The sequence below is a fragment of the Pollachius pollachius genome, assembly GCF_949987615.1.
Source record: "Pollachius pollachius genome assembly, chromosome: 20".
Classification (NCBI taxonomy): domain Eukaryota; kingdom Metazoa; phylum Chordata; class Actinopteri; order Gadiformes; family Gadidae; genus Pollachius; species Pollachius pollachius.
Genome location: NC_136953.1, coordinates 796,420 through 868,161, shown reverse-complemented (window position 1 = coordinate 868,161; position 71,742 = coordinate 796,420). Strand labels below are relative to the sequence as shown.

Here is a 71,742-nt window from a genome sequence, read left to right as displayed (position 1 = left end):
CTGAGAGACAGGCAGGCAGGCAGGCTGGTGAACTGAGAGACAGGCAGGCTGGTGAACTGAGAGACAGGCAGGCAGGCAGGCGAACTGAGAGACAGAAAGACATGCAGACGGGCGGGTCGTCAGGCAGACAGATTGACAGACAGGCAGATGGAGCCACAGACAGAAGTAAAGACCTGCTTGAATGATGAAGTGATGTTTCTTACTGCCAGCAGCCGCTGATCTGCCAAAGCCAGAGCTGACGATGGATGCGGTCAACACTCGCTACGTCCTGAGATGGAACTACAGCACCAGGGCCAACTTCACAGCACAGTGGGCTTTGTAAGTACTGCACATGTTTTCACATTATTGCTGTTCATCCTTATCTTAGTATATATATATATATTTTTTTTTTTACAGTTTTTCTCTCTCTCTCTCTCTCTCTCTCTCTCTCTCTCTCTCTCTCTCTCTCTCTCAGCTCTAACTCCGTCCACTACGAAGACATCTGTTTCGGTGTCGAGACGCACTGCGATTACTCAGCCCCCCTGGACTACAGCGGGGTGTACGTCCTGAGGGTCAGAGCAGAGGCCAGGGGTCAGAGGTCGGACTGGGCCATTAGGAACTTCTGTCCGGATGCCGATGGTGAGAGGGGACAGCCAGCCAGCCAGCCAGCCAGCCAGCCAGCCAGCCAGCCAGCCAGCCAGCCAGCCAGCCAGCCAGCCAGCCAGCCAGCCAGCCAGCCAGCCAGCCAGCCAGCCAGCCAGCCAGCCAGCCAGACAGACAGACAGACAGACAGACAGACAGACAGACAGACAGTATAGGATTGGCCTCAATGAAGTAGAATCCCAATAGAAAATTGATGTGAGAAAAGTCAGTTCTATGAACTGAGTGGAAATCTGTATACATTCACATTTAGGGGATTTGGCTGACGCTTTTATCCAAAGCGACTTACAACGATTCATGCACACATTCACACACCGACAGCCGAGTCAACCCCGCAGGGCGACAGCCAGCCCGTCAGGAGCAGGCGGGGGGGGGGGCGTCTCGCTCCGGGACACCTCGACACTCGCTAGGAGGAGCCGGGGATTCAACTAGCAACCTTAAGGTTGCCAGTTTGCTATTCAGCACCTGATGACCATGGTGTTGAAAAATCGATTTATTAGAAACGTGTTGGACGGATGTACTTGATCGTATCAGACAGCCCATGATAACTACAATGTTTGTTACCCCTGGTTACAGCGGGCCTCGGGGCTCCGTCCGAGTTGGGCGTGGAGGCGGGTGACTCCATGGTAACCGTGAGCTTCAAGGAGCCGATGGCGGAGAACGGCGAGCCGATGAGCTCGGTGCTCAGCCAGTACAGCCTGGAGGCGGTCATGGCCTTCAGACTCTGCTTCTGGGCGGAGGACGCTCCCAGTCAGGTGACACGCCGTTTAACACACACGCAGCGCGCTCACACACAGCGGACCACCGCTCTACACACACACGTGTGTGTGTGTTAAACGTGTGTGTTTCCTGTCTGCAGCGGCAGGTGAAGACGCTAAACACCACCCTCCACACGCTGTCTCTGCCCGCGCACGCACGCTACTGCCTGCAGGTCATGGCCTTCAGCGAAGCCTTCGGGAAAGAAAGCCGCTACACCCCCAAGCTGTGCACCACCACCCTGGGTGAGAGTGTGTAGCCTGCATCTGTGTGTGTGTGTGTGTGTGTGTGTGTGTGTCAAACCCAATGTGTTTCTATTGGGTTCGGTTCTACATTTACATTTACATTGAGGGCGTTTAGCAGACGCTTTTATCCAAAGCGACGCACAATAAGTAAATTTTTCAGAAGAAGGAGTAATATATCAGTATATCACTGTGGGTACAGTTGAATCCTGATACCGCCCTGAACCCAAACTCTCACCCCTACGCCTCGCTGTTGAACGTTCACGCGCAGGGTAGTCCCGATAGTCATTTTATCGAGGGGGTAAGGTGGAGGGTTAACAACCCCTAAAAGTTCTGATTTTCGATGGGCACACTAGAAAACGTGGGTTTTGAGGATGCTTGGGAAAATTAAGAATAATCCTAGGGAAGATGGCGGGCGGAAGATGGATCGAAAAACACAAATGTACGATTTTTCTATCTTAATAATCATTCAATAAATTATGATGAATGACCATCGCATTATCATGATGCCGTTTCAATGTTGTCTAGGTATTAACTTTATAACAAGCACAACCCCCAAAACATCTGGCCGCGGGGCTCCTGCTTCAATAAGTAGTGAATGAGGTCTGGAGCTCCGCAAACAGCAACAATCCCTTTCTCCTCCATGTCGCAGTTCAATCTGGACTTCAGATTTATTGAAGTCCCGGACCGTACCGCACCGGAACGTTCCGCTAATCGCTAGGTTAACCCATTCCTTGTATACAACGGAGATAGCTAGGATAACGTGCTACACAGTGCTAGGTACTATCTTTATGTGCCAGTGTTCTATGTGATGACCCTGTGTCTCTCCAGGCTCCTCTCTGCTCTTGCGTATACTGCTGCCCCTGGTGCTCCTGTTGGTGGTTCTGGGGGCAATGGGCGCCTTGTGGACCAGCAGGCAGCGGCGGGAGTTCCAGCCCTACACGCTGCCCTCCAGCATGGTGGTGAGGTTCACCATGGGGCCTGTATCAGGGTCTCTGTGCAGCTCCCCGGTTAGAAACAGAAACAGAGGGGGTCCAGTGAGGGAAGAGGAAGACTAATGTTAAATGAAACAAAACTATGCAGGATTAAAAAGTATCATCTTGTTGACATGAAGATGAGGATTTTATCAATTCATACATTTGAACTAAAATAAGTCAAATTACTAAAAGTTGATTTCGAGTAACAAATTTGTAACAAATGCACTTATTTAAGTCGCTTTGGATAAAAGCGTCTGCTAAATTCCCTAAATGTAAATGTGAATTAGTAGCTCCATCCTCTCTCTGACGTCAACATCATCCACAGGCGAGACAGAGCTCCCCACATCAAAGTCATTGTGGCGTTCTGATATAAGGTGACAAGCAGCTTAGCCTGTCTCGGCCTCATATAGCCTCATCAAGACCAGCCTCCTTTAGTGATAAGACTAGCAGGCTCATTCCTCAAACATCCTGTATTAAGATCATGAGTTTAACAGATTTTTTTTTCAAAATGTTAAACAGCATAGTAAGTGGCAGTTTGCGTATGAGGGGGTTTGGGGTATTTGGGTGTGCATTTTTATTTATTTTTTTTGTGCATTCAGCCATGTTTTGGAGGCGTTTTCCCTGGTCGACTCTTTTGGGGAAATTTGGTATCCAAAACTTTATCAAAAAAACTGAACTCCTTTATTTTTATCAAAGGCAGCCAGTGCAGTACATATTCAGGTACCGCAGTGCAGGTAAACATTGGGTTTGTGGCGCTGGCTGCTATCGAGATGAATGATCAATACATACAACTACACGATAATTATAGGTCTATAAATGTGTTTTACTATTATGGATACAATTAGAGGACAGTGTGTTAAGAAACGTAAATAGGCTGTTACCTCAGCCCTGTCCTACAAAGAAACCCGTCAACAGCCACCAAAATCGGGCCGTCACTTTCGTAAAACGCATATCCCCATCACTCGACAGTTTGCTACTTGATGCTGTCGTACACGATACACATCATTTTGGAACTACCTGCTGCCACCTTACAAAATACAGGTCAGTACAGGCCACCGTTGTCATAGTAGCCGTTCAAGGTTGGTTGTTGAAGCCTCTCCAATCACTTCCACCCCCCTATGAAGACAACCATTCAGCAGCTCCCTCCTCTCTGCCTCTCTGCGCACACAGATAGACTCCAAGGCCCATCAGCCCCTGCTGGTTCCCAGGGAGACCTCTTGCGCCGTCACCGCCGTGGTCCCCATGCCTACAGCAGAGCAGGCTGTCTCGGACGGGCCCGCATTGGCCCCCACCCCGGGACCGGAGACCGGCGGCTGTCACTGCTGAGTGACGTTCAGAGTCTGCTGCACCTCCCACACCCTCAGCTAGGGGGTCAGAGAGCCAGAGAGGGGTCAAAGAGGGTTCAGAGGTCAGAGAGGGGTCACAGAGGGGTCAAAGAGAGTCAGAGAGGGGTCACAGGGGTCAGAGAGGGGTCAAAGAGGGTCAGAGATAGATGAAAGAGGGTAAGAGAGGGGTTAGAGGTCAGAGAGTGGTCAAAGAGGGGTTAAAGGTCAGAGATAGGTCAAAGGGGGTCAGAGAGGGGTTAGAGGTCAGAGAGTGGTCAAAGAGGGGTTAAAGGTCAGAGATAGGTCAAAGGGGGTCAGAGAGGGGTTAGAGGTCAGAGAGGGGTCAAAGAGGGGTTAGAGGTCAGAGATAGGTCAAAGAGGGTCAGAGAGGGGAGGGGTCAGACAGGGGTCAGGTAGGGGTCGCTGCTGCCCCCCCGGACCCCCGGAGGTCCAGGTCACGGTGTGTTTCCGAAACTTTTATTTATACGTTTATACGACTACTCACTGTCAGTAATGCTGCACTGAGCATCTACCATATCCACTGCTCCACCCCTTCACAGTGACCGTAGCGACCTAGAGGTTTCTAATGCCTCCAAGCGGATTCAGGACAATGAGCTTTGAAGCCAACAGGTTTACACAGCGGAGCCCAGGGGCTGACCGGACATGGCTGAGTTCCTGAGGATAGCAACCTTCAACCAGAAGCATGTGTTTGTATCATTATCAAACTCCATCACCCCCACTCTTTTTATAATAAACTCTATTTTTTTGTATAAACTTGAGTGGTAATGTTTTTTTTGAGACATTGATGGTTATTGTTAAAAGGTTTTTTGTAAATTAAAGTAATATTGCAATAAATACCATGAATGACATTACACTGTAATGTATTGCGATCAATGGCATTGCATTTAATTGATCAAAGTGACCTTGTAGTATGTGAACATGACTAAACCACTTTAAAGGAGATAGTGCTCTGCATGTCCAGGCGGTAGATTAAGGACCTGTTTGATAGACAATGAACCCTGGCCACTATGGGACTGTACTCCATACTGGAGACTGTGCCTCTCCAGGAGGCAGATTAAGGACCTCTTCAACACAAGGCCTTGGGCCCTTCATTAGAGGATATGATCACAATGAGGAAAGGATCAAAGGTGGTTCCAACACTGAAGACGACGAGCTACAAGTCAAGATGGGTTTATTTGATAACAATACAGACAGTTACCGCAATTTATTGATACAAGAATAATGAAAGAGTCTTGTCTAACACAGGAACTTATTATTGAAGGGGTCTGGGGGTGTTGGCCATGGACCGAGTGGGGTTACTATAATGTAGACCCAACCACAACCGGGGATCACAAACCATCTAAAGTCATTTTAAATTGGTTTCACTATGGCTGACCTATTTTTGAAGTTATATGGCCCTTAAATAGTATTGGTCAAAACATGATCTCAACGGATTTTGATTCAATTCAAAAATAAGATCTTTGGTTGTTATTATTTGAATAATTATTATCTATTGCATAATTCAAACACACGTACAGAATCCCATTCACAAATACGTACAGCAAGTTTAAACAATACTGTGCTACACTTTTCTTGTAAGTTATTTATTTAGTTTGATAATTATGCTTTTTCTTTAAATGCATTTTTTTTTTTAAAGACATTGCCTACCCCTGAAATGTCCAATAAACACGTTATGATACAGTATCAAAATATGCTCCCAATACTCTTACAGTGTACATGAGTGTACATGAGTAGTGGTGTCCAATAACGTGATTCTGTAGTGGGAGCATCGTTTGATGGAGCATGTGTGGACCATCTGATATCGATCCGGCAGTAACGGTAGGAACATCTGACCAGGGAGAGTAGCTGAACAGCGAGGCTGCAGGGCAGACCGGTCTGTGATAGTCCTTCTCCTGGAAGGCGTTCCAGGAGAAGCCTTCCTACCTCGGTCAGGAAGCAGCTGACCGAGGTAGGAAGGCAGAAGGAGGGTGTGCAACCTTTGTAAGATCTGATTCTCTGCTTCTCTAGCGTGTGTGGTAGTAAGGTGTGGGAAAATAATAAGGGGGTAAACATAGTTAACTTTTACAATCCCTGCTTGCCAGTCAGCATAATAGATTTGGAGGAGATTATGGAACAGATAGGGGCACCGGTTATTTATGTAGGTGACGTTAATGCACATAATCCTTTGTGGGGAAGCAGAATGAAAGATACCAATGGGAGCAGAGTGGAGGATTTTATGGACAGATATTGGTTAGAATGTATGAATGATGGCAGGCCAACTAGGTTTGAAATGAAGACAGGGCCAGTTTCATAGATTTAGCACTAGCATCCAGTGAATTGGCAAGGGTAGGTGAATGGGACAATATGGGCAGGTACTCAATGGGTAGTGATCACTTTCAAAAACTTTTGAAGTTTGGGAAAACTTTGTAAACTGATGATCAGACTAGACCAAAATATTTAAACTATTGGAAGGCAGACTGGGAGGAATTTTCTAGAAAATGTGATAGTGGCCTTGACAGTGTGAATGGAGAGGGAACAATAGATGAGTGGATGTTCAATGATATTAAAGCTAGGGTGGGTAATTTTTTTACTGTAATATTTGGCAAAACTGTCATAATAGCCAGTCAGCTATATGTAGGTGAAGTGCTCTGAGAATATCTGCTCATCACTTTGCTCTCCCCTGCCTCTGTGTGCCGCCCCCAAAAATTGCCACCGCTCATGTACACTTTGACCAATCAGAGCGAGGCTCTGATCCATTCGTTCTTATTGGCTGTGGGACTGTCCGTTCACCTTGGCAACGACGTTGGTGCGTCCCTGCGTGAGCGTTCACGAGCCTAGCAGTCTGAGAGTTTTGCACTACGGCGACAACAAATGAATAGCAATGTCTTCATCAACATCTCCATGGTATATTGTGAAGAATATGTAAAGTGTCGGCTGGTATGGTTTTTTAATAGGCAGAGCCACGATAACTGTTACATTACGGTTCTGTAATGTAACCGTTTCATACGGTTCCGTAGGATGTCTTGCATCGGCCCATGGTTCTTTTCCGGTCCGTTTTATGTGTTAGTTATGGTCACACTAACCTGTCGGAATAACACAGAGATTGTGCTCACACGTCGCCTAGGCCTCAACTCAACTGTGGATAATGTCCGAGTCACGTTTGTGTAAAAGCTACTTTGACACAACTGCCAAGATAAGCACAGCGAGGGGAGTGTAGCATATGATATTCCATGTATTGTTATAACGTTGTTGCAATGGTGTTTCGTCTTCCTATCAATGTAACTGAATTCACATGAACGCGCATAACTGACGTTGGGAGGGAGGAGCTACAGCAGGTAGCGCGTGGCAGGGAGGGACCAGAGAGAACACAACGGAATCTCAACGGCTGTTTTCTCCAAAATTACCCACCTTAGCTTTAAGTAGTGCATATGAGTGCATCCCTTTAAAGGAAAACCCTAAGTGTGCCATGGTGGAATAGGGCTTGTTATAAAGCAATGAGGGATAGGAACTGTGCATACAGACTATAAAGAAGGTGCCCGACAGAGAATAATGCACTACAAAAGGATGAGGGCTAAGGCAAGAAGAGTAATTCATTTTAAATAAAGAGTGTTGGAGAACATACTGTGGAAATTGGGCGTGGATACATCAGTTGGAGAAATATGGGCAGCAGTTCACCGTATGTCAGGAGTGGTATGGAAAATGAAAAAGTCATTATTGGAGGCAAAGGGAGTTATAGCGAAGAGAGATATAGAGAAAGCCAAAATGTGTGAAAGTAAGTTTAATGATTAACATGTATTACATGCATTACATGAGGGGACAATTTCGCCCGTTGAGCACACAGTTGTGTGACTCGTTTATTTAGTTTTAGAAAACCGGAATCAAAACGTGCTGCAAGTGAACATATGGCGCATCGGGCTCCGCGTCATGAGATGCTCGTAATCCTTAAAGGGACAGTGATCCCTGAAACACAGAGACAGTAAACGACATGCCTAACACAGTGTAAAGAACAACACATAACAAAATACTGTAGGTGAATTATGTTACACTCACTGCAAACAAATCATTTTAATGGTAAGTTTAATGGTATTACATCCTGGAAGCAGATCCGTGTCTTCCCAAACGTTAAACCCTGGATGACACCAAAAGTAAAATTATTACTACGAGCCAGGAATGCAGCGTTCAGAACCGGTGACACCAATAGATACAGCGCGGGGACATCCGACCTGAAGAAAGGCATGAGAGGATGTCAAGGGGAGAATGTGGGGCAGCTGGCTTTGGAAGGTGCATGGGAGTGGGGAGTAGCAAGAGTGAAAAGGGAGTGTTTCATTTTTAAAGTCAATGAGGAGATGGGGAGGATGGAGTTTAGGGAGGAGGGGGTGGCCCCTATAGTTCACTGGCCAGCTATACAACCATGGATTCTACCAGTGCCAGGGATAGATCTAAGTGTGTTAGCTTATGAGAGAACTGCAACATTTGGGGGCATTGTAAAGGAAAGGCTAAATAACACTTGGGGACAGTACATACAAATTTACACTGATGGGGCTCAAGACCCAAGAACCGGGAAGTCTGGGTTTGCTTTATGCATCCCAGATTTGGATGTTAGCAAGTATAAGCGACTGTCTGAGGGGGTTTCAGTTTATACTACAGAGCTGCTTGCAATAATCTGGGCTATGCAGTGGGTGGAGGAGGTCAGACCAGGGCCAGTTGTGATATGCTCTGACTCTGCATCAGTGCTGATGACATTGAGGGAGGGAGGGCTTTGAGCCAGGTCAGACCTCATGGTGGAGCTTCTTACCCTGATGTACAGGATTGAGCAGGCGGGAGAGTCAGTGGGGTTCATGTGGGTCCCAGCTCATGTGGGGATAGAGGGGAATGAGCTAGCTGATGGGGCAGCGAAAAGGGCTTTAAGAAGGGAAGAGGTGGATGTAAAAGTGAGGCTGGGGTTAACTGAGTGTAGGTCAATCATCAAAAAGAACATCATGGCTGTGTGGCAGGAGGAGTGAGATCGGGAAAAGAAGGGGAGGCATTATTACAGCTTGCAGAATACGTACATAAATACGAATAAGTACAAAGGGCCAGTGTTTTTTGGGAAAAGAAAGAAGGCATAGTCATGATGACCAGACTGAGGCTAGGGCATTGTGGCATGGGACGTGCAAAAACTGGGAAAACATGACCATGGACTATGTGGAATGTGTACAAAACAGCAAACAGTAAAACATATCCTGATGTACTGTACTGGACTCACTCTACAGAGGGAACCGTTGTGTGCAGCAGTGGAAATCCTGGGCACGACATTGTTTCAGTTCAAGCTTTTAATGAATGAATAAGTCAACCACCGCGCACAGCATTATGGGCTTCAGCATAACATAACAAAGACATAAGGTTAGGTGCTCAATACTCAACATCCATTACATCTTCCTTCCTTTACATTAATGTTCTGATACTAAACAATTCAAACTCCTCACTTCTCAATCACCATTGCAGGCTGTAATAACATTACATAACTCTATATCAAAAACTCCTTGTTATAATAGTATCACATTCGAACATAGGCTGTAATAACATAACATAACTCTTTATAAGCAACTTTTCTTTTTATTTCCTTTTCTTTTTTACAAGACCAAAAGTCTCTAGTGAGGGTGTGTATGTGTGTGTATGTGGGCCTTAGTAAGGGCAGCGATCCGCCTACACCCTAGTTGAACCCATGTTCTCATGTCTGGTTTATTTATTTATTTATTAACTTTTAATCCATTAGTATGATTTGTTCTTTAAATGGCCATATATAATATTTAAATTGGCTTATACTACTGTATATTAAATAAATTATCGTTCATTCGACTTTAAAAACTCAACATCCTAAACAATTAATCAAACCACAACAGTTTACTAAAATAGGCTCTGCCCATGCACTGCCATCTTCTGGCAAAAGCACAACCAGATAGGAAATCAATCACAACATAATGTCCCATACCGTATCAATCTCAGGAGATGATTGGGGTATGAAGAACTGTGACACTGACGCTTGGGTCTTCTGTGATCTTTCGTGTCTGCAGTGTTGCTCTCCTGTTGCATGCTGTCTGATGTCAGACAGCCCACCGTGCGCCACTGAAAAACACTCGCCGACATTTTTTACAATTTGCCTTGTAATCATCTCCACTGACGCTGTCCAGCCAAGGAAGTGCCTCTTCCCACTCACGTCTGTACTCCTTCAAGCGTTTCCGCTTTTGAGGACGTGGTGGAGTATCGGGTGTAGCGGACATTTTTAAAAGGCGCGGGTTTTGTGAGCAACGCCAGTGTGGGTGTCTGTCGCTAGGCATGTGTATACATGTGTATTGGACATTTATGGAAATACAGAACTAATCGCGTACCGTATTGGTTCAATACGGGACGCAACATTTAATTGCCAAATAAAATGTTGGCAACCCTAGCCATAATCCGGCCCTAGAATGGCGCGGTAAAAGTGCTAAACCGGCCGGTTTAAACGCTCTACGCCGCGGCTTAGACGCATTTAGCCGCGGACGATTAGCCGCTTTTGCATACCTAATAACCGCGGCTATTAGGTATGCCAGACTAAAGTAATGCATTGTGAGAGCTGCAGTGCCTGTCATGTTACGCCGTAACATAAAGCTGTGTTGACTTTACTAGTTTCTCTACAGTATTATACACTACAATGTATTGACCACCACTAGCTAGTGGAAAATCCATTTGTGTCTAGTACAGTGTTATATTTTTATATGTTAGGCTATATATATATCCCCAGATTGTTGCGCAACACTGATGTAAATGTTCTCAACATGGAGTAGCCTAGGCCATAACATTACAATATTTCAGGGATGCAAGCCAGCATGATAGCCTACATGAACACACACACACACACACGATTTCTACCGTCGTCCTCCAGTTTATCACAAACATCTGGAGATAACTCGGTTTAATCAAATACTCAAGTGAAATACAAGTACCTCCAAATTGTAGTTATTGTTCAGTACTTCTGTAAGGGCAGTTGCAATCCATCACTAAAGATTTTATAGAGTGTTCAGATTCAGCGGATTTAATATTTATTTGTATAGTCTTCACAACTCACAGCAATGAAATGTTAATTTATCATCATGGGAAATGAGTATTCTGATTCAGCTGATTTAATATTTATTTTTATAGTCTTCACAACTCACAGCAATGAAATGTTAATTTACTATCATGGGAAATAGCATATAAACAAGCTTCATAAAAAATCATTTCTAAGCAGTAGGCCTACTACATATTTCTCAACGGTAAACATAATGACCATAAGCTATGGCACAGTTTTCCCACACCTTTCACACAGTAGGGCAGCATTAGCCATACATAATTAACAACACGTCAAAGAAAATTAATTGAGGGATAACAGTGAAAAAAACATCTGCGTCTTGGGTAAAGCTAGGCTATGCTTAATGTGAGGAGCAGGACCCGATTGGAAGGAAGCCGCATCCAGGATGAAGTTGAAGTTGACCTGGAGAAGGCAGCTTCCAGGCAGATGAAGACGGAGGTCTCTACTTCTTATTGCCATAACAGGAACAGAACGCCTCCTGCTAGGATAAGAGATTGGCAACATATAAATGTAGATATTAGACAAGGAAAATGCTTACTAGTCATTCAAAACTAAACATCTTGTGCTGCATGTTTTAGGACAAGGGGAAGTACTCCTCCTTTGACAGAGATGCTGTGTTAAAGCTTCTGTAATGGATAAAATGCAGCATTTTAGTACTCATTGGGCAATCAAACATGTAATGATTAACAATATGGTGTTATAAAGGTTATGCTATAATAAATAAATAAAAATGAGCCCTATATAATAAATTAGTCTTGAGTTTTTTGTTGTTGTGATTAGTGCATTAAGTCTGTCTGTTTCGTGATCACTTTCAGTGTTTGTCACGGTCAGTGCTTTTCCTACAACATGTGTGTAACAGCTCCGAGGACAGTTCCTAGAAAGGACGTTAGCAGTAGCAGTCCTGGGGCCTATTGCACAAAACCAAGATAAGGGATTAAGCCGGGATATTTCGGTTACCCTGGGTTATTTTTTTTCTCTTCAATGATAAAGATTAAACAGCCATATTCAGACCAATCATGATGTAAACATACAGAGGCTAAAACATAAAACTTGTGTTCAGGGCTCGCCTTGTTGTCCGGACAGAAGACATACAAAGAAATAGCACTTTGTTGCGGTCAGACATTTTTTTTGTTTACCTTCAACATTGTGAGGCTGGAACACAATAGCTAGACCTGGCTTGGTTGAAAGTCCACTCACCACGTCAAGGTGCAGGTCATGAGTGGGAAAAAATGTGTGTGTGTGTGTGTGTGTGGGGGGGGGGGGGGGGCACTCCGAGCGTCCCTCCTCGTGTGTGTGTGTGTTCATGTAGGCCAGGGATTCCCAAAGTGTGGTGCGCGCACCCCTGGGGGTGCGCGAGCTGCCGCTAGGGGGTGCGCGAGATGAAAAATGTAATGGCTGTAAATAAACATTTCCTTTGTAAAATTTCAATGAAAAACTGTAATTTTAATTAATAAAAAAAATTAACTTCATTCATTTTTAAGTAGCCTAATATCACATGAGCAATGTTGTGTCGCTCTGTTTCAGCGCCGCTTTGATTCGGTCCTAGAAGTAGCCTATAACAGCAGTTGGAGCGGAGCGCGTTGCCAAGCAACTGCGTAAACAACTTAACTGTCGAACCAACTGCTGTATAATTTCAAATATGCGCACATAGTTTTTGGCCCCTACATTCATTATCGCAAATATGCTGAATTGGCTGAAGTCAGGCGAGACATCTAAAGTAAAAGTTAGGGATGAAGGAGGAGAGGAACCAAGAGAGTGAAACATCGGAGGAAACAGAGGAGATAATTGGAGCGGATCCGGGAGAAGAAAACGAGACGGAGACACCAAATGATGAACGTGAGGACACCGCAAAGGAGGGAAGGCGATGGCAACAAGGCAAAAGAGGTGAAGAGGGTGAACACCAGACGGGGAAAAAAAGAAGGAAATATGATGAAAACTATCTGGGTCTTGGCTTCACTTGGATTGGTGATACAGACTGCCCTAAGCCGCAGTGCGTGGTGTGCAGTGAAGTGCTAGCAAACAGCTGCCTGAAGCCTTCTTATCTACGTCGCCACTTTCACACGAAGCACGCTAATTTAACTCAAAAGCCCCTTACATTTTTTAAATCAAAATTGGAGGAGTTGCAAAACAGCCAAAAACAACTGCAGTTTCATTCATATGTTGGGTCTAAACAAGACGCATTACGGGCTTCATATCTTGTCAGCTACAGAATTGCGAGAAAGGGGCTGCCTCACACAATTGCCGAAGACGTGTGCTTGCCAGCTGCCAAAGAGATGGTGGGATGCATGATTGGAGAGAAAGAAGCAAAAAAGTTAGACATGATTCCAGTATCCAATAACACTGTGTCGCGCCGCATCAATGCAATGTCTGAAGACATCCTGGCTACATTAGTCAGCCGTGTGAAAGAGAGCGAGTTTTACTCTCTGCAAGTAGACGAGTCTACAGATGTGGCAAATCTGGCCAATCTTCTGGTGTATGTCCGTTACCTTTTTGAAGGCACGGTACAAGAAGATTTTCTGTTCTGTCGGCCCCTTGCTACCCGAACAACAGGATTGGAAATCTTCAATTTAATTGATGGGTTTATGAGGACCAACGGCATCGACTGGACAGGCTGCGTGGGCATTTGCACTGACGGGGCAAAATCGATGACGGGGAAGCACACAGGGCTTATAGCTCATATCAGGAAGGTGTGTCCATCCATTCAATGGTTACACTGCAGTGTTCACAGGTAGGCCTTGGCAGCCAAAAACATGCCAGCTGATCTACTTGCAGTACTGAATGATGCCGTGAAACTGGTCAACTTCATTAAAGCTCGCCCGCTAAATTCAAGACTGTTCACGCTGTTATGCAACGAGATGGGCAGCGAACACAAAGCACTGCTGCTGCATACTGAAGTGCGTCGGTTGTCCCGCGGCAAAGTGTTGACAAGGCTTTTTGAACTGCGACACGAGCTTCAGCAGTTTTTTGAGGACAATCCATTTCATTTGGCTTCCAGTCTGCATGACGAAGACTTCCTGAAGAGGCTCGCCTATCTGGCGGACATATTTTCTGCTCTGAATGAACTGAACCTAAGTCTGCAGGGAGTCAGTGTAACCGTGTTCAACACACAAGACAAGATCGAAGCTACGATGAAGAAGCTACGCTTCTGGGCGAGCTGTGTGAGTGGGAACACACTCTTGTGTTTCCCTACGCTTCACGAGTTCTTGGGGGAAAATGACGTGCACCTGGGTGAGCACGTGAAAAGCCTCATCATTGAACATCTCAACCAACTCGCCGAGCAGCTACGGAAATACTTCCCACCTATGGACACATCTCAAGCGTGGATTCGCAACCCGTTTGAAGTTTCCCTCCCGGTCCCCCAGCTGTCATTTCACGAGCAGGAACAGCTGATCGAGCTGTCATCTGACGGGGCTCTGCAGTTGCAGTTCAAAAAAAAGCCACTTGTCGATTTTTGGACTGAGTCAATGCCATCGTACACAGTCCTGGCAAAGAAGGCCTTGAGAGTGTTGATGCCCTTCGCTACAACGTATCTGTGCGAGGCTGGCTTCTCTGCTCTGACAGCAGTTAAGACTAAATATCGGCAAAGACTGGATGCACCCCCCCCCCCCCCCCCCCCCCCGGGGGGGGGGGGGGGGGGGGGGTGCGTCAACCAGGTTGCAACATAGAAGGGGGTGCACGGCTAAAAAAGTTTGGGAACCGCTGATGTAGGCTATCATGCTGGCTTGCATCCATGAAATATTGTAATGTTATGGCCTAGGCTACTGCATATTGAGAACATTTAGTTCGGTGTTGCGCAACAATCTGGCGATGAGGACATCCCCGAATATTGACAGGTATTTCACACACTGCCATCTCAATATATAACCTAACATATAAAAATATAACACTGTACTAGACACAAATGGATTTTCCACTAGCTAGTGGTGGTCAATACATTGTAGTGTATAATACTGTAGAGAAACTAGTAAAGTCAACACAGCTTTATGTTACAGCGTAACATGGCAGGCACTGCAGCTCTCACAACGCATTACTTTAGTCTGGCATACCTAATAGCCGCGGCTATTAGGTATGCAAAAGCGGCTAATCGTCCGCGGCCAAATGCGTTTTAGCCGCGGTTTAGAGCGTTTAAGCCGGCCGGTTTCCTAGGTCCGGATTATGGCCTTCTTGGCTTTCCATACTGCGGTGAGGTCCGTGGCTGGTGAGTCACGGACTTTTTCAGAGTCAGATTTACAAATATATGAACCCAATTGTTATATAGTACCGGCGTTGAATCATTATCTTCCATGTTTGCAGTCAGAAATGTTTTTTTGTTAAATAAACAAACGGATGCAGTGCACCTGACTGCTTAAAAGAAGTTAACGGAAGCATCCTGTAAACACTGGGCTCACGCATACGCCCCCTTCAGTGAGGCAGAGGTACTGGCTGCCTCATTTCATGCTTTTTCAGCTCGGTTTTATGTCAGATCAGCATATTTAGTCTTGCTGCAAGACTAAATATGTTATACACATACATCAAATACCTTAACTAGTTTAAGTAAAGTGCGATCATACAATAAAAGTGTCTACAAACATTACATTGGTGACAACAGTGAAAAAGCAAAAGGATTTAGCGCATGCGCTCTACAGTTTGTAAGGGATTGCTCAATCCTCGCTGAGGCAGCACTTCTCGCGGCCTCAGCGCGCGTATCCCCTCAGGAAAAAGGCTAATTCAGCGATTTTGATAATAAAAGTGACTCAAATTATTGGAATCGTACATAAATTACATTTAGACCACAGATCAGTAGACAAATAGCAATATATAATATTTTTTTAATTTTATCATAATTAATTTTTTCTTTTCATAATGACAGGTGAGGCGCTGCCTCACCTGCCTCCCCTGACTGCGCGTCACTGGTGTGGAGACTGCATGGCCCGGTGTGCCGCTGTGCTTCCCCGGTGTCGGGCCCAGTCCAGGCAGCGCTGCACTGGGGGTGCGAGGAGCCGGACAGGGTTCCCTCCCTTCTGGTTCGCCCTGGCCTGACCCATGCCTGGTCTCGGCGGGGGCTGACTCCCCAGTGATACGACCCTGTTCAGGACTGTTCTGCTCCGGCCTACCAATTGGCCGTGCTTCTGCTGAGCGCTCTGCCACCCGAAGATCCTCCCGGTTGCGTCTGTAAAGTGTGCCAATGACATCCACCACGAATGAGCGAGGAGCGACTTTCTGGATGCATTGGCCAAGCGGCGATCTTCCCGTGCGATCACCTGGTAGCGGTTTCATTCTGATCCGATCTCCCACGATCAGCTCTGGGAGGTCCCTGGCGGATCTGTCGTAGGTCGGTTTTGCCATCCGCCCTTTTCACCGCAACTTCTCAGTCACTCCGACCACCACATGTGGTTGCAGCAGGTTGTCTGCAACTGGCAGCGAGGTTCTGAGCCTTCGTGACATTAAGTGATGAGAGGGGCGGCTGACCACCCCCCTCTCTGGGCCAATTGATTTCACTATTTTCACAGCTGCTTCGGTCTTGCCGTTTGATTTTATAATGACAGGGGGAGGATGTGAAATAGGTTAAACCCCAGTTAGCTGCGAACTGCCTGAATTGTTCACACGTGAACTGTGGGCCATTATCAGTGATCACTTTATCAGGCTGCCCATAACGCGCAAACTGGGCTCTGCAGCGCGTGATAAGCATGTGGGATGATAGGTCTGACAGCTGGTCGATTTCCCAGTAATCCGAGTAGTGGTCTACAAGGATGACAAATTCTTTGCCTGCATAGGAGTAGATGTCCATGCTCACCATTTGCCATGGCATTGGGGGCGCTCTCTGGTGGCGACCTTAATTAATTAATGAATTTTAATGAAACAAGCTAAATAAAACATGTTTTCTAAACACGTTTCGAAATGGAACGGAGAATGGTGGGAACGGGGAATCAACAGTCATTGAATTGTTATGGAAATCATCACCGAAGCTCGCCCTGCGAGCTTCAGGATGATTGTACAGGAGATACATTTGGATCCAGCTCAAGGTGTATTTCACCTGGGACTGACCCGATTGGGTCCATGAAGAAGTCAGTGTAGTTGGTTAGCAGCTGCTCTTTACATAGGGGCGCGCACTGATTTGCCCCTACTTGATGCAGCTCCTCAGGGATTGTGAATGCCATTAGGCCAAGGCCTGGGCACCAGAGGGCATCTGCATGCCCTCTGGTGCCGGAATCATATTGTTCGCCATGTTATTTGTTCTAACTAACTATATCAGCTAGACCACTTCTGACGACATCTTTCAGTTCAAGCTTTTATTGAATTAATAAGTCAACCACCACGCACAGCATTATGGGCTTCAGCATAACATAACAAAGACACTAGGTGTCGCTAGGTGCTCAAAACTCAACATCCATAACAAACATCTGTAACACTCAAGAGCCTTCTTAATCCCATTAAGAACCAGCCTGGGACTACAAAAGATGTCCTGGATTTTATAACGGCCTCTGGATTGTTCCTATGGAAATATGATAGGCCATTTGAGGGTTTTTGGATTATTTTTTATTTTTGTCCTGTGGGTGGCAGCATTGTTTCGTAAAGGCATACAGTCTGCCGTAAAGGCATGCAGTCTGCCGTAAAGACATACAGTCTGCCGTAAAGACATACAGTCTGCCTTAAAGACACAGTCTGCCCATGGACCTATTAAAGAAAGGACAGAGGATTAAAAAAAGAGGATAATATTCTCGTTTTCTAGCATTGTTAGCATTGTAGCATCAAAAGCGAGAGGTCTGTCTACACATCCCACGGCGACTTTAAGTGATAAAAAGTCAACACAGTGCCTAAAAACCTTAGACGTCATTCATGTTAAAGGGGTAGTTCGGAATTCTGGACATAGGTCCTGATTCCCAAAGTAGCCGTGTTATTCTTTATCATTGGAGACAGTTTAGCACATTTCATTCAGTCCTTCTAGTTGCAGAGTTTGCTCGTGCTAGGCTAGCGCACGGCAACGGGCAATACTAGCCTGCTAATAAAGCAGTCTTACCCCCTCCACAGTACACCCGAGGCAAATGAATTATAACGCCAGACTATAGATGTAAATGTCTGTGTTGATACCAACCTTGCATTGCATTGCATTTTGAGGGACTTGCTGTGTCTCAGCAGCAGTGTTATATTCCTGGTAGTAGGCTACGGCAGCGGCGGACTGATACCTAGGTTAAATTCCGCTGCTGCTGAGAAAGTAGTCCCTCAAAATGCGATGATTCATGCAATGCGAGGGATGTATAGTCCACAAGAGAGCAATTCAAGTTCAGAATGTTAAAGTTAAAGGAAACATTACCTATGCAGAAGCAATAAGAAAGGTAGACTATACTAGGCCTACAAGATCTAGTGCAAGCCCAAAGGTGTCACAGGTGGTTCAAGCTCCAACCCAAAGAGTGGTGCAAAAGTGCTGCAAGGTTTCAGAAAAAACTTTGGTGGTAGATAAAGATAAATCTGTTGCCTTTATGGTGGAAGTAATCAACTGTACTGCACAAACGGACAGCAAGACGGTGAGAATTAAGATTATAATCAAAGCAGCAGAGATGTATCTAGAGGTAGAAGGACTGACTCCTGAGTCTGTTAACGAAATACTCAGAGCAGAGGGAACTGATGTTAACATGTATTGCAGTGGATAATGTTACATTTGTAGCATTCTTAGCGGAAGTGATAAACTGTTCGGCTCAAACACATATTAGAACAGAGAGGATTACAATTATCATAAAGGTAGCACAAAGGTACATTGGCATGGGAGAAGTTACAGTAGATGAGATCAATGATGTTCTCCCAGCAGTGGTACAAGACGCACAGGCATCATGTGGAGGTTCATAATGGTCCTTTCAATTGTCCAATGGAATGCCCGAAGCCTTTGTTCTAATGGGCCGGAATTTAAGAAATATATTGAAGAAGTGAGAAACCAAATGTTATCTGTGTGCAAGAGACATGGCGTAGGCCACATTTAGATTTCATCATCCAGGGTTAGGTAGCTGTGCAAAGGGATAGGGGAAATGGTTCTGGAGGTGGGGTAGCAACATTTATACAACATGGACTAGGATTTAGGACCTTAAATATAAGTCAGGATGCAGAGGCAATTTTAATTGATGCATGGAAAGGCAATACAAGCTTAAGAATAGTAAACTTGTATAACCCTTGTGAGAAATTAATTTGAGTAGTGTTAGGTAAGATAATTGGTAAAGAAACTCACAAGAGTTGCGTGCGGTGATTTTAATGCACACAGCACCCTTTGGGGTAGTGGTCACACTGATTTTAATGGATGTGTTGTAGAACAGTTGCTTGAGGATAAAGGGTTAGAATGCCTGAGTGATGGAAGAATAACTAGGATAGATTTGTCAAGAGGGTTAGAATCATCTATTGACCTCACTTTGGTTTCTGCACAACTAGCAACAACAGCTAAGTGGGATGTCATCCAAGACAGTACAGTAGGGAGCGACCACTACCCAATCATATGTCAAGTAGGAGTGGGAAGCTTCCCTAGGTGGAAACTAAGAAAGGCAAATTGGGGGGCATATAACATGATGTGTAGTGTGAGGTTAGAGGGACTGAACCAAAACAATGAAGGGATAGATGGTTATAATAACAGAAGCCATGCATTCAACTGCAGTAGAAAATAGGGAAAGGAAGTGGATCAGGACAATGGTTCCCTGGTGGACAGATGAATGTAAAAAGGCTGTACAGGTAAGAAACAAATCTTTTAAGAAGGTTAAAGCTTAATTTTCCTTTAATGACTTAATAGAATACAAGAAAACACAAGCAGTAGTTAGGCGAGTGATAAGGCAGGCCAAGCGAAACCAGTGGCAGCAATTCTGTAATACTATTGGAAGAGAAACCAAGATCAGTGATGTATGGGGCATGTTTCGGAGGATGGGTGGTATCAGGAGGGAATATGCCCTACCAGCAATTAGGTATAGTGATGAAATCATGGTGACAAACAAAGACAAGGCAGAAGCTTTGGCTAAGTCATTCGCTAAAATGCATAGCTCTGCTAATCTGACCCAGGATGCAAGAGCATGGAGGGATGAAGTTATTAGGGCACATCCCAACACAATAAGGACAAATAATGACACTGAGGAAGCATCAAATGTTTGTTTTTCCTTGTTTGAATTGAAACGAGCTTTAGCAGGTGTTACAGATACATCCCCTGGTAAGGATGAGATATGATATAAAATGGTGGAAAATTGAACTCCTCAAGCACAGATGGTGATCCTGCAGCTGTACAATAGGGTTTGGGAATCAGGAACACTACCATTGGCATGGAAACACTCTGTGGTTATCCCAATTGGGAAACCAGGGAAAGATAAGAGTGAAACGACTAGCTATAGACCAATAGCCCTGACCTCTAACATGTGTAAGGTAATGGGGCGTGTGGTTACTGATAGATTAACCTACATAGTAGAAAGCAGGAACATGATTAGTCCAAGTCTGAGTGGTTTCCTTAGAGGGAGGACGGCCATGGACCCTGTGCTGTGTTTGGAGAATAAAGTAAGAAAGGCCCAGGCAAAGGAGATGGTAGACGCCATCCTTTTTGATGTTGGAAAGCCATATGACATGTTCTGCTGGGATGGTCTCCTTATTAAGCTTGAAAGCATGGGAATAGGTGGGAGGATGTTTAATTGGGTATTGTATTTCCTTAAGGATAGAACTATTGAAGTGAGGGTGGGGGCAACCCATTCTAGGGTCTATCCTACAGAGAATGGAGTCCCAAGGGAGTGTGTGCAGTCCATCACTCTTTAGTATTATGATTAATGACATTTTCTCAGAGGTTGATGTTAGTCTTGGAAGGTCTCTGTATGCAGAAGATGGGGCGTTGTGGGTTAAAGGCCGCAATGGTACGTTTGCTGAAAAGAAGCTACAGGCAGCTGTAAGCACAGTAGAGAAACGGGGTAATAAGTGGGGCTTCCGTTTCTCAGTTGAGAAGACTCAAGTGATATGTTTTTCCAGGGAGAGGGAAAATCCAACCTTACAAATTGCACTCTATGGACAAATGGTAAAGCAAGTCCAAGTTATTTGGTTTCTGGGAGTCTGGGTGGATAGTAAGCTGACCTTTGGAGAACATATCCAGAGAGGAGTGATGAGATGCAAAAAGGCAATCAATGTAATGAGGTGCTTAGCTGGAAGTAGCTGGGGCGCTTGTATGAATTCCCTTAAGCAAATTTACACTGCCATAATTAGATCAGCATTAGACTGTGCATGTATTGCATATAGTTCAGCTAACAAATCACAACTTACCAAATGTGATGTAATACAGGCACAGGCCATCCGGCTGTGTTGTGGAGCATTCAAGACTTCACCAGTTCCAGCTCTACAGGTGGAGGTTGGAGAATTACCATTATCTTTGAGGCGTATGCAGTTATCCATGGTATACTGGACTAATTTCCAAGGACACACACAGGCTCATCCAACCAAATCAGTTCTAGAGCCATGCTGGGAGCACAGGCATACAAAGTTAAATAGTTTTGGATGGGTAGGACATAGCTCTGCCAGGAAGTTAGGGTCATCCAATTTAACACACAGCTGTACAGTACCACTACCGGCAACTCCCCCTTGGCTTTTCCCCATGCCTACAGTAGATCTTGAAATTATTAAGAAATCAAAACAATGAACTGAATTTAGAGGATGAATAGTTTGATACAACAGTATGTAAGTGATAAGTATAACGGATCAATCAAATTTTTACAGATGGGTCAAAAGATCCAGACACAGGTAAGACAGGGGCAGCAGTACACATACCACAGTTTAATGTATCAATTATCAACAGGACATCAGATCATTGAGCAGTATTCACAGTGGAGCTGTTAGCCATTGTATTGGCACTGGTGGATAGTAGAGGGAAGGTCAAGCAGATGCATCATTTGCTCAGACTCCATGGCAGCTCTAATCAGCATTTCAAATGGAAAATCTACCTGTAGGCCTGATCTAGTTTATGAGGTTCTTCAATGTTTGTTTAAAATAGAACGAATGCAAATAACGGTGAGCTTTTTATGGGTCTCATCACATGCTGAAGTAGAAGGCAATGAGGTTGTCGACATGTTGGCTAAAAAGGCACTGAAACAGGATATACAGCTGGGTGTTCCATTAAGTAAATCAGAAGTTAAAACAATAATTAAATCAGAAATCAACAAGGTGTGGCAAGAACAATGGGATAGGGAAAATAAGGGTCGGTTCCTGCATAGAATTCAGAGGCAGGTGGTAACAAGCAGAGGGCTGCTGGAACAGAAGATGGGAGGTTATCATCACAAGGCTACGTATAGGGCACACTTGTCTTAACCACAGTATGAACATCATAGGCAAACATGAAACAGGGGTCTGTCCAAAATGTAATGGAAGAGAAACAGTGGAGCATGTTTTACTGCAATGTGAAGCACACAATTTGGAGAGAAGGGAGCTGTTGGAAAAGGTTAAAGCTTTGGGTCAAACAAGCTTGACATTAGAGGCAAGGCCGCCTCAATGCACGGGCTCACCGGGGCTGAAGCCCCAGGCCCTAGGACGATCAGGGGCCTGTCATCAGCTGCAGGAAAAACAAAAAGATTTTATTTTTACTGTTCCATGATAGGCCCCCCGATCGGCGTAGGCCCAAGACAATGTGATTTTTTGTTTGGGGCTTACAAAGATCAGAGGCTTATCATGAGCCAAGAAAAAAAGAGGGCCTCCAGTGGTAGCTGGGCCCAGTGGCCACTTGACACCACAGCCACAGTCGTCGTCGTCCCCCCCCGTCGACAACGGCAAAATGTCGGGAAATAATTGACACATCTTAATTGTAGGATCCCCTCTCAGGGGGCCTACGAAACCTCTCAACCCCAGGGCCAATGGCAGGTTAATGCAGGCCTGCTCAGAGGGTTCACTCTCCTTTTCCACACCTAAAATAAATACCTAAAAGCAACAGGTTTATTTGACAGGCTATAATTTATTGATTTTATTTTCATTTATTTATTTAGGGTTTGTTTTCCTATCTGTTGTGTTCTATTCATATGATTTTTCTTATTTACTTTTGTTCTTATTATGCATAGTTTATAACGGATAACCTGCAGCTCCGAACCAAACAGTAGGTGGCGGTCATGCACCATTTCAGTTTGCAAATCGCCAATAAACACGAAAGAAGAGGCAAACAGGAAGCAACTGTATCCGTGGTGCGTAGCAGAAATTGCACATCAAGCCTTAAACACTACATTGCGATGATAGCAGACGACATGGATCACTATATCTAGAGGAAATAGAGATGTGTGACATGGTCGGCGGCTGCGGTTCCGTGGCCGTCCTGCAACCCCAAGTGTGGACCTTGATGTGGTACTTTCTGCTGCTGCCCGTCAGCCCAGGTATACTTTCGATTTGTTTGTGTCTTGAGATAATCTTGTGACTTTGCCACATACACATATCTAAAAACGACTAGACCTAGGTTACATATCTATATTTTTTGAGTCGTGTAGTACTTGCGTCATCCAATTATTTCCAACGAGGTTCAACCGAGAGAAGCTTATTGCGAAACACGCGAAAAACAGTGATCGATTAGCCCTGATTTATCCGGCTGATATTTAAATATCGATCTATCTCACGACGATGTGCTTCTCTCCGACAGGCGGCCCGCCAGCTGATGGTGTTGCCCCCCCACACTTGGGACAGAGCCCTCTTTATTTAGCTTTATGTGTCCATCGGACTGAACGACAGTTCAGGCTTCATGCTCTTTGTTAAGTCAGTTTAACCTGTATTAAGTAAAGTCTATGTTAAATGAGTTCATCTGTATTATACACAGCTCATGTTAAGTCAGTTTACCCTGTATTATATACTGTCTTTGTTAAGTCAGTTTAACATGTAAACTTAGCACAAAAAGTAAGGACATTTGTATTTGGTGGATTATTTCCCTGTGGTAACAATGCTTTTTTGGCAATAAATCTTATACCGTTGGAAAACCTGTTAAGTTCCCTTTGAAATGGTGCCCCATTTGTAAGGAACATTCATTTGTGGGATGAGCAGTAGTGCTGAGTATGTGGGTAGCGCCCATGAACAGTTAGCCAAATCTTTTCTGCCATCTCCAATCTGTTGCTGTTGACACTTGTTTTGAGCTTCTGGTACCCCCAGGTGCTGCCGATCAGGGGCCTGATTGGCAGCACCTGTGAGCATGGGCCCTGCTACTGTAAGTACAGCTACAGTCAGTAAGTGTCACTGATCTGGATAGGGCCCTTGCAATAGGGCAACTTCAAGCTGGTGTTCCGCAAAACCAAGTTGCGGCATTATTTGGAGTGAGCCCTAGTACCCTCTCCAAACTGAAGGCCAAGTTCCATATAACGGGGGATGTCAAAGACAGGCCGCAAAGTGGGCGTCCCAAGAAGACGACACCCCAAGAAGACCGTTTCATCACCCTGTCAGCACTTAGGTGCCGTAGGCTGTCTTCTACAGATTTGCAGTCAAGGTTTGCAGGATGATGTGGCCGACGGCTCTCTGCCCAGACAATCCGGGACAGACTACACGCAGCCAATCTCCGGTCTCATAGGGCTACCAGGAGTCCTGCCATGACTGCCCTTCCGTTTGCGCTGGTGTCGGCAACACGTGCACTGGAACCTGAACATGTGGAGGAACGTTATGTTCAGTGATGAGTCCAGATTCTGCGTACGGCAGTTGGATCATAGGGTCAAAGTGTGGAGAAGATGCGGAGAACGCTATGCTGATTGCTGCACCGATATAATAACATCTTGTGGTGGAGGCAGTGTGATGGTGTGGGGCGGCATCTCCCTCACTGGAAAAAAGAGGCTTGTCATCACTGGAGGCAATCTCAATGCAGAGAGATATAGAGATGAGATTCTGCAACCAGTGGCAATCCCATATCTCCACAGTCTGGGACCGAACTCTATCCTCCACGATGACAACGCTCGCCCCCACAGGGCGGGTTTATCAGAGACTACCTCCAGAATGTGGGAGTGGAGAGGATGGAATGGCCTGCTAGCAGTCCTGAGCCCTGTTTCAGGTAGCTGGTTTAACATACTGAGTTTAATCCTGCGCTCTGAGTTGGTTGACTCAGAGTTCAGGGTTGAAAAGCAACTTCAGAACAGGTCAGAACAGGTTTCAGAACAGGTGATCAGCGTTGGGTTAATCAACTCTGAGTGTGTTCACTCTGGGTTGAGGGCGTGCCCGTTGACTATAGAGAGTCATCATCAATGGATCTCTGATAACATGATCAAACTTGTACCAAAAGCGTAGAGCCACTTACTTTTCCCCCACGGAATTGGAAATTCTAATGAACGCGTATGCCGAGCAATTTTAGCAAAAAAAAGCAATACCGCCACGGCAGCGAGAGTGCAAGAGAGAGCTTGGCAGAAAATAGCTGAACAGGTCAATGCGTGAGCAAAATAAATTAGTAAAATTAAATAAGAGGAAAGTTAATATCTTCCACTTATTCAATATGTAAATTGTGTGTGTGTGTGTGTCAATTTACGCAGGAACAACCCGAGTTGCCCTAATACATTACAAATTAATTTATTTAATTAAATAGTGCACATTATTTATTAAATTAAAACGTTCCAAGAAACAAATAGGCTACATTATTGCTACTGTTACCTGCAATTCTGTAGAACTCTTCCTTGATTGTTCGTATGGGTCGGTGACTTGGAAACATCACAAACGTGTAAAGAAAACGTTTCAGTGCCAAAGTCACATTTCTGACAGACCGACACACGGTTGCCTTTGAAATGTGCTCGGCGTCACCGACGTTGTAAAGAAAGCTGCAAAAAAACTGTGTGCCACACAAATCATTTGTATTGAACTTAAAGAATGCCCCCAGTGTGTTTGACAGTTAACATGGGGGCTGAGAAGGTGGTCTTAATAAATGATAGATTGCGCTGAAAAACGATAGCGCTCGTGAAGAAAATTATCAGGAAAGGAAAGTATATCCAACCGGGGTCTTAATAATCGTTCCTCATGGAGATTCCTTCTGAGGATCGCAGCCTCTACGTCCACAGGCTCTCGTAGAAAAGGCATTGCCATTTCTAACACTTCGTTCTGTCGGAGAGCCGCCTTCAGCCTTATAGACAACAAACTCGGAGTAGGTCTAACCACCTCCCGAGCAGGTTAGACCCACGGCATATGTTGCCGCAGCAACTAACTCGGTTGCGCTGAACCTGCTACCTGAAATGGAAAACCCAGAGTTTCCACTAACTCAGAGCGAAACAAACTCGGGGTTGCCTCAAAACCAGCTACCTGAAACAGGCCTCTGACCTCAACCTCATTGAACACTTGTGGGATCAGCTTGGCCGTGCTGTTCGTGCCAGAGTGACCAGCTCAACCACGTTGGCTGACTTGCGACAAATGCTGGTTGAAGAATGGGATGCCATCCCACAGCAGTGTGTGACCAGGGTGGTGACCAGCATGAGGAGGTGCCAGGCTGCTGTGGCTGTGTAGGGTTCTTCCACACGCTACTGAGGCTCCTGTTTGTGAAATGAATAAATTGTTAAATTGCCAATATGTATTGTTTCTTCAAACTTCAATCATCCAATCCACCAAACACCAAACGAGTCAATGGCAGAATAAGCTGTTTGGCATTGGCAGAGAAGATTTGGCAAATCTTTCATGGGCGCAGCCCACATACTCAGCTCTGCTGCTCATCCCACAAGTGCATGTTCCTTACAAATGGGGCACCATTTGAAAGGGAACTATACAGGCTTTCCAACGGTATAAGATTTATTGCCCAAAAGCATTGTTACCACAGATGAATACTCAACCAAACACAAATTTTCTTACTTTTTGTGCTAAGTTTATTAAGTCTATTTTAAAGACTGTAAAGCCTGCCCCCCTCTCAAATGACAGATTATACCTGTAACCCAAATGTTTAATACTCAATGAAAGCTAGACCTATGCAGCCACATTAGTGACGGTCTGTCTTCTGTCCTGATGTCTTCTGTGTTGCTGTCAGTGTGGTCCCTCCGGGGGTCAGAGCGTCTCCCCCCGCCGGGTCAAGTCCACGCTGACCCTCTCCGGTGGTCCGCCCCACCCAACCACACCAATCTGTCCTACACCGTTCAGCTTCTACGGTGAGCGCTCTGCGATGAAACCATGATCTTCATACATCGACAGCCCGCTGCCCATAGGCGGCGGGAAAAATATTCTGCAACATGAGAAATCCTATTCATTTAGTTTTTGACAAAAGCAGTGAAAATAAGTAAAGTTGTTATAAGTTCTGCTCCTCTATAGATTTATTGCATTTTGCATATGCCTATGAAGTCATAGTTGGTCTGATGTTCACCAGGATGTCAATGCTAGTGGGTGATTGATCTATGCTCTTTTTATCAAGTCTTGTGATGTAATTCCTATATTTCTTCTTATCAGCTAAAAGTGTGTGTGTGTGTGTGTGTGTGTGTGTGTGTGTGTGTGTGTGTGTGTGTGTGTGTGTGTGTGTGTGTGTGTGTGTGTGTGTGTGTGTGTGTGTGTGTGTGTGTGTGTGTCCACAGCTTCGAAGGTAGGTGGACCAACTTCCTGCCTTGTGACCGGACCCAGAAGACCTCCTGTAATGTCAGCACCATGCAGGACCCCAAGCCTAGCTGTGTCCGTCTTCGTGTCCTTGCACATGGTCACAACTTGACTTCTGACCCTAAGGAAGCCTGCAGCCAACAAGGTAGTGAGAGAGAGATAATAGGATTGGCCTAGGACTATCTTGTTTCATATGAAACATCTTGGTTAGGGTTCAGTCTCATGCCATTAAAGTAAACAGTAGATGTGTCCTGGGGTCTTTGTTGGCGGTTTTCCACTGTACTATACTGACGCAATGCTGCTGGTACGGTGCTGCTGGGATTAATAATACATTATTATAGATTATTAGGTGAGTGCTGCATGCAGCGCTCAACTATTGTTCATCATAAGTTTTATTCTTTCTTTCTTTCTTTCTTTCTTTCTTTCTTATTCTCTACAAACTTTGGGACCTATCTCCTTCCTCAATTTTTTTACCTAGAGATTCCATTCAAATTCTAAAATGTTCAGAAAAGGTTTGTGATGACGTTCAGCAGTGTTGCCAGATTGGGTGGTTTTCCCACCATATTGGGCTACTTTTGGAGGACGTTCAGGCAGTCTTGCCAGATTGGGCGATTTTTCCCACTCTATTGAGCTACTTTTAATCACGCACCAGCTCGCTATTCTCTTAAACACACACACACACACACGCACACACACAAGCAGTGCAGGGCAATACATTTGACTTTTCAGATTCTTCAGTTCTGCATTTTTAGCAATGCTTTTCATTCAGCTGTCACTATTTGTTTCCAACCATTTACATTTTCTTAAATGGTTTGCATGTTTACATTGTTTACTTCATTTAGACTTTTGTTCAAATCCCTTCACTTGATTTAAGCCATTTAACTTTTCTTTGTCTTAAGCTAGGTGGCTTTATTTAATAAAAAAAATATTTTCAAACTCACTTTGTACTACAGCACTCACCGCACTTTCTGCAGGAAATGCATTTTCCAGTTTATTATTGATACTTCTGGGCTTCCCGCTTGAAGGTGATTTTAAGTAATGACACACTTGTTTAGAGTGATGACACGACATTCACACTTTTATTGCCTATCTTGTTTTATATTGCAGCCCGCCATGAAACCGGATGGATTAGTTTTCCAAACGTTTCATATATTAAGTCTCAATTGCTCATTGAGAGATTTATTTAATGTTAGTCCTGTTTACACATTGGACAATGTTTTCACATAGAACACACATGAACACACAGAGTGCCACAAGATGTACTATTAGGGCAAAAACGCATATCAATTTCAGAGATCAAATAGTATACCGAATATAAATAAATATTGTCCAATGTCAAGTTTTTATACCAAGACTATTCTGAAATAATCAGTCCTGTTTTAAAAAGCAACTTTGTTTTGCAAGAGAATGTCATTAAACTCACCACCACGGTACGCTTCTCTTAAGCCTTTATTACGTTTTAATTAGGCTTATATAGTTTTAGGAAGGAACGAATAATGGAGAATCATGGCCATGCTCCACTACATGGGGAAACGTCTCATACAAGATAGATTATTTTGTTTGAAAAGGCCTAAAAGGAAGGAAATTACTGAGTCTAACCATATATGGTCACACATTAGACTCAAAGGAAGAGATACAGGCACCGACTGGAGGTCCTCGTCCATGACATCACATCCTGTCTGCCTCCGCCCCCCCCTCCAGGTTCCTCCTGCAGCCCGGAGGTCCAGCTGAGCTCCCAGCCCGGCATCCTGACGGTGCACCTCCACGGGAACCACTTGCTGATCTATGAGTACGGGAGCGCCATGAGCCACCGCATCTACCTGGGCCAGGAGGGCGGGGCCCTGAAGGTGAGGAGGGGTCAGGGAGGGGGGGGGGCCCAGAGTTGTGCTTTAACTAAGGTGTTCACGGCAGAAGCCAGGCTGGAGGTGTTCAACCTGCCATGGAGGTTCACCCGCCAGTCTCACAAAGGGTGGACCGAGGCCTAGTCTGACGATCTACACGCCGTCTGTTTCTCTAGAAGCTGGGAGCACCTGGCTCTTCTATCAGGTCCTTTGAGGCTGGCTGTCCTCTCAGGCCATACAATGGTCGGCCATTTTGTCACAGGCTACGTAATGTCCATTAGAGAAGACACAAAGGACGTGGGGTCTGGCCAATCACAAGCGGAGTGTTGCAGTATCTTTGCATTGTGTGTCAATGTTGAGCTTCTCCCTCCTTTGGCAGGTTGAAATTTGACTTCTTGTCAAGTGTGTGTTTTGCATACCTTTCCCTCCAGGAGTACGACGATTCTCCGTCGTCGCTGGTGATCCAGGAGCTGGAGGAGGGCGCCCGGTACTGCGTCAGTGTTGAGTTCGTCTACTACAGTATCCCTTTTGGGCCCCGCAGCTGTGTCAAGTGTCAAGACATTCCCTATTCGGGTAGGCTTTGTTCCTGGAGCTTTGTGCCAACATGATGAGCGATTTGTATAAACGCTAATTGCATGAATACAATAAACCTTGTTGTGTGTGTGTGTGTGTGTGTGTGTGTCCCAGGTGCCAGGCAGCTGGCGGTCACCCTGGTTCTGATGATCTTCGTCATGGCGGTGCTGGTGATTCTGTCACTGCTCTACTTCCTTCTCTTCCAGAGACAGAGGATCAAGGAGTGGATGCGACCGCCCTATGTGGAACCAAATGTGCGAGCAGTAGAGTTATCCACAGATACACACTATCACACACAGACACAAAGCAAACTATCACACACAGACACAAAGCAAACTATCACACACAGACACAAAGCAAACTATCACACACAGACACAAAGCAAACTATCACACACAGACACAAAGCAAACTATCACACACAGACACAAAGCAAACTATCACACACAGACACAAAGCAAACTATCACACACAGACACAAAGCAAACTATCACACACAGACACAAAGCAAACTATCACACACAGACACAAAGCAAACTATCACACACAGACACAAAGCAAACTATCACACACAGACACAAAGCAAACTATCACACACAGACACAAAGCAAACTATCACACACAGACACAAAGCAAACTATCACACACAGACACAAACCAAACTATCACACACAGACACAAACCACAGCATTCAAGTTTAGCCTATTCTGCTATTTCCGTTTTTCCCTGTCACGTTACAGTTGTGACACTCACATGGTGTCTAGGTATTACCGTTATAATTATAGCATAATGAGAAACTATTTAAAAACATGCAAGATTTCCTATTTCAAGATAAAAATATATATATATCTCTTCAAACCCTGCCCACTGATGCAGTCGGAAAAATGAGCCTTATTCCTGTAGCCAACCTTAAAGTCAACGTCTACAGGGCAGAATGTGTTTTAGAGCACATTTCACTCAAAACTATGTTGCATATTGTCTTTAACGATCCAGTTAACTTTTGTTTTGCTTTAAACTTTGTCATTTGTGTTATATACTCAACATAGCAAAAAGAACTGCCATTTTATCAGTTACTAAAATACTGTAAGGTCTCCAGTTTAGAGAGCAAAGGGGTAAACATCCTATGTCTTTGCTCCCTAAACACTCCGTAAACGTTCCACCCTGCTGAACGCAGGCCTCTTCACCTGACCTCAGACAGCCTTCTACCAGCTCGTCTGACGCCACGTAAAGAGGCCCCTGGGAACGGTGTGAGCTCTGTCCGGGGGGGGGGGTGTGGAGCTCTGTCTGGGGGTGTGTGGAGCTCTGTCTGGGGGTGTGTGGAGCTCTGTCTGGGGGGGGGGGGGGGTGTGGAGCTGTCTGGGGGTGTGTGGAGCTCTGTCTGGGGGGTGTGGAGCTCTGTCTGGGGGGTGTGTGGAGCTCTGTCTGGGGGTGTGTGGAGCTCTGTCCGGGGGGGGTGTGGAGCTCTGTCTGGGGGGTGTGTGGAGCTCTGTCTGGGGGTGTGTGGAGCTCTGTCTGGGGGGGTGTGGAGCTCTGTCCGGGGGGGGGGTGTGGAGCTCTGTCCGGGGGGGGTGTGGAGCTCTGTCTGGGGGGTGTGTGGAGCTGTCTGGGGGGTGTGTGGAGCTCTGTCTGGGGGGGTGTGGAGCTCTGTCTGGGGGGTGTGTGGAGCTGTCTGGGGGGTGTGTGGAGCTCTGTCTGGGGGGTGTGTGGAGCTCTGTCTGGGGGGTGTGTGGAGCTCTGTCTGGGGGGTGTGTGGAGCTGTCTGGGGGGTGTGTGGAGCTGTCTGGGGGGTGTGTGGAGCTGTCTGGGGGGTGTGTGGAGCTGTCTGGGGGGTGTGTGGAGCTGTCTGGGGGGTGTGTGGAGCTCTGTCCGGGGGGGTGTGTGGAGCTCTGTCTGGGGGGGTGTGGAGCTCTGTCTGGGGGGTGTGTGGAGCTGTCTGGGGGGTGTGTGGAGCTCTGTCTGGGGGGTGTGTGGAGCTGTCTGGGGGGTGTGTGTGGACACACAGGTGGGTTGGGCTCACGGTGTGTTGTGTTTACCTCTGTCATCAGTGCATCAGAGATCTTGTGCCCTCGAGTCCGGCTCTCACCTACAAACCCATCGAGGAGCAGTGTGACCGCATCTCCCTCACGAGAGACCTCTACACCTGAGCCTTCACCGCCCCCCGCTGGGCTCCCCAGCTCCCCCTCACAGCGGACTTCCAGAGAACACTATTGAGAAAGGAGCAGTTCCTGCAGTCATTGTTTTAGGATGAGCCATTACCAACTAGGATGTTTTTTTTATTTAAACTTTTTATGTTCTACAAAAACAGAACAGTCTGGTCAATTAATTCATGACATAATGGTTTCATTCTATTATAGATTATGCTATTACACAATCAAACTTGATTTCGATTTTATTAAACTGGGGCAATGGTATGACATTCATTTACATAATTTATGAAATAAAACTTGATAGTAAAATAACTGACTAGAGCATATGTACTTTTATTCACGATTTAAAAGTATTCAACAGAAGTAATTTGGTTTGGATACAGAATGAGTTCAGACTACATGTGTTCTGGATTCAACCTCCCTGGAGGTGAAGGGGCTTCCCTTGGGATCAGCATCACACTCAGCTCTCCGAACAGCAGCCGTTATCTCGCCGGTATCAAATGTTAAGCAGCCAATCAAAACACTGCCTAGGTCAAACAACATCCCTTAATGTTCACATGTCTGGTCATGGTGAAGAATGTATCAGGTTGCAAAAAAAAAGTAAGAAACTTGGATTGCTAATTGCTCAACACCACAGCCCTTGATACAAAGGTCCAGGGTTAGACGCTAACGAGAGAAGGACAGAGGCCTGATTTCCCCAGAGAGGAGGGGTTGGACAGGTGATGTAGTCGTCATGAAAACAAGCGTGATAGGAAGTGAATTGCGGGACAGTGAAAGACTACATAAAGTTTGCAGCAGATGCTGGAACAGAAAGTGTTGAAATGGCTGAGCACGTAACGAGGGGAGACGCTTTGAAGCGTAGGTTGGGATAGACACTCGTCCTGCACTGATGTCCACTGAGATATAGCCTCAGACAGGACGTCTACTCCATGTCGTATATGGCAACTGTCTTCCTCTGGCCAATCAGAGGAGTATTTGTGATATGCATTGTGTTAACAATGATGGCACCGTCCCTGATGGCTTTAGCATTTAACAATCTACTCAACACTACATCTAATTACAGTATTATTAATAGACGAGTTCACCATTAACAACTCCAGGCCATTAAAGGAACCTCTTGCACCAAAGAATCAACACGCTTGGTCCAAGTGTAAAACAACATTTTAGATGATCCTAGCTGTGCGTTTGACAGAAAGTAGATAAATACATATTGATCCCCTGAATAAATAACTCCTAAATGTGATAATCTTGTGGACTAAATACAGATCTAGGAAATTACAAAAAGACCCAAACCCAGATGGACCTCCCCGCTCTCCTCTATGTAAGAAGCATACAGCTCAGTATAAAATATAGCGACGTTATGGTTCCACGTCGACGCAATGACCACACAGACAATTCAACGCAGTCGTGAACCTGTTTTGGTTCTGCATCGGGTTTAAGTGAGCGGACCAATCACAGCCCTTGCTGCTGTGTCGCCTCGACGCAAGGTTAAAAATTTTGGGATGCACACGTCGGACGCAAAGAGGGTCCGCAAGGACGTAATGGGTCCGTAAACCCCCTTGACGTGGAACCATAACTAAGCCTTAAGTTTCGCCACGTCACAGTGAAAATGAGTTAAATTGTTCAGATAAATGCATTTACTAAGCTGAATCAATGGTTCCTTATTGTAGCCTTGATGTTGCTGGACCCTGAAGGCACATCAGGACGTGGCATCTGTAATAAACACTGTGTCCGGGTCGGTTCAAAGTGAGCTGGTTGAAGCCAGACTTCAGGAATGTGAGGGAATCTCAAAGGACACGGCGTGATTAGAAACGTGAAGACATTTAAAACGCTTATGGAATAATCCGTATTGCATACTTTCGATACCAACAATAACAAATGACCCAAATTTGCTTTTTCTGAAAAAAAAAAACATTTGAAATTAAAGCAAAACAAAATAAAGTAGATGTAGATGGGGGGGGGGCTAACCCCACAGATCTTCAGTCCGGCCAAACTTGAAGATGAGAGTGCTGCAGAGGGAGAGAGATACAGGAGTGAGAGGCAACAGAGAGATGATGAAAGACACACACACCGTTTCACCACAGTCCTCCACACCATTATACCCACAGATAGTTTAGACCAGGGACCACGCGCCTCCCCTAGGGGGCACCAGAGGTCTTGAGGGGGGTGCGACGTGAGGAAGAAATATAAAAGAAGCAAAAGCCAAAAGGCTAAACTAGCAGTTTAACGATGGTTTTTTATACAGATAAAGATGTTAAAATGCATTTAAAATATGTTAAAAAATGGACAAAGATGTTTAAAATGTATCAAAAATATGTTTAAAATGTGTAAAAGAGGGCGTTTATTTGTTCTCTGAGGGGGGGCTCACTCCCTCACACTTTAAAAACCCCTGGGCCAAAATTGGCAAACTTATCCTTTAATATATGACAGTATATTACATCATTGCATAATATAATATTACATGATACATGAGATGTTACATATAGTTCTCTGATATGAACTAAATGAAATCAGAGCGCTCTGATTCCTGACCTGAAGAAGATTAAAGTATTCTGGAAGAACACAGCCAGGCCCGGAGCCACTTCCTTCCCTACAAAATAAAAGCACAAGATGAATATCACTTCTACCCTTGCATTGATGAAGAACCAAGACAGAACTTTATAACATGAAAAGCTTAAGCAAACAAAGAGAGCAAATACAGCATTTGTCCAAAATAAAAATAAAATGTTAAAATATATAATACTAAAACAATTTACTACCTGGTTCATTTTGTTGAGTTAGTCGGTTGAAGGAAGAATCAAAAACAATCACAGCAATCGTTTAAAGAAGGGGATGCTATCAAGTAGTTGATCACAAAAATCACTATGGAAAACAACTCTAATAAGGTTGTTTGAACAAGAAACTTTAGGAGTTGAAATCCATTGTTTGAATGGGAGATAGTGATGCCATTCTTCCTTTCAGGCACTTCTTAAAGGCAAATTGTGCAGAAATAAAGACCAAGAGTCATTCTCATGTTCTTAATTTTTCGGTTTAATTTAAGAAAGCAAAGGGAAACTCACATTACACCTTTCAGATTGAGAGAGCAACGGAGCGACCTCAAGGAGAATTTATACAAAGCTAATTTCATTAACTAGCAACAAAGCAAGAAAGGTATTCATTTGATATGAATACCTCTCTGTTATTGGGTATGATATACCCAATAACAGAGAGGGACCGAGAGGCAGAGGCTAATGGGCCGAGAGGCAAGAGAGACAAGAGATCAGAGAGACTGAGAGACAAGAGATACAAGAGATCAGAGAGACTGAGAGACAAGAGATTAGAGAGGCCGAGAGACAAGAGATCAGAGACTGAGAGGCAAGAGATACAAGAGATCAGAGAGACCAAGAGACAAGAGATTAGAGAGGCTGAGAGGCAAGAGAGACAAGAGATCAGAGAGACCAAGAGACAAGAGATTAGAGAGGCTGAGAGGCAAGAGAGACAAGAGATCAGAGACTGAGAGGCAAGAGATACAAGAGATCAGAGAGACCGAGAGGCAAGAGAGACAAGAGATCAGAGAGACCGAGAGGCAAGAGAGACAAGAGATCCGAGACACACCGAGGTCCAGAGAACGAGGGACAAAGAGATCGAGAAGCTGAGACAGAGGGACAGACAGACTGAGAGACACCGAGGTCCAGAGAACGAGGGACAAAGAGACCGAGAAGCTGAAACAGAGGGACAGACAGGCCGAGAGACACCGAGGTCCAGAGAACGAGGGACAAAGAGATCGAGAAGCTGAGACAGAGGGACAGACAGACCGAGAGACACCGAGGTCCAGAGAACGAGGGACAAAGAGACCGAGAAGCTGAGACAGAGGGACAGACAGACCGAGAGGCCAAAGGGCCAAAACCCAGAGCTCCCTAATGCCATGCATCTACACTAACCAGCTCCCTAAACAAATAAATCTACACTAACCAGCCATCTAAAGACATCTACACTAACCAGCTCCCTAAACAAATAAATCTACACTAACCAGCCATCTAAAGACATCTACACTAATCAGCTCCCTAAACAAATAAATCTACAATAACCAGCCATCTAAAGACATCTACACTAACCAGCTCCCTAAACAAATAAATCTACAATAACCAGCCATCTAAAGACATCTACACTAACCAGCTCCCTAAACAAATAAATCTTCACTAACCAGCCATCTAAAGACATCTACACTAACCAGCTCCCTAAACAAATAAATCTACAATAACCAGCCATCTAAAGACATCTACACTAACCAGCTCCCTAAAGAAATAAATCTACACTAACCAGCAATCTAAAGACATCTACACTAAACAGCTCCCTAAACAAATAAATCTACACTAACCAGCCATCTAAAGACATCTACACTAACCAGCTCCCTAAACAAATAAATCTACACTAACCAGCCATCTAAAGACATCTACACTAACCAGCTCCCTAAAGAAATAAATCTACACTAACCAGCCATCTAAAGACATCTACACTAACCAGCTCCCTAAACAAATAAATCTACAATAACCAGCCATCTAAAGACATCTACACTAACCAGCTCCCTAAAGAAATAAATCTACACTAACCAGCCATCTAAAGACATCTACACTAACCAGCTCCCTAAACAAATAAATCTACACTAACCAGCCATCTAAAGACATCTACACTAACCAGCTCCCTAAACAAATAAATCTACACTAACCAGCCATCTAAAGACATCTACACTAACCAGCTCCCTAAACAAATAAATCTACACTAACCAGCCATCTAAAGACATCTACACTAACCAGCTCCCTAAACAAATAAATCTACAATAACCAGCCATCTAAAGACATCTACACTAACCAGCTCCCTAAACAAATAAATCTACACTAACCAGCCATCTAAAGACATCTACACTAACCAGCTCCCTAAACAAATAAATCTACACTAACCAGCCAATTAAAGACATCTACACTAACCAGCTCCCTAAACAAATAAATCTACACTAACCAGCCATCTAAAGACATCTACACTAACCAGCTCCCTAAAGAAATAAATCTACACTAACCAGCCATCTAAAGACATCTACACTAACCAGCTCCCTAAACAAATAAATCTACAATAACCAGCCATCTAAAGACATCTAAACTAACCAGCTCCCTAAACAAATAAATCTACAATAACCAGCCATCTAAAGACATCTACACTAACCAGCTCCCTAAACAAATAAATCTACACTAACCAGCCATCTAAAGACATCTACACTAACCAGCTCCCTAAACAAATAAATCTACACTAACCAGCCATCTAAAGACATCTACACTAACCAGCTCCCTAAACAAATAAATCTACACTAACCAGCCATCTAAAGACATCTACACTAACCAGCTCCCTAAACAAATAAATCTACACTAACCAGCCATCTAAAGACATCTACACTAACCAGCTCCCTAAACAAATAAATCTACACTAACCAGCCATCTAAAGACATCTACACTAACCAGCTCCCTAAACAAATAAATCTACACTAACCAGCCATCTAAAGACATCTACACTAACCAGCTCCCTAAACAAATAAATCTACAGTAACCAGCCATCTAAAGACATCTACACTAACCAGCTCCCTAAACAAATAAATCTACACTAACCAGCCATCTAAAGACATCTACACTAACCAGCTCCCTAAACAAATAAATCTACACTAACCAGCCATCTAAAGACATCTACACTAACCAGCTCCCTAAACAAATAAATCTACACTAACCAGCCATCTAAAGACATCTACACTAACCAGCTCCCTAAACAAATAAATCTACACTAACCAGCCATCTAAAGACATCTACACTAACCAGCTCCCTAAACAAATAAATCTACACTAACCAGCCATCTAAAGACATCTACACTAACCAGCTCCCTAAAGAAATAAATCTACACTAACCAGCCATCTAAAGACATCTACACTAACCAGCTCCCTAAAGAAATAAATCTACACTAACCAGCCATCTAAAGACATCTACACTAACCAGCTCCCTAAACAAATAAATCTACACTAACCAGCCATCTAAAGACATCTACACTAACCAGCTCCCTAAACAAATAAATCTACACTAACCAGCCATCTAAAGACATCTACACTAACCAGCTCTCTAAAGACATCTACACTAACCAGCTCTCTAAAGACATCTTCACTATCCAGCTCCCTAAAGACATCTACACTAACCAGCTCTCTAAAGACATCTACACTAACCAGCTCTCTAAAGACATCTACACTAACCAGCTCTCTAAAGACATCTACACTAACCAGCTCCCTAAAGACATCTACACTATCCAGCTCTCTAAAGACATCTACACTAACCAGCTCTCTAAAGACATCTGCAAATTCACTGCTCTTGATAAAATAATGTGGGATATTAAATATGCATGCAGAGAGGATATTAATAATATCTATATATGCACGCAGAGAGGGATATTAAATATCCTAATAAGAGTTAAATTACATAACTGCACCACAGACCTCAAAATTGCTGTTGTTCAACAACCTCAAAATAGCAAATTGGTTTTTAATAGTGTCCATAATCCTCTCCACCAACATTCAAATGTGAAGGAAAACCTCTCCTCTCTGCCCTCCAAGGAGATGAACAGTGGATTTTAATTAACCAATCACGGTCATATTTCCATAACATACAGTTGGTTTGCAATGCTTTCACAAACGTGTGCGTGTGTGTGATATGCAGCCCCTAAAAAAATCCACAATCCACATGCTATTTCTATGCAGTTTCACACATCAATCTTTGACATCATAATATTTAAATTAGGCTAATTGTTTGCATGTTTGTGCTGTGTATAGCCTACGTGTGTGTACATTTATGTTACAGTTCCAACCTGCCTAGGCACGTCAAAATAGCAACACCAACTGCGCTATCCGCTAGGGCACTTAGACGAGGTCTGTGCCGGTCAGTGGCGCGATTGCTTTATCGATCTGTAAGATAGCACCATGTATCATTTGCGTCGGGACACGCCTCTGCTTTTTGCCAACACGCCTCTCAGGGCGCAAGTGTAGTGGTGCGAGTTTGCTGCGGGGGAAAATCTGCTTTACGCCGGGTGCAAACTAGCAACGATACATGCGTCGGTGTAGAAAGTAAATTGCGCTGGGTGCAAGATAGGGCCCCATGACTGCATACATTAGCCTTGGCCTGGCCCTGAGCAGCACAGAAATAAGTACAACTTGTTTTGAACAACAGTTCAACCCCGAACCAGTGGACTCAGTAAATGGGATGTCTTCAGAGAGCAGACAGGTTGGGGAGGCGGGGGGAAGAAAGAAAGAAAGAAAGACTCACCCTGTGTCACGTACGCGGCGAACAGGATCCAAATGGCGCCAATGAGGGACCCGAACATCGTCATGAAGCCCATGAAGATCCAGAGACGGGCGCCTGCGGAGACAGGAGCAGGCTCATTACCCCGCCATCATCACGCCTCTCTTCACACGCCTCCCAGAGCAATCATCCCTGAGCGCACACGCTCCCCGACGCATGGAGACATTGACATACCCGTCCTCCCGAAGCAGCCCTCTCCGTAGGTGTCGCCCCTCACCTGGCCATTAGACACAGCGTTGATCCTGTGGAGTCAGACATGCCACCTAGGTTGACTTACATTCACATTTCCATTCAGGGGATTTAGCAGATGCTTTCATCCAAAGCCACTTACAATTACTACATTTGACAGAAGAAAGAGAAAGTCAGTTCAGTAAAGATATTCATAGAAACTAGTGCCAAGCACTTACAATCGCATGGTTAACCCATTCCCTGTACACAACAAAGATAGCTAGGATAAGATGCTACGCAATGCTAAGTACTTTTTTTAAGTGCCAGGACGGACAACATACAATAAGTGCGTACATTAAGGTCCAGCACGTACACATATACAATAAGTTAGTAAGTAAGTAAGTAAAATGTATTTATAAGGCACAATTACAAACAGTTTTCACTGGCCAAAGTGCCGTTCATGGGGCAAAAAGGCATATAAAATAACACATACCACATACATAGACAGTACATGAAAAACATAAAAATAAACAACATCACAAAAGGGGAGGAAAGGCCAGGGAGAAGAGGTGTGTTTTGAGCCTAGATTTAAAAATGGTGACGGAAAGAGCGTCTCTAATTGAAGGCGGCAGTTCGTTCCAAAGGCGGGGGGCAGCCACAGCAAAAGCCCTGTCACCCCTCTGTTTTAACCTAGTGCGTGGAACGTGCAGGAGACCCATGCTACATGATCTAAGGGACCTGGGAGCTGAGTGGTGGTGGATGAGCTCTGTGATGTAGGGCGGGGCCAGGTCATTTAAAAACAATAAGTAGGGTTTTAAAATGAATTCTGTGCTGGATGGGCAACCAGTGGAGGGAAGCTAGGATGGGGGTTATATGATCCCGCTTTCTGGATCCAGTCAGCAGCCTTGCTGCGGAGTTCTGGACCAGCTGAAGGCGAGAGAGGAGTGATTTAGGGAGTCCTAGGTAAAGGGAGTTGTAGTAATCCAGCCGTGATGTAATGAAGGCGTGTATTACTTTTTCCAGATTGTGAAATGATAAATGGGGTTTCATCTTAGCAATGACTCTGAGCTGGTTAAAACTGCTCTTGACTACAGCAGCAATTTGCTTGTCAAAGCAGAAGTTCGAGTCGTCGATGAAACCCAGGTTTCTGGTGTGGGGTTTGACGTAGGGGGAGAGAATACCTAGGTCGGCCGCGCGAGGGGCTTTAGATTTGGAATGGCCAAAAATAATGACTTCTGTTTTGTCATTGTTGATTTGGAGGAAGTTACTTCCCATCCAACCTTTTACCTCCTCAAGGCAGTCAAGGAGGCTCTGGAGCGAGTCCGCAGATCTGAGAGGAAGGGATAATTGCGAGTCATCGGCATAAAAATGAAATGAGATGTTATGCTTCCTGATTATATTACCTAGAGGGAACATGTATAGGCAGAAGAGGACAGGGCCTAAAATGGACCCCTGGGGGACCCCACAGGACACAGGGGCAGAGGGTGAGGAGAACCTGGCCGATAGACACCGTGATAGACCTATTGCTAAGATAAGAGGAAAACCATTGAAGAGCTGTACTACTTATACCAACCCACTGCTCTAGGCGCGGCAAGAGGGTGTTGTGGTCGACAGTGTCAAAGGCGGCACTGAGGTCTAATAAGATCAAAGTGGCATTTTCTCCAGAGTCTAGAGTGAGGATACATTAATAAGTGCATACATTAAGTGCCAGGACATACACATATGCATAAGAGGGGTGTGGGGGAGTTGGGGGGGAGGCTATGCAGAGTCCAGGTGAACTCTGAACAAGTGAGTCTTGAGTCTCTTGTTCAGAGTCCAGGTGAACTCTGAACAAGTGAGTCTTGAGTCTCTTGTTCAGAGTCCAGGTGAACTCTGAACAGGTGAGTCTTCAGTCTGTGAGTGAGTGAAATGCAGGTTGTGCCAAGCCGCGACCGTACCGGGTTGGCAGTGTAAAGATGCCTTATGATTATCATCATGCTGTAGTATAATACCAGTGTGCATCTATTCCCATACTCTCTGTGGCTCAGACACCTTGTGTGCTAACCAGGTAGGCCACCATAATGAACCCTAGAGACCGGGTTCAGCCGGAGAAGCTGTCTGTTTAGAGTGATTAGAGAGCTCTTGCTTTAGGGTCATTTCTTTCTTTGGAGCTGTCACCTTGCCAGGCCAGTAGAGGCCACCGTAGCTTCTCCAAAGTCAATGGAAAGGCAGGGGTGGGGGGGAGGGTAATTCAGTTGGTTGAAATCTGCACCTCCCTGCTAGATCTACACACTGCACCTTCAAGTGAACCAATGGTGGAGAAATGTAGTCTGCTGGGAATAATGTCAAATGTAATGTAAATAATGTAATTTAGTTTCTTTATGATCCAAATGTAATGTGCAGGCTATTACAGAACTGAATATAGTCCTGCGCTAATTGCTGCCAAATTTGCACAGCTTGTCTTCCAATCAACAAGAACATGGACGTCAGAGAGAGAAAGACAGCAACAAAGACCAATACAGGATTAGTGACGGGAGGATGAAGACAAGGAAAACTGCATGGGGGAACACACTCCATTTACTGCTGCCGATAACGCCTTGCTAACATTGCAAATGTGTAATTGTTTGAAAGAAAGCACCCTTGGACAACAAGAGTGACATTTTGGATGCGATGAAGACGTTGAATCAGAAAGCTTTTGCTACATTAGGAAGACTTAAGCCTAGCTTGGATGGATGACGGGAAGTCTAGCGGGCTCACATGAAGAAAGCGATGGTGGAGAAGACGCCACACGTGTGGAAGGCGTGGTTCATCTGCTCCTGTGTTGTGTAGATGGTCGCCGCGTCGATCATCACCCACCAACCGGTGAAGAACTGGGAACAAACATTTTATATGTGCAAGTTTATCATGCATGTTACATTTTGTCTTTTACATTTGCGTTTTGCATTTACAATATTGCAATCAACCTTATCAAGATGAACGGTTATAGAAAATATGGCCGCATTTTTGATAAGCTCCAGGAGTTGCAAAATGCGGTTATATGTTTCAAAATAGCACAAATAAGCATCTCTGTAAAATAAGCATCTTACCTTACTCTACCCACAACCCAAATACTGACAAGTGCCGCCCAATGCTGGCGTGAAACTGTGACTAAATTGTTAAGATAGTACAATGTTCAATGTGAGGAATTGGAGATAATGCAGATCCAAGCTTTTGGAGAAGCCTCAACTTTTGACAGGTTTAGAGAACCAGGCATCTTATATTTATAAAAGCAATTCATTTAGACGCAGAGGCTCCGGATCATCGTTCCATGGACGAGAGCACATTGTGGAAAACGTTCTGCCTTGTTTTAAATTCACTCATGAAGTGCTGCCAACATTTCTTTATGAGGTTATTTGACTCACAAGCCTCCAATGTAAATGGCCCTATGGGCTTTACATCGGGCGCTCCTTAGGAACTTCATGTTTTAGCACTGGAATGCAAATCCCTCTTCATGGCGCAGATACGATGGCCATTAGCAAGACAAGCATGCCCGTAGCCATCTATGAGGTTACCGAGGTCCGGACCGAGCTCATTCTTCTAGGAGATAAAAATAAAATTGGAAATTAAATACAACTATTTACAAAATCAGTGGTTGAGAACATCCGGGTAGTTCTTTGTGAGAATAAATTAAAGGATGAGGAGGAGGAAGACATAGAACATGGAGTATGAGTAGCGATTTCAATGTACACTTTATATATATTTTTTACCCTGGCATGTTGTCTCCTCCTCTCTTATGGGTGACCTCACATGGGCTGTCCCTTTGCTGAGGTTTCACCATGCCTGCAGAGCCATGACCTGGCCGGACAGCGTGATTGAAGCTCTGTGCGCTGCCTTTGTTTACCCTCATTTCTCGCAGAGGAACTCGTAAGACGCACATTTTTTGAAAGTTAATCATGAAGACGACCACTGCGTGTTTGTCTGTCAGACAGTTTGTATGTTGATAAAACCCAATGCAGAACATAAGGAGGTTAAAAAGAGCAGGAGAGATGGAGCATGTATGGTTGAGTGCTTTTGAATAGTGCACTCGACCATACAGCGTTGGAAATTCATACTTGACTGGCATTCCAGCCTGGTAGCACCTGAATAACCCATTTCTTCTTCATATCAAAAAGTCTTTTGATAACGGCCTGGGATCTACTGACAATCCCTCCACCTGACAGCCTATAGAAAACCCTCCCCAGTCCAGTTCCATGAGAGATCAACTGGTTTCAAATGGACACACACAACATCAGCGTCTTTAACTGGGCTCGCATGAATGCAGCAGGAGAGAACGTATTCTCCTGGTCTCCATGTCCACTCTCTAGTCAGCTGTAAAGAGTGATTTCTTTCTGGATGATCACATACAGACATTCAGGCACTGCACTTCCAAATCGTTTGAAAATCAACTATTAAATGGCAGTGGACTGTCTGTGAGGCGTTCTCTGCTAAAAACCTGCCTTTCAGCCTCATCCTGAGGGCTTGGCTTTAGTCGGTGATTGTGAAGACAGCGGGACTCAGGAGCAGCGAACAAGGATCGATAGTCAATGGTCGGCAGAGGGCTGAGGGTTGTGATGTTGCAAGTTTGGGAAATGGACAATAGAAAATAGATTGGAAACTTGATGGCAGCAAAGATGGTACTGCTGCTGCCATCGTCACCTCTGCCTTTAATGGGAAATGGAAGTGGCAACAGTTTGACACTTTTAAAAAGGCTCGTTCTACAGTTAAGAACTAGTTTATGTTTTAGCACAGAGGTAGTAACTCAGTTTCTACTCCTTTTAAGTATCTTTGTCACACTGGCCCAGTTTTGTGAATATTAAGCAACAAATCGATCAAACCGCACACACACACACACACACACACACACACAGACAATAGGGATGTTTGCAATTAGTAAAGTCGACGAATCAATACTGTGGTCACTTTAACTTTTTGTTTTCCGTCTCAGATCGCTGATAATAGAATTAACTGAAGTTAAACAACTTGTTCTTTTCCCCCAAAATCTAATAATTGATCTAAGCGTGCTCTGGTCAGGATCACTGGAAGCAGCATCCGCCGTTTCCAAACACCGTTCAGGGGTGCCTTCTTTCAAACCTATAGCATTTTTTATTGATAAAGTATTACAAGGAAGAGATGAGGACAGGAAACGTACGTCACACCATAGGCTCTTCGGAACGGCCTTTATAGAGACTGTGAGCAAACTTTATACCATGAGAATCAGCCCATTTGCTGAACGAACTAACCCTTCTAGTTATATAACTAGGCCATTATATGTAATGTGCTTCAGTTCACACTTGTCCACAGTATCTGAGGTCAGGCACGGGGCCGCCTACCAGCAGTTGGAAGTGGTTGGACTTCAATTGAGTATCTTGGTTTTATTCGACTGGCCCTTGAGCGAGTGGTGACCCCCGCTAAAGGAGTGAGCTCTGGAGCTGAACTTGCTCGTTGTAGACGCTTCGGAGGCTTCTAGTTGAGGTCAAGAAACCGAATATACATGTACGTGTGTCTTTTTTAGCCCGGATTGAGTGAACCGCGGCTCAATGGCAAAAATAAACCAGTAAGGGGATTGATAAAATAACTCTTTAGGATGGCCTTCAGTGGCATCACATCTCTAAAGAACATTTATTTCTAATGATTATTTAGATTCAAAGCTAGAAAAATGATAACTAACCCACTTTAGCATTAGGTTGCTGCGATTTGGATAACGTTTGCTATGGCTAGCCGACTGCAGTAATGTACCTCTCAAAATAGATTTCAAGCCACATTTAAAATGCGATTTTGGAATTAACTTATAATACTTAAGTGACAATATGTAAAACTTGTGCCTCCATCTGTTGTTAGCATTTACTAGAATTTGAAATACAACAACTGCTTTATATGTTAACGCGGGCACTCCCACTTGCTGCAGTGGCAAGCTCTCACTAAATCACAAACAGCAGCCAGAGCAAACACCCTAGAGACAGGCAAAACCTTCTGTACTTTGCCCCCCCTTTAAAATTCACCAACATTAACCCTGGTTGGACCCCTCTTTTTGTTGTTTGCCTTCTTATACATGCAAATGATATTTTAGCAGCTGAATGCACTGGGTTAGCTCTGCCAAAACAAGAGCAGTACGAGTGAAGGTCGGCCAAACTAGGGTGTCATTTTACACTCCTCTACTCTGGGCAAGCACACCACCTAGGAAACTCAGGCCCCGTCCCCACGGGCCAAAACAATCTTTTCCCCTCCGATTTTCTTGCCGTAATTTCAGGAATCTCTCCGTAAAGATGGACGCATTGCAAAAAACACATCTAGCTGTAGAAACGCTGTAGTACATATTCAAGGCTTATGTGGCGCTAGTTCTCCACCAAAAAAAGAAGGCGGCGAGGCGGAGCATGCGCTTCAAGCCTGCGCGCTGTATACAAACATACGGTCAAGGAGAAGAAAGCAGTTGTTAAACCTTGTAGATTGAGCAGGAATACTTTTTAAAGTACAGTGAGTAATTTAATTTACCAAGGGGCTGTACAAAAATAATACAAATCAAATCAAACAAAACAAATTAGACGGTAATCTAACGTTGCCGCCTGGTGGGGGGGCGAAAACGCAGGGGGAAGAATTTCTCTTTTTCACCCTGGGACCTGGTATCAGAAAAGCCTGTTTGCAGGCACCGAAAACGTACAAGACTTCTGCATTTTTACACAAAAAACGTTTCTGTGTGGACGGGGCGTCAAAGAGCGGCTTTAAAAACGCTCACAATACAATAAATAAGGTGAGGGTGACATTTTATTGATAGGACTTTTGCTATTTTTAGCAATCAGCATGTACTACAGATATATCTAGATGATTTTACTTAAAAGATAATACATATGTGAGTATAAAAATGTTGGATTGAAACGTGCTCCGTTTGTAGATTTCTAGGCCATTTCTTTTTAGACTAGTCTTTCATAAAACATCTGATTATGTTTATTTGATATTTATAATGGGGTGACAAAGACATTCATCCATAACATTTAAATGGCATAAGTACCATTTTACAATAAAGAGAAAAGGTCACCTGACATAGCAGCAGATGGAACAAATCTATTTGATTACACCAAGGTTCAGCAATTAGCAACACTCGAACACAATCACCGTAATAGGCAGAACCACCGACAGAAAAACATATATTTGACCCACATTAATATATTTGACCCACATATCCTGTGCCTTTGTGTATTTAATGTTCAGCCACAATTTGTAAATGTGTTTTTTCCCTTCAATTCCTCCTCGCTCTTCTACTTCTCGGCATCACTCTTTAATTCAGTGTAGAATGCTGGTGTTTTCTGATGTCTCTCTGTGTTCACACTTATCAGTGTGGGGACAGGCCAGTGCCTCTCCAACTGGTACCAGGTGTTATTCCCAAAAAACCTCCATTCCTTTTTGTCCCTACAAGGACCAACCAAACGGCCAGTCCCAGGCCGTCTTGGTAATGGCCAGGGCCATATACCTTATCAAGGGAGACACTGCATTTGTTCCTTTGTGATTTACGCTTTCTTTAGTATAAACCTCGCCCTGAAACTTTGGTTTGGTGAGAAGAGGGGTCGACAGCCAAGGAGTACGTCTGGAGACTGCTCCTCACCACCCACCAATAAAGACTATCCAACCTAAGTCTGTATCTTGCTGTATTACATCCTGGAATAAACCATCTACTTTACCCTCTGATCCAATCAAGCTGCATTGATTTCCAGTTCAAGAATTAATACTATGACGAAAATACACAACGCAGAGTCTATACGAACAGCTTAGAAATATGCTGAAATTGAACCTCAGACATGATACACCCTACAGAGGGGATTTAAGGGCATGCCATACAAAGGGGGGGAACCCCGGAGCAAACGTGTGCGTCACAGACACGTTTAAATAGCAGAGATTTATCCAAACCATTCATCCAAGCTACCTATGTCGTTTCAAACATGTTGAATCAAATTACAATCAAGGACTACCCCAGGACATGAGAAGGGGTCCAGGGTAATGCCTAGTGCTAGGAATTCAATTCAGCATTTCAATGGTTGTTCTTTTATTATTATAAACGAGGCATGAAATTCTTCATGCCAGTGTATATTTACGAACCGCAGGTAGAAGGTTAAGCTACATATCTTCTGACTGGCTTATAATAAAGTTTAGTAGGTCATTCAGATGGGAGCCCATTGACATCTGTCATCCTGTGGGAGAATCTAGATGGTTGTAATAATAAAAATATTAATATTTATTCAATATTCTGTGGTTTGTAGTCCATGGTGGCACTCCCACTACTCAGTTTTGTCCGTAGAAATAAGTGTTTGGGACGAGAGTTAATGGTTTAAGAGGGTCGGACCTTATGTAGACAATCCTTACTGTTGCGCAGTGTGTCTTGGTGAGAGAGTGGTAGAGTGGAGGTCAGTCTTGAATCCTGACTGCAGGGTTCGTCTTCCAAGTGATGTGCATTTATGTGCAACCTCTTACTTTCTGGAGTCTTGAAAGTAGACAAGAGGGCATCCTACACGACTGAGTTGGGTATCTTACATTATGTCAAATTAAATTACTTAGTTCAACTGAATTCCCCCCAATTTATTGCATTAACATGCCGCAAGTGTCCTTCAATGTATTTTAATGGTCTGCTTGGATGGTCCCAGTGTAGTTTGAAAAATGCACCCCCTGCCGGCGACTTTCATTGGTTAATGCTGCAATTTTGTCCCGCCCACGGACGCTCTGCCTCATATGGATACAAATCACTTTTGCTACACTTGCACCACATAGAGTGTTGCAAAAGCATCCTCAAGAAAAGCAACAGCTTAGGCTCGTAGCAGCAGATTCGAGCAGTTGTATCAATTGTCTTGTGCACGCTCATTAAAACGCTCATTGAATATAGCGATCTATATAATTTCATTTGTGAGGAAATTTTTCACAGATGTGCAACTTCTGATGTATTAGTTCACATTTGGGCTTACGAATGCACAATTTTTGTGCATGTTCTCAGATTATGAAACACGGGTGTGTGAATGTGTTTTGCACCAACTGCGCTGCAATGATTGTAGCAAAAGTGTGAAGTGCATGACTCTTTGAAGTTGTGATGCACAGGATAGGATTTTTTTTGTGCACCTGTAACAAAGGACTTGTGAACTGGTAGCCCCTATGTTGTGTTTACAATAGTAGAAAATATATACACGACCTCAAATTTGCTGTTACACATTTGTGACTTATTTAAGCATGCTAAAGACGTTTGCTACATTAATACCTTCATACAAGACAGGCAGCAGTAGCCTACAGTCACACATAGCATACACATAAAACATAAGAAAAACAAAAAACAACTAAAACAGTCGGCAGGGGAGAGGGGGGATATCAATATCGCAAGACATTTCGGGAGGCTCAAGGAGGAGAGAAATATTAAGTTTGAGCAACAAAGTAAGGACATTTCGGGAGGCTCAAGGAAGAGAGTAATATTACATTTGAGCAACAAAGTGTAGTCTTGTGGTGGACTCTATAGACATAATTCACCTTACTGTGTTATTGACATGTTTTCCTTCTGTGTTATAGGGACGCTGTCTCTTTAAGATCATGTGACTTTTAGTTGAACGACCTGCCGTTGCTTTTCGAGGTGAGAAATTGTCTCTTCACTTATTGTATCGCAATTTCTACAGTCTGTAGACAGAATGTCTTACCTGGGAGAGTTTGTCGACGGTGACGCCGTTAAAACAGACAGAAGGGGGGAGGGGGGATATCAATATCGCAAGACATTGCGGGATGCAGGATCGATCTTTCGTTGTCTTTTTGTCTTTCATGTGTGTGTGGTGTGTGTGCTGCGCTGAAACGTTTGCGTCAGCGCGCGCTTGTGTGTCTGTATGCGGTGTGTATGTGCGTGCGTGGTGCGTGCATGTGTGCGTTCGCGCGTGCTGTGTGTGTGTGTGAGCGGCAGGCTAGTAGTAAGATATTCCTGAAACGCATCAAAGGAAAACGGAGGGGAAAAGATTGTTTTCGCCCGTGTGGATGGGCCTTATTCTACCCATTATGTAAAGGTGACCAAATTGACGCGATAAGTGGCTCTTTTATGGGAACGCCTATTAAAACTAAAGCGGAAATCCTGGCTTGACAAATTGACTCATAAGTGAGCTTCGTGGAACCATTTAACTCTGATCACGAGTTGCATATTTGTCGATCCAGGTTTTCCCAAGAAAGCCTGGTTATGTTCAGCGCGCTTCATAGTATACCCCACCGATAGAAAGTTTAACCACATAAACACACACACACACACACACACACACACACACACACACACACACACACACACTTACCAGAACTCCTGCGACCACGGAGGCCACGGTATTGCGCCTCTCCCCCCAGTCGATGCACTCCGGCCAGCTGAAGTTATCGAGGAACCCAGCCATCCTCCTTGTTCTCTCCTCTCTCCTCTCCTCTCTCCTCCGACGTGCTGTCCCAGGTCTTGTTCTGGGCTGCTTCGTAGCCTGCCTTATCACACGGAGAATGCTTCTCCCCTTGTGTTCTTGTAAAACACAAAACAAGTAAAGTGCTTTAAAACCATTGGTTGACGGCAGAATCCAAAAAGGGTCAGGCCTGACAGATGTCATGTCTCCCTCGATTGCCCCTCTGACTCTTCTAAAGCGTCAGAGTGGAAAAATAAATAAATAAATAAGCGTCCTTCCGCCAATAATACCTCAGGTTATATCCTCATACCTAACGCACCAGCACCTTGACACTACAGGACTAAACACTTGATTTGACATTAGCAGAGAGATAGTGTGGGTTGGCAGATAACATGTTTTTAGTGTATATCTGAATTAATAATGCCGTCATTATGCTCTCTTTGTAAAAGGTGCTGCTCTGTATTATCTATTCTAAAACCCTTTGATTTGTATTACAAATTTGACAGAAACAAAATATCTTGCGTCCTTGATCAGTATTTTCCCTTTATAGTGATGTTGCCCCGTGTATTTGTCCTACATTATTCTGATTTGTCCTTATTAATACAAAGCAAACAGTGGAGGTGTCAGCCAGGCGGTGTAGTCTACTGAGCAGCCAGAAGTGTGTCAGCTAGCAGCTAGCTGTCAGCTCGTGCGTTTACTTTAATTATTATTATTACATTAATGAGGGCGCTCGTGCGCCCTCATTATCCGCGCTGGAACTGTTCAGTCCGCGTACAACACGTGTTCTATTACAGGTGTACCATATTATAGGCTATTAGGACAAAACACAGCCCATACCTTGAGTTTTAAGCAGGTAATCAAGGACAGCTTTTAGGATCCATCCGGGGCTCCGTGTGTGTTTCGTTTTGACTTGTTGTGATGACGATGGGGCGTGAGGACCAATCACAACACCCCAACCTCTGTGAGGGCCAATCCAAACACAGCCACAACCTCCTATGAGGTTCGTTCACACTGGGTGACAGGTCCTTGGGTGATTGATAGGGGGCGGATCGATCCCCAAAACATCGATACTACTACAGTACAGAACCTACGTCTTTTTTTGATGACCGATTCTAGCGTCGATCGATACCAGTTTCCGTTACTCTCTTCCACGTTTTACGCACTTCATAAAGAGTAGAATATGGCGACAGATTAGTGCCATGAAGCATTAATGTGATAAAACATGCATTCGGGCGTATTATATTATTTCACACGCGTAGATATTAACTGCGAGCGCGCAAATCATCTCTGCGCGTGCGGGCAATCAGAGCGCTGCTCCCCGAGCGAGGAAAACAGCTCCTCGAGAGCTAAAAGATCATTTTTCATGCAAAGAAAACTAAACATTTTCGGGAGGAGGTTTGATAATGTTAGGTTTTTCCCAAGGGAAGGATAAAAGCATCGAAAGAGGTGAAAACCATCATAAGTTGGGGCATGTGGAGAGATTCTTTGCAACATATTTGCATGCAGTTGGTGTTTCAGAAAATCTTAGCAAAAATAAGGTTTGCCGTGCTATGCGAAAGGTTGTAGCTGCGCTCAATATATTGCTAAATGTGTTCGTGGTGTTTCCTAGATTCCTTCCCACTCAAACTGTCAAAGGAGGATTTTATACACTTTGAGGTAAAAAAAAAAACCCTCCGCCTCCATTAGAGAGTGGTAGAGTGAAGGTAGCGCGTCAGTTTTGAATTTCTGCGTGCGGGGTTCGTCTCCCAAGTGTTGTGCATTTATGTGTATCTTAAAAAGTCACTTATGTCATATGGAACACTTATTCACTAAAGTTTATGGAAATATATTTTTGCGCTTATTTCGAACTTCAACCCATGGTCTCAAGGCCGTGCTGGCACCACATCTAGATGGGGGTAAAAGTCCTGATGATGGACAGGCGAGATTTGAACACCGGTTACTGGTGTTCAGGTCTTATACTAATCCCCTACGCCAACACCGCTACATCCCAGAAGATGACAACAGGGTGTATTTAAATTAAATTCCTTAAATTATAGAATAAAGCAGGTTGGACATTGCTTTTTGCATTTTTAAGTCATCATCACTCTATTTGGGATTAATGGCGAACAATTCTGCATTTGCAAAGTTATTTTTTAGACAATATGCTGAATCGATTCACTTAGGAATTTATACGATTGGCTCTTTTTTGCCAGCACGCCTCCCTAGGCCTTATTATGTGCAACTGTGTTTCCCCAAGCTGTTATCTGATTCTTGAACTCCTCATAGGAGTTCATTATGACTATCTGTTCCTGTTGAGTGAAATATATTGCTCTTGATCTATCCATTTTGCAAATGTGAGTAAAATAACACGATAAACACCCTTTTTACGGGAATTTTTTTGTATTTGTCAATGCAGGTTATCAAAAGAAAGTCTGGGTATGTTCAGCGCACTTCGTAGTATACCCCACTGGTCTCACTGACATGAGCGACTAATAATGCACAAACTATGTCCTCTAAAATCTCGCCTACCACTATTCCCCTCTGTTTCAGTCCCTTCAGAATGTGCTGTTTCTGGTACCATTGCATACAGAGTGAACCAAAGCAGGGTTCGAGTTGGGGGGGGTAGTGGGAGCTGAGCTCCCATAGAGAGAGGTCTGGCTCCCATGAAGGCAGCAAACTCAAATATCTGTGGGACATACAGCAGCATAATATTGTAATTACAAATAAAGCTATTTTCCCTTCCACATGCAGAGTAATATTGACGTTAAGTAAGGGATAATGTATAGAACGCCAGTCATTATCGGTAAAATAATAAGCCTGACCGTCTGGTTCGACTTGAAGAGGCTTATTTTCGATAATGACCAGCGTTCTATACTATATCCCGCTTACCACATGGCTACTAGCCAAAAGGAAAAAATAGCTCCACACGGTGTGTCTTTTTACAATTTATTTGTTACAATTCGTAGTGTTGATCAGCGGGGAAATAGTTTGCCAATGAAGTTAACAGACTACTTGCGGAGTGATACGAAAGACGTGAATCAGAGGCAAAAAATCCACTTTCCTTGACAGCGGTCAATATATGCTTAGCAACAGTCAATTATCCAAAAATAATGGGCCGCCGGAAGTCGGGAAGGGCCATTCAAGTGAATGGAGCATTCTACAGCATTAAGAAGAGCCGTATAATAAAGATAAATAGCTTGACATGATGAGTAATAGTAGGCTAGCCTAAACGTGTAGTTAAAAGCATTGTGAGTACTACACCCCCCAGCCACTATGTGTGCAAACTATCAATTTGAGAGCTCAAGTCACGACCGTTGATCCATGCCGTCATTTGTCGGATGCCTTGATCAATGGGACAGTGAGCAGCCCTGTTCAAAAACAGTTGTGTAAAAAAATGTACGTCCACCGTGACAGTGTTGCTCACAACAGAGCTATGGCAGACCTGAAGAAAAAGGAAGTCCTTCCTACAATAGCTGTGGAATTAAATTCATCTGCTTTAAATGTGACAGCCAGTTCATTCAGGGCAGCCTATACTGTCGCAAAACAAAGATTGCCTTACAAGAAATTAAACCCAATTATTAAACTCAATTAGCTGAATGGTGCTTCAGTTGGCCCTTCTCACCGATCTAACCACTCCTGTGCCACCATTGTGGAGCATATTGCAGGTGAGATGAAAAAGAAGCTTATTTCCCACATTAGTCACTTGATTCTGCTGTCAGTGTAACGCTAACGCCGAAGTATTACAGAATGAATGCTCGACTTGACCGCTTGACAGTGATTCTGTTTACAATGCACAGCCGGCTTGTGAACCATGGGACATGCATGGACGAAGTATGATAAGAAGGGGAATATGTCTTCCAGGCCCAAGGCATTATTAGGTCCAACCCCCTGCTCTCACTTTCCCCGTATAAGGGCTGTGCCAGAGGTTTGGGGAGGAGCTGTCTGTGTTATTGAGGAAGAGAGGCAGCTGAAGTTGACAGGCGAGTGTGACAGTAGAAACACTTACAGTCCTGCTTTCTACGCTCCTGTAACTTTAGGGCAAGGGTTTGACCCGTGCTGAAGACCCACTAGAAGGTTTGGAATGGTGTGACTTATCGTCAATGGTGAGTTTATTTGTATGGTATGTCTGTTATTGCTTAATCCTGTGAATTATTAATCTGATACATTGCCAGTTAAACTCTGGAGCTGGGTGTGCTCTAACTGATGAGCTGTACTTTCTAACTGAAGTACAGCTCAAGTCATGGAAAAGACTAAATTATATTGCGTAGCATTAATGATTTGTCCCCACTATCTTGATAGCCTTGTGGCAGTAATGCGTGTGATTGATTAGCCCATGTAATTTCATGTTTAAGAAGTAGAAACCTGAGAAGTACGATGAAATGCTTCATTGCCTTTACCAGTACACAGTTACCCAGTTCACAGTTGAAGCACGACTTTTTAATAATATAAAACCAACAAACAGTTTCCCAACCAAAAAATAACAAAGTGTACTCAAGGATGACTCAGCACTTTTGGAAACCCACTCAAGTCAAAGGTCCTGCATGACGTGCCTTGAGGGTATTCCCGAAGGACAGCAGTGTGCTTCTGTTGAATGGCTCTGTATTCAGCTTGTTTTTTGTATTTAAAGTTGATCGATGGCTGAATGAGGTAACTCATGGAGAATGAGCCTGAGCCCTTGCAATGGCAGTATTATAATGTTTCGAACCGGATGTTGTCTGTGGCACTGTTAGTGTTTCTCGGAAAAATGACCGCTTATAGTAAAAATTGTTACCAAAGAGAAAGACAAGGACATCTCTTAGAAAATAGTTAAATCCCTTTAACAATATTGGAGGAGAAATATCTTCCCAAATGAATTAGTCCCAACCCCTATTTTGTGGCAGTGAGAAAGTATTTTGGTGATGGACAAGTGTCTTTCAAAATGTAATGTGTAGTAAGGCAGAAGAACATTGATCCATTCCATAAAGTCCTACTGCTACCACTACTGTTATTGTAGATGATGTATACTTGTGGAACGTTTGCTGGTTTCCTGCTGTTCGGACACCCGTCCAATGGTAACAGTGTATCAATGAAGCAGCACCTCCAAAGTGTCTCCCTTGCTCTTCCCCCCAGCCTGCAGGTACGCCCTGAAGAAGATCCGGGCTGCCGTCCGCAGTGAGGGGCAGCCAAAGGACTTCAGCGGTGCGGAATGTAGCAAGGTCAAAGGTGAGCCTGGGGCCGCGCAGACCCAATAATCCCGCAAACACGAACATCGGCCAAAAGTGAATCTGTTGTGTTGAAGTGGAGCTCTGCTCAAGGCAGCCTTCGGTGCACCAGGTGTACTTGTATCACACATGGACATGGGGAGTCTTCAGTGGTGCCTCACAGGGTTGTGGCGTTTGGGTATGAGCGAACACCGGTGTGTGTGTGAGCTCAACTGTGTGCAGGCGTCAACAGTTGTGTGGTTCCTGAAAGGTCAAAAACCGGACAACTTAGACGAATTAGAACAGATGTATTAGCAGCACATTACACTGAACACAGTTCTAGTAGTCTTCTAGTTTGGCTTAATAATAACAAATAAAGAAACCCCATCACATCCATAAAGCTGATCACGTAAGATCACACTGGTAATCGGCAGTGCAACAATAGTTACCCTATGACAACAACCACCCACATGACCGGCACCTTACAGGCCACCGTAGCTTCTCCTTTGTCAAAGGGAGGGGTGTGGAGAGGTTGGTTGGAGGGGATTCAGTTGGTTGCAATCTGCAACCTCACCACTAGATGCCACTAAATCATACACCCTGCGCCTTTTAAAATAAAAACGTAAAGGGCTTGCTACTGCCGATCCATACGGGCATCAAACAGAAAGTATTACACAGGCAAGAAATCGAATGAACAGTTACTTGTTCTGCTACAATGTTTACTCACGCTGAACAACAGGTAGGCGTGAAAGGTTGAAAAGAAAGGTGCATAAGTTGCTTTGCATATATTCACAATGCGCACAATGTGATAAGGGTATAGAGCCATGCCATACAGGGATACCCACTTAAAGCGGGGACTTTTAAACAGGTGTGGCTGTGTCTGTGTGTGATTCAGTGGGTGAGTCATTGGGAGTGTGTTTGCCTTTTGATTGGGTCTGTGTGCTTTGGTTGGGTGTGTTGCTGTTGTTTTCGGGAGTGGGTGTTTTGACTATGTGTGTGTGTGTGTGTGTGTGTGTGTGTGTGTGTGTGTGTGTGTGTGTGTGTGTGTGTGTGTGTGTGTGTGGTTCTCAGAAGTTACACTGCAAAAGATGTATTTGGTTGACATACTTTATATAAAGGTGACTGTTTCATTGAGAGGTGGGCTTCTCTACCTGTCCCTTCAAGTCTATAAATATGATACAATGATGTGGTTTCAACCGCATGCAACATGTTCACTAAATTTGGTCTCAGGTTCCACTAGACACACACACACACATCATTGTATTTCATCAAAAGCTAATATCTCCCCTTAACATGAATCCTCTTTCTTATCTCTAACTTCAACAATCCAAAAGCACACCTCCTGCCCCCTGCCTTCATGTGCGTCCTCCAGTCTGTCTTCACGTCTGTTCTGTCTGTCTGGCTCTAGGGAGGAAAGGGGGCAGTGAGGACGGGGCAGATGGGCCGGTCTTCATGCCAGTTCCGTCTGTAGAGGTGGCGCAGCAGAACGAGATGACGCACTGCGGCTCCTGAGGTTAAAGGTCGGGGAGGCCAATCCATGAGAAGACACACACACACAGATACATACACCCCCATGCACACACTGACACGCGCACACACACAAACACATACACACTGAACAGTTCCCCCACAACAAGCCCTCTCTTCCTCTTGAGGCTCACACACACATACTGGGATTCCATTAGGGTTTTATATTGAGGCTGTTAACACAAAAGCCTCTTTGTTCGTCTGACATTTGAGATATATATTAAGGCCTGCACACACACACACACACACAAACCCAATCAAAGGAACACACTGATACAAACATTATGTCTTCCATTTTAAGTCATCGGCCTCTTCGGAGACGGACTGCTCTCCCCCAACACCAGAAGCTCCTCCTCCACCGGGAGCTCCTCCCCCAACACCCAAAGCTCTTCCTCCACCGGGAGCTCCTCCCCCAACACCCAAAGCTCCTCCTCCACCGGGAGCTCCTCCCCCAACACCCAAAGCTCCTCCTCCACCGGGAGCTCCTCCCCCAACACCCAAAGCTCCTCCTCCACCGGGAGCTCCTCCCCCAACACCTCACCTCAAGCCGGCAGTGACAGAATTCATGAAAGCCCGATCGCAAAGTCCGCAAGGCGGGGCCCGGTCGAGGTTGGATGGCCTGAAGGCGTCTGTCGCTGGCACAGAGCTCGTCCCGCAGTCTGGGGGTTCACCTCGTCTGCTTCAGTCTTATTGTGATGTCTTTGTGATTATATCCACGAGGAGGACAATGTTCCCCAAGTGGTGTACAAGTCTGTAAGACCCATAGGAGTCAAAGTTGTATGATTATTAATGAATGGATATTTAGACATGTATACATATTTAATGAAATTAATGAATAAAAGGGAAAAACTTTCATTATTAACGAACATATACACTTCTGTACCTGATGCATCAATTTAAAAGATTCAATGATAATCAATGAACATTGTCGTTTTTTTAATTTCTGTATAATTAAGACGTCTGAGAAATGATCCCATGTGAGCCTAAGCTCCATGAACAAGCCAATTATGGTACCATCTCTCTACATATATACACCTTCATTTGACAGATAACAAGAACAATTTCCGTTTCATCCTCTGCATCATCACACCGCCTGTCTTCCAAGAGAAGAGAAGGTAAGACATAGAGCCCAATCTCTTCACAGAAGGGCGAGCATTAACAAAATGTCAAGAGAATCTGCTTCTGCTGCAGCTTTGAGACTTTGCACCTAGGACTGTTTGTGTGTGTGTGTGTGTGTGTGTGTGTGTGTGTGTGTAGTGTGTAGCCTGGGCTGGGCTGAAGCCACAAACAATATTTTCAACAAAAAATAAAAATATCAGTTTGTATGCATACAATAGGCCTATGTATGTCTGTGTGTGCGTGCGCACAAGAGTTACAAGTGTTGCTGTTTGTGTACTCTCGGAGCTTTATATCTATATAATATGATTGAATTTAACTATGATTGAATTTAATTGAGGACATTGCCTTCATTCTTGAATGTGTGTGTGTGTGTGTGTGTGTGTGTGTGTGTGTGTGTGTGTGTGCGTGCGTGCGTGCGTGCGTGTGTGTGTGTACTTTCCATTGCCTCCCAGTCCTATTACTTAGTGCACATCCTGGACTACAGATTGATATATGTCTTTGCTATTCCACTACAATCTGTAGCGCTCTGATTGAATTTAATTGAGGACATTGCCTTCATTCTTGAATGTGTGTGTGTGTGTGTGTGTGTGTGTGTGTGTGTGTGTGTGTGTGTTCATTTGCATGGGAATAAAAACTAAAACTCCATACACAATGTAGCATGTGTTATGAAATTGTCAATAAATGGTCATTGTAGTGCAGCGTGCACACCCAAACAAGTCTAGACTCAAACCTGATTACTTATCAGCCAGCGGGTGAGGAAATGACTTACCCTAAAATCTGAGTTTAAACCATGTTCTAAATCTAAACTAAAGCCTTGTTCTAAACTAAAGCCACATCCTTAACTAAAATCACGTTCTAAACTATAGCCACGTCCTAAAGCCACTTTCAAAACTAAAGCCACATGCTAAAATAAAGCCTTTTTCTAAAGCCACATTCAACAGTAAAGCCTCATTCTAAACTAAAGCCTCATTCGAAACTAAAGCCATGTTCTAAAGCCACTATTGAAACTAAAGCCACATTCTACACTCAAGCCTCATTTAAAATTAAAGCCACAATCTAAACTAAAGCCACGTTCCAAAGCTTCATTCTAAACTCAAGCCACATTCTAAAGTCACATCCTGTACTGAAGCCTGATCTCATCTAAAGCCCCATTGTAGCACTGTGGAAATTGCATTAAATTAAAGATACAATTTTCCACGTTGAGCACACAGTTGTGTGACTCGTTTATTTCGTTAGACTAAAAACGGAATCCAAAACGTGCTGCAAGTAAACATATCACGCATCGGGCTCCGCGTCATGAGATGCTCGTAATCCTTAAAGGGACAGTGATCCCTGAAACACCGAGACAGTAAACTACATGCCTAACACAGTGTAAAGAACAACACATAACAAAATACTGTAGGTGAATTATGTTACACTCACTACACATGTCCCCCCAGAATTCACCATCAGAAGAAAACAAAAACAAAACAGTCATCGCGGGGGCGGGCGTATTAACCGGCCACAACGGCTGCGTCGTACAGGAGGTCGAGGAGCCACAACTGCGGCAGGCGTCCCGCCATGACACGGGTATGAGGCCTGGAGTGTGGGAGTTCCGGGAGGGAGGGGAGCAGGGGGCAGGGGCAGAGCTGGAGGTCGTCCGCGTCGTGGGGGCTGAGCCAATTCAATGGGCCTGGCCACGTCCAAGTGAGCTGGCTTGAGGCGTCAATGGAGAGTCTCTCCGGCCTGCCGCCCATGTCCACCACAAAATGTTTGTCCCCCTTCTCCAAAACCCGGAACGGGCCCTCGTAGGGGGGGCGTAGCGGTCCCCTGTGGGCGTAGTGGGGAATGAAAACGTAGTCAGCCGTCCGAAGCCCAGCGGGGATGTGCGACTGAGGGAGGCCGTGACGGGAAGTGGGGAAAAGGTGCGAAAAGCCTTGCATTGTCCAGTAGCGTGGACCGCTGGAGAGTGGCAGACCAAGGAACGGTGGTGCCAGGGACGAAATCCCCTGGAACCCGCAGCGGCTGGCCATAAACAAGCTCTGCGGAGGAGGACTGTAGGTCTTCCTTTGGTGCAGTCCTGATGCCAAGCAGTACCCACGGGAGCTTGTCGACCCAGTTGCTGTCTTTGAGGCTGGCACGAAGAGCAGCCTTCATCGACCTATGAAATCGCTCACAGAGTCCGTTAGACTGTGGGTGATATGCGGTCGTGTGGTGGAGTTTCACTCCGAGGCTCTGTGCGACAGCGTTCCACAGCTCAGACGTAAACTGCGCGCCCCGGTCAGAGGTTATGTCGGAAGGAGTGCCGAAACGGGCAACCCAGGTGTTGATAAATGCCCGTGTCATTTCGACCGATGCTAGCGACGTCAGTGGCACAGCCTCAGGCCAACGGGTGGTCCTGTCAACCATGGTCTACAGGTAGCTGAAACCGTGAGAGGAGGGCAGAGGGCCGACCAGATCCACGTTTATATGGTCAAACCGTCTCTCCGGCACCGGGAACAACTCCAACGGGGCTTTAGTGTGGCGGTGCACTTTGGCCCGCTGGCACTCAAGACAGGTGTTAGCCCAGTCCCTAACGTCCTTCTTGAGGCCGTGCCAAACAAACTTAGCTGCAACCAATCTCTGTGACCCTTTCGAACCTGGGTGGGAAAGACCATGGATGGCATCAAAAACTTTTCGTCTCCATCCCGTGGGAATGATTGGGCGAGGACTGCCTGTGGAGACGTCACACAGGAGCGTGGTGCCGGCATCGCTAAAAACCACATCCTCTATTTTCAGCCCTGTTGTCGAGGTCCTCAGGAGTTGCACGTCTGGGTCTGTGGTCTGGTCCGCTGCAATGCGGTTGTAATCCAAGCCAAGATGGACTGCTCCTACCACAGCCCTTGACAGGCAGTCCGCCACCTGGTTGTCCTTACCGGCAACGTGCTGTAAATCCGTGGTGAACTCGGAAATGTAAGGCAGATGACGTTGCTGGCGGGCGGACCACGGCTCAGCCACCTTGGCCATGGCGAAAGTCAGCGGCTTGTGGTCGACAAAAGCGGTGAAGTGTTGACCTTCCAACAGGGAACGAAAGTGTCTGATGGCGAGGTAGAGACCAAGCAGCTCCCGGTCGAAAGTGCTGTACTTCTGCTCGTTGGGACGCAACTGATGGCTGAAGAAAGCAAGTGGCTGCCAGGCCCCGCCCACCCACTGCTCGTAGACGGCACCGACAGCGCAGTCCGAGGCATCCGAGGTGATGGCGATGGAGGCTGTCGGAGAAGGATGTGCCAGCATGGTGGCGTTCGCCAGGGCTGCCTTAGTGGCAACAAAAGCCTTGTCCCTGCTCTCAGTCCAGTCCACAGCGTGCTTGGGCTTACCTTGCAAGGCCTCATGCAAGGGTCGCATGAGCTGGGGGGCTCGAGGGATGAAACGGTGGTAAAAATTCACCATGCCGAGGAACTCCTGCAGGGACTTGACAGTGAGCGGGCGTGGGAACTGTGCAACCGCCTCCACCTTTGATGGGAGAGGGGCTGCACCGTCCTTAGTGACTCTGTGTCCCAGGAAATCGATGATGGAGAGACCAAACTGGCACTTGGCGGGGTTGACAATTAGCCCATGTTGGCTGAGCCGCTCAAAAAGTGTCTGGAGGTGCACCAGGTGCTGGGATTTGGACGTGCTCGCCACTAGGATGTCATCCAAGTACACAAAAAGAAAAGGCAGCTCCCGCAAAACAGAGTCCATGAGGCGTTGAAAAGATTGAGGTGTTTTTTTACGGCCAAACGGCATGCACAGGAACTCAAACCGACCAAACGGCCTGATCACTGCTATTTTGGGAACGTCCAGTGGGTGTACAGGCACCTGATGATATCCCCGGACAAGGTCCACCTTGGAAAAAATCACCATACCAGCCAGGTGGGCCGAAAAATCCTGAATATTCGGCACTGGGTACCGGTCAGGCGTCGTTGCCTCATTTAGCCGCCGGTAGTCGCCACACGGGTGCCAGCCGCCGCCGGGTTTGGGGACTATGTGGAGGGGTGAGGCCCACGGGCTGTCGGACCGGCGGACTATACCCAGGCGCTCCATGTTCGCAAACTCAGCCTTTGCAATGGCAAGCTTGGTCGGGTCGAGGTGCCGAGCACGGGCGTAGACGGGTGGACCAGTAGTGGCGAGATGGTGCTCCACACCATGCTTCACAGCAGACGCAGAGAAAGTAGGCTGAGTGAGGGCTGGGAAACCTGCAAGCAGACGGTGGAAGTCATCTGAGGTGGAGAGCATGCTAGACAGTCGTATGGAGTCAGCCCTGCTGAGCGTGCACGCATAGGAACAAAATGTGACGGCGTCAATCAAACGGTGGTTCTTTACATCCACCAACAGTCCATGCGCACACAAAAAATCGGTGCCGAGGAGGGGAACGGATACCTTTGCTGTAACAAAGTCCCAGCCAAACTGGTGGCCTCCGAAACACAATTCAATGTACCTCGTTCCATAGGTACGGATGGGGCTACCATTAGCAGCTTCCATAGGGGGGCCGTGGCCGTCGGTCACCATGTCCAAACGGGAAGCAGGCAGGACGCTCCTCTGTGCTCCCGTGTTGCACAGGAATCGCCGTCCGGAGATGCTGTAGCGGATGAAAAGCAGCCTGCCAGCACGGCCGACGCTCATGGCCACTACCGAGAGCCGGCCCTGGCGTTTCCCAACCCGCCGTAACTGCATGGCGGACGGCATTTAAGAGCCTTCGGTCCAAACTTTGCATGGTAGAAACACATGCCTGAAGACTGCTGCGGGCCTGAAGACTGCTGGGGGTCAGAAGACAGCTGCCGACGAGAAGTGGTGGCAGCGATGAGCGTGGAGTCGTCCAGTGTCACAGGAGCGATGTGCGCGGGAAAAATCGCGGCCACACAGTGACCTTGTCTCACAGTGCCTCTTCAGCCAGCCTCCGACAGTCAGTGATCATGGTGTTGGCTAAAGCAGCCCTCACTTGGGAAGGCAGCTGACGCAGGAAAAGCTGAACAAAAAGAAAATCGTGTTCGTGCTCGCCCATGAGATCCAGCATACGGTCCATGAGCTCAGACGGTTTGCTGTCACCGAGCCCTTGAAGTGAGAAAAGCCTGCTGGCTCTCTCAGCGTCCGACAGTTCAAACGTCTTTAACAGGTGGGCTTTGAGTGCCGCATACTTCTCCCTTGCCGGAGGATTTTTAAGGAGGCTCACCACTCTGGATGCTGTCGAATTTCCAAGAGCTGACACAACGTAGTAGTACCTCGTCATATCCGCGGTGATCTCCCGCAACGCAAACTGTGCTTCGGTCTGGGCGAACCATGCCGACGCCGACGATTCCCAGAATTCGGGGAGCTTCAGAATAACAGCGTTCGCGGTCATGGTCGTGTTGTGTCCCTGGATACGTCCAGCAGACTAACGTCGGGGTCACCAGTGTGGAAATTGCATTAAATGAAAGATACAATTTTGCCCGTTGAGCACACAGTTGTGTGACTCGTTTATTTCGTTAGACTAAAAACGGAATCCAAAACGTGCTGCAAGTGAACATATCCCGCATCGGGCTCCGCGTCATGAGATGCTCGTAATCCTTAAAGGGACAGTGATCCCTGAAACACCGAGACAGTAAACGACATGCCTAACACAGTGTAAAGAACAACACATAACAAAATACTCTGAATTATGTGAATTATGTTACACTCACTACAGCACATTCTAAATTCACATTCTTTAGTAGAGCCATGTTCTCATATAAAGTCACATTGTAATTTATTCTAAAGTCAAAGCTCTAATCTGAAGCCACATTCTGGAAACAGTCTAAACTAAAGCTACGTTCTAAAGAATGCCACGTTCTAGCATATTCTAAACTCGAGCCTCATTCTAAACCCACATTCTGAAATAAAGCCACATTGTAAACTAAAGCATGCTCTAATCTTAAGCCACATTGTAAACTAGAGCCAGGTTCTGAAATGCGTTTTGACAACATTTCTAGCGATAAGTGTGCATTTAATTCGATATTGTTAAACTGCGACTTCTGCCACCTTCTGAACCCGCTCCTGTCTGACTACCAGCCGGCTGCTGAACCCGCTCCTGTCTGACTACCAGCCGGTTGCTGAACCCGCTCCTGTCTGACTACCAGCCGGTTGCTGAACCCTCGCCTGTCTGACTACCAGCCGGTTGCTGAACCCGCTCCTGTCTGACTACCAGCCGGTTGCTGAACCCGCTCCTGTCTGATTACCCAAATGCCTTTGAGCTCATCTGCCTGGTCCCTGCTTTACTCATTTCTTTCCCTCAGTAATCACCTTTATGATTTACTCCTCTCTGTATCCTTGTCTCTGTGTTGAGCCTTTGAGTCCACTCTCTCAATATTCCATGGCAGTAATCTAGGTCAATTACTGCCATTACCGTCCGTGAATGCACACAATGTTTAGTTTGTTAGTGAATGCAACGTTTTCTATCGTTGCCATGGGGATACTTATGGAAGCTGCTATCCCTGAAACCACTCAGCTTGCATGTTGGTTGAAACAATGTGTTTGAGTTGTGTTATCATCTGAGCTGTTATGTTCAGAGCTATTCTATGTTGCTGATGATGTTTCAAATAAAACATTTAAAGTGACCCAGGGATGACATTCATTCTCCTTAAAGGGGAACTATGTGTAACGGGGGGGGGGGGGGGGGGGGGGGGGTTAGGCAGAACCCAAGTGCACAGACTGACAATGGTGACAGGGCAGTCCAAAGGTTTATTGATCGCACAGATGATCAGGATCGGGCAGGCAGAGTAAACAGGGACAGACAAGAGTTCGGGGACCGGCAGGCAATCAGGTAGACTGGGGGTACTGTTGGCGGGCAGGTAGTCGGGCAGGTGAGGGGTCGGTATCAGGAGGGCAGACAGGCAGGCGAGGAGCAGGAAGCAGGGGAGCAGATAGGCCGGCAGGGACTCGACAACAGGCGGGTGGTCAGGTTAAGAGTCATTGTGATGGTTCTATAACACTTTATTGGTCGATTGGTCGCTGTTTCGACTCCCCCTAGCGCATCTTGGCGGAGAAAGGGAATATGCAAGTTTCTGCCGGCGACCCGCCGCCCACTCTCGCGGGAGTCTCGGGTCTCGCGATGCACCGAATTGCTTTACGGCACTACAGACCCACAAACATGGAACCGGCTCGATATAAACACAAGTAGCGAAGGGATTGTTACATCCATCATAGATCAGCCGACTAAAAAGAGACAGAGAAAAAGAAGACTGCAAATCGGATGCCGACTTAGCCGTGTTGCTCTTGAAATTGTAAGTACCCTTGGTTGAACTTTGTCCTCGTGGCATTCTTGATGTTGATAGTCTCTGTAAAAATGTGTTTGCTCAACCGTTTTGTTGTGAGCCCTGTATGTTTCTAGCTTGCTTGCTAGCTGGGGTGTTAGCGTACTCGCTACCAAACACCTTTGTTTCCATGGTTGTTTTGCTTTTCGTCTGTCTCATGCCCCAGATACAGGCTAAATCCCCGAATCCAGGGTCTTGTTTATTTAGATCATAGACGGCCATTCGAACGCCTCAGGTTTTTCTAAGAGTGTATAGCCTATATCACGTGATCGGGCTGGCTGGCCATATAATGCAGTACCCTGCACGAGAGCTACTAGTTAGCACATATTCTTCGGAAACAGAACTGTTACGATACGTGAACCTCCATTATAGCTTTAGCCATGTTATACCTTTGGTGTAATTCCCCGTTTGTAAAAAGATTGCTTTGTATTTTTTCTTAGTTACAAGCGTTAGCAAACAGCAGTTATGAGGCTTGAGGCTTGATGACCCAAGTGGTGTCGTCTGCAAACTTTAATATGGTGTTGGCCTTGTGGGTAGGTTTGCAGTCGTGAGTGTAGAGGGAGAAGAGGAAGGGGCTCAACACACAACCCTGTGGTGCACCGATGTTCAGGGTGATGCTGGAGGAGACCTGTCCCCCCATTCGCACAGTCTGTGGTCGGCCGGTTGGGAAGTCCAGGACCCAGCTGCTCACGTGTGTGTAGGCCCAGGTGTTTCAGCTTGGTGGCAAGTTTATGGGGAGGGATGGTATTGAAGGCGGAGCTATAGTCTATAAACAGCATCCGCACATAACTGTCACGCTGGTCAAGGTGTGTCAGGGTGGAGTGGAGGGCTAGTGACACTGCGCCCTCCGTGTTTGCCCTATAGGCAAATTGGTGGATGTCTAAGGAGGGGGGGATGCTGTTCTTCAAGTGTCGCAGTACCAGACGTTCAAAGCACTTCATCACCACCGGTGTCAGCGCCACTGGCCGATAGTCATTGAGGGACCTGATGGCTGATTGTTTTGGGACAGGGATGATTGTGGCTGTCTTGAAACATGTCAGCTCCCTTGCGCAGTGCTTCAGAACCCGCCCTGGTACTCCACGCAGGGTCCGTCTCACATCGTGGGGGCTCAGAGTCAGAACCGGTGGTGAGGGTCCCTGCTGTGCCCGCGTGTTGTCACTGGTGTCAGTGCAGTCAAACCTGGCAAAAAAGCAGTTCAGGTCGTCAGGGAGGGATGGACTTTGTGCGTGTGGGAGCTGCTGCTGTTGTAGCCGGTGACGGTTCTGATGCCTTGCCACATGCGTTGAGAGTCTGCGCTGTTAAAATGCGCTTCGTGTAGCGGTGCTTTGCTTTCCTGATGCCCTTCCTCAGAATGGACCTTGCTGTTCTGTAGGCCTCTGCATCACCTGAGTGGAAAGCTGCATCCCGGGCCTTCAGCAGACCAGTTACAGCGCCATTCATCCATGGCCTATGGTTGGGGAGTGTCAGTATTGTCTTCTGTGTGGTGACACTGTTCATACAGAAGGTGATGTAGTCCAATTCTGATGAGGTGTAGGAGTTGAGGTCTATGTGGTTGCTGAAATTGGCAGCCTGTTTAAAGATGTCCCAATCGGTATACTCAAAGCAGTTCTGTAGCCTGTCCATGGCGTCTGGCCAGACCATGATGGTGCGAACTGTTGGTTTGGTCATCCGAACTTGTGCGGATACAAGTGTCACGAGGAAATCCAGAGAACCATCAGGAAGATGCTACACAATAGCCGTAAATCTAAAAACAAACCATGAAGATTTGTCACTGTTTTTTAAATATCCAAAATAAATATTTTTCTAACCAAAAAGTGTGTATTATTGAACAAATGAAAAAGGTGGGGCAAACATCACGTTATATGACGTCTGAATCAAAGTCCCTGCAAATCCGTACACAAGTGACGTACTTGAGATGATAGATAAATGTACGATTGCTGCGAAATTGTTCATGCTATCGTTATGTATTATGTTGGCCAACACTCTTACACTGATCGTTCTGTTCAACCAAAGAGAAAACAATTCTAATCTAGGATATAAATCTCTCCGTCAACTATAAAAAAGGGTGGGTTTATGTTTATTGTATCACAAATACACCATTTCAAAATGTATAACCTAGTCTACTCTTTATGAACATCTACCTCGGACATGTCTCCACGCATTCTCCGGCTTCTTTAAAAACAAATGCACATGGCTAGCATAGAAGTGCATGGGGAAGGGTTGTCAACGAGTTGTTTCGACAGTGTTGTAAATATCTACTACGAAGCTGTAGGGGGAGCTGTGTAGAGAAAAGTCCTAGCGCAAACCGAGAAAACGGCGAAGAAATTACCGATCTTGCATAGTGGGCCTTTAAGACGGACTAGGACAACGTGTTTTGTGAGGCAACCTGGAAGGTTATGTTCCGTTTGCTTCTGGCTGAAAATCCTCTCCAACTCTTACTTTTATATCTACATTTAGTTTATCAAGATAATCATGACAAATTATGCTTTAAATATTTTTTCAAGGACTAATGCAATCAAAGTAAAAGGCCTTCTAAAAGGCTATTACAATTATCCACATAGGGGTCAGCGACATACAATCAGTGACGCAAACACTAATTGTGTGTGGGCACGCAGAATGACTTGGGAGGGAGAGGGAGACGTCTGGTCTCTGTTATATGAATCAGGGCACTAAGCTTTACTAAAATAGGTAGATAATATAGCTTAAATCTATCCCTACATGAAGTGATGTAATGAAGAGGTGACCTGTGGGTCAAGGGCACTTGGGAGTGAGAGAGAGAGATCTGGGTTCTGTTTATATGAAAAGGATTAAAGAAATATCAAAACCCATTTTAACGCTGAACCTATCTTCAAAATGTTCCACAGAGAATAAAACGCAAACAATTTGCTATGGCAGTCAGCCCCTTGACATATTATCCCAGGACGAGACCGCGCCGGCTACGTAGCCGGCCCGCCTATATGGCAGCCCACCCTCCGCCATCCCGGTCCGACTCCGACGGCGACGAGTCTCCTGATAGTCCCACAAGGGAGGCGGTACGCCAGCCACACGCCTTGTCCACCGACTCCCTTCCACCGGGGACACCGGACACGATGACCACCTCCGAACGGACATCCCCGCCAGATGAGAGGAAGAGCCCACCCCTCACAGAGTTCTCAGACTTCCCCCTGGCCGTCGAGGGAGGCGCGGGCAGGGGCGGTCAGTTCGCCACCGCCCAGCTGGAAGACGACGCCCTCAGAAATGCCTGGGGACACGTGTAGGTCCCTGACGGCATATCACGGGACTCGGTGAGTGACCGGCAGTACCCACATTTTAGTACATGGGGGGAATTGTCGTATAAGGTAGCACAGAGGGGGGGGGGAGAGGAGGCGGAACAGTTGGTCGTTCCAAGGACATACGTGAGCAAGGTACTGTATATGGCCCACACCCACCTCCTGGGGGCTCATCTGGGGATGGATAAGACTAGAGACAGAATATTGAACAGGTTCTACTGTCCTAGGGTGAAAAAGGACGTGGACGACCACTGCTGGGCTTGCCCCGAATGCCAACGCACCGCCCTGAGGCCCTCAGTATGGAATCCCCTCATCCCCGTGCCACTGATAGAAGTCCCGTTCGACAGACTCGGGTTAGACATTGTAGGCCCCCTTCCCAGAACTAGCCGAGGCCACCGCTAAATCTTAGTCATGGTAGACTCCGCAACCAGCTACCCAGAGGCTGTTCCTCTCCGCGCCGCCACAGCCAAGGCGGTGGCGAAGGAATTAATGATTTTATTGAGCTCGGTGGGGATAGTCAGGGAGATACTGACAGATCAAGGCTCTTGTTTTATGTCCCCGGTGTTAAAAGACCTGCTTAGATTGTTACAGATCCGCCACCTCCGGACCTCCGTCTACCACCCCCAGATCGACAAACTTCTGGAGAGGTTCAATAAGACATTGAAAACCATGCTGAAGTAGACGGAAAAAACTGGGACCAGCTGCTTCTGAACGTCCTGTTTGCCATCAGGGAAGTATCCCAGGCCTCCACGGGATTCTCACCATTCAAACTGCTTTACGGCAGACGACTGAGAGGACTGCTCGACATCGCCGGGGACGCCTGGGAGAGCCAACCTTCCCCCCATCGCACCGCCATCGAGCACGTAGAGCAGGTGCGGGGCCGGATGGCACAGATTTGGCCCGTGGTCTGGGAGCACCTCGGAAGAGCCCAACAAGCCCAAGCCCGCGTGTACAACAGAGGAGCCCAACTGTGCACCTTCAACCTTGGGGACCAGGTACTCGTCCTCGTCCCGACCACAGAGTGCAAGTTCCTGGCCAAGTGGCAGGGGCCATATGACATCATCAACCGGGTCGGCGACGTTAATTACCGGGTGCGGCAACCGGGAAGACGCAAGGCCGTCCAAATATACAACATCAACCTGCTAAAGCGGTGGCAACCACAGACCGCCCCGTGGGACCGGGCTCTCCTGACCCTGGCCACTCGACTTCCCATTCCCGAGGTTCCAGTGGGGGAGCTGCTGGGCCCGAGCCAATCCCAGGACATGAGGTGCTACAGCACCTAGACGTCTTCTCCGAGCGACCCGGGAGGACCACAATCACCAGCCACGACATCCGAACGGAACCGGGAGCCAGAGTCCGCCTCCACCCCTACCGGATCCCGGAGGCGCAGCGCGCCGCCATAAGGGCAGAGGTCGCAAGCATGCTGCAGATGGGGGTCATAGAGGAGTCCCACAGTGCCTGATCCAGCCCGGTGGTTCTGCTCCCCAAACCGGAGGGACATACCGGTTCTGTAATGACTTCCGGAAATTGAACGAAGTATCGTCCTTCGACGCATACCCCCCCGGATAGATGAATTGATAGAGCGACTGGGTCCGGCCCGGTTCATATCCCCCCTAGATCTAAAAAAGGGATACTGGCAGGTCCCCCTCACCAGTGGGCCCGGGAGAAGACGGCGTTCGCCACACCCGACGGGCTCTACCAGTACACTGTGCTCCCGTTCGGGGTGCATGGCGCGCCCACGACCTTCCAGAGGATGATGGCCCGGGTCCTTCGGGACCACTGGGAATACGCTGTCGCGTACATTGACGACATAGTCATTCACAGCAACACCTGGGACCTACATCTACACCACCTCCGAGCCGTCCTGGGAGCGCTCCGGACCGCCGGCCTCACAGCCAACCCTAAAAAGTGCCGCCTGGGCCTGGAAGAGGCCTCCTATCTGGGCTATCATGTCGGGAGGGGCAATGTAAAACTCCAAGATGAGAAGGTGCAGACCATCCGGACCTGGCCCAGGCCGCAAACCAAAAAACAGGTGAAGTCATTTCTGGGACTCGTCGGGTACTACCAGCGGTTCATCCCCACATTCGCAACGCTGGCCAGCCCCCTCCACGAGTTGACCCGGAGGGCTCTACCCGACCGAGTGGAGTGGACGGAGGAGGTTGAGGAGGCCTTCTCACGCCTACGGCAGGCCCTCTGCACGAGCCACTACTATTCACCCCCGACTTTAACCTCCCCTTCGTGTTCCAGACCGACGCATCTGAGGTGGGGCTGGGGGCTGTCCTGTCCCAGGTCCGGTCAGGAGAGGAGCACCCGGTGACCTTCATCAGCCAGAAACTCCTGGCCAGCGAGAGGTCCTACTTGACTGTGGAGAAGGAGGCGCTGGCCATCAAGTGGACCCTGGAGAAACTCCGGTACTACCTCCTTGGACGCAGCTTCACCCTTGTCACAGACCACGCCCCCTGAAATGGATGGGGACGGCCAAAGATACCAACGCAAGGGTGACGCGCTGGTTCCTGGCTCTACAGGACTACCACTTCCAGGTGGTCCATCGGCCAGGACGGGCGCACACCAATGCAGATGTACTATCCCGGAGGGATGCCTGCCTAGGGCTAACCAGAGGGACCCCCGACGTGCTGCTGAGGGTGGGGGTGTGTGGCAACCCCGCGCCGTCGCGCCTGGACGAACCGCGCCAGCACCCTGAACAGCGCCCTCTCCGCGGACAGGTAGTCCGAGGGAGATATGTGCCGTTCAGCGCGGCCGTGCTAGATCGCGCATCAAGCAATCCCCGGCAATCATGGGCATTGGGATCACCTGGCGGAAGGAGACGGCAGAGGGGTTTTAAGGGCCGGGCACGTGCCACACGGGGTAAAAAGCCGAGTTGGTGACAGTCGCAGGAAGGGACGAAGACACCATACCGCACTAACGCCGGATCACTTGCCCCCACATGAATGAGCGGGAGAAGCCGGGAGCGATAGCCACGTCGACCTCACCGACGGACCGGACCCGGAGTAATGCATGTAATAAAACCCTTGCAGCGTTTGAGCGTTTCATTCGAGAATCCCAGCCGCCGACGGCCGGGGTTGCCACAATATGTTATGTATTGTCGATAGGGGGCTAAAACGTTGATAGTTCATATTCAGCCCTATTTATTTATAGTGCTTTGGTACAGACTACATGGGGTATCGTATCTTCAGCAATAAAAACAAAACAAAAAACACCAACAATAGGTTATTTTGCTGAACAACGAAAATTATATTCTAACCTCTGCTGGAGTTTTACATTCTCCTGATTCAGCTGCAGTCCAAGAGGGTGCGGTAGTATTTATGTAAAGAGATGTTATACTGGAAAAGTATTCAAGAAGATGGATGTCATCATCCTCTTTATTCAGCGGCTTCGTGTTGCTTTGTGCTGTGGAGGCAGGAAAGGATTATTTACTCATTACTTGCTTTCTTTCCTTCTTTCT

General features: G+C 45.9%; 3 protein-coding genes and 1 long non-coding RNA gene across 6 annotated transcripts in view; 3 read left to right on the top strand and 1 right to left on the bottom strand.

Moving 5' to 3' along the window:
• Positions 1-4,121, top strand: part of LOC307091439 (interferon alpha/beta receptor 1a-like) — a 7,042-nt gene extending 2,921 nt beyond the window's left edge. Inside the window, exons 2-7 of one of the 2 annotated variants that reach the window (XM_079758415.1) lie at positions 213-318; positions 455-618; positions 1,216-1,394; positions 1,499-1,640; positions 2,469-2,599; positions 3,785-4,121. In XM_079758415.1, the coding sequence (XP_079614541.1) occupies positions 213-318; positions 455-618; positions 1,216-1,394; positions 1,499-1,640; positions 2,469-2,599; positions 3,785-3,940 (878 nt within the window). In that variant the 3' untranslated portion in view covers positions 3,941-4,121. Of the gene's footprint in view, positions 1-209; positions 319-454; positions 619-1,215; positions 1,395-1,498; positions 1,641-2,468; positions 2,600-3,784 lie in introns of both variants that reach the window. The other variant, XM_079758414.1, reaches the window with a different exon arrangement.
• Positions 4,122-23,137: 19,016 nt separating this feature from the next.
• On the top strand, positions 23,138-32,356 carry ifngr2 (interferon gamma receptor 2). Of its 2 annotated transcripts, XM_079758148.1 has the most exons (8): positions 23,138-23,346; positions 23,607-23,719; positions 26,931-27,048; positions 27,466-27,629; positions 29,186-29,331; positions 29,757-29,898; positions 30,013-30,152; positions 31,943-32,356. In XM_079758148.1, coding segments are annotated over exons 2-8 (810 nt in total). In that variant the 5' UTR covers positions 23,138-23,346; positions 23,607-23,718; the 3' UTR covers positions 32,042-32,356. The 2 variants fall into 2 exon arrangements, with proteins under 2 accessions (XP_079614274.1, XP_079614273.1); XM_079758147.1 differs by lacking the exon at positions 23,607-23,719.
• Positions 32,357-32,361: 5 nt separating this feature from the next.
• Positions 32,362-50,852, bottom strand: LOC307091221 (transmembrane protein 50B-like). The gene is made up of 7 exons (XM_079758149.1): positions 50,781-50,852; positions 49,854-50,062; positions 42,307-42,419; positions 39,577-39,644; positions 39,367-39,459; positions 34,577-34,634; positions 32,362-34,053 (listed from the first exon to the last, which is right to left on the bottom strand). Exons 2-7 carry the CDS (start codon positions 49,944-49,946, stop codon positions 34,008-34,010), a joined length of 471 nt encoding a protein of 156 aa, XP_079614275.1. The 5' UTR covers positions 49,947-50,062; positions 50,781-50,852; the 3' UTR covers positions 32,362-34,007.
• A 3,032-nt stretch (positions 50,853-53,884) lies between these two features.
• Positions 53,885-57,552, top strand: LOC307090933. The gene is made up of 3 exons (XR_013812694.1): positions 53,885-54,025; positions 55,032-55,124; positions 56,511-57,552. It is a non-coding gene; the product is annotated as an uncharacterized lncRNA (long non-coding RNA).
• The last annotated feature ends 14,190 nt before the right edge of the window (positions 57,553-71,742 follow it).

Bases quoted from the DNA above. Each gene is read 5' to 3' on its own strand.
- LOC307091221 (XM_079758149.1), bottom strand. From the start codon at position 49,946: ATGGCTGGGTTCCTCGATAACTTCAGCTGGCCGGAGTGCATCGACTGG. The intron at 39,645-42,306 runs GTGAGCCCGCTA...CTGACTCCACAG, and splicing joins TCCACCATCGCTTTCTTCAT to GATCAACGCTGTGTCTAATG. The intron at 34,635-39,366 runs GTGAGTCTTTCT...TTTATTTTGTAG, and splicing joins CGCCGCGTACGTGACACAGG to GGAAGGAAGTGGCTCCGGGC.
- ifngr2 (XM_079758147.1), top strand. From the start codon at position 23,250: ATGTGTGACATGGTCGGCGGCTGCGGTTCCGTGGCCGTCCTGCAACCC. The intron at 29,332-29,756 runs GTGAGGAGGGGT...CTTTCCCTCCAG, and splicing joins AGGAGGGCGGGGCCCTGAAG to GAGTACGACGATTCTCCGTC. The intron at 30,153-31,942 runs GTGCGAGCAGTA...CTCTGTCATCAG, and splicing joins CGCCCTATGTGGAACCAAAT to TGCATCAGAGATCTTGTGCC.